The sequence below is a fragment of the Trematomus bernacchii genome, unplaced genomic scaffold (assembly GCF_902827165.1).
Source record: "Trematomus bernacchii unplaced genomic scaffold, fTreBer1.1, whole genome shotgun sequence".
NCBI classification, from domain to species: Eukaryota; Metazoa; Chordata; class Actinopteri; order Perciformes; family Nototheniidae; genus Trematomus; species Trematomus bernacchii.
This window is the reverse complement of record NW_022987606.1, coordinates 125,011-197,099: the sequence shown is the minus strand read 5'-3', so window position 1 is coordinate 197,099 and position 72,089 is coordinate 125,011. Positions and strand designations below refer to the sequence as shown.

At 44.5% G+C, this 72,089-nt stretch overlaps 3 protein-coding genes across 8 annotated transcripts; all 3 read left to right on the top strand.

Moving 5' to 3' along the window:
- Positions 1 to 28,171: 28,171 nt before the first annotated feature.
- mllt11 (MLLT11 transcription factor 7 cofactor) lies at positions 28,172 to 37,619 on the top strand. 4 transcript variants are annotated; one of them, XM_034130989.1, is made up of 3 exons: positions 28,172 to 28,322; positions 35,572 to 35,745; positions 36,480 to 37,619. In XM_034130989.1, exons 2-3 carry the CDS (start codon positions 35,581 to 35,583, stop codon positions 36,564 to 36,566), a joined length of 252 nt encoding a protein of 83 aa, XP_033986880.1. In that variant the 5' UTR covers positions 28,172 to 28,322; positions 35,572 to 35,580; the 3' UTR covers positions 36,567 to 37,619. The 4 variants fall into 4 exon arrangements, with proteins under 4 accessions (XP_033986880.1, XP_033986878.1, XP_033986879.1 ...); XM_034130987.1 differs by having other exon boundaries at positions 35,572 to 35,784; XM_034130988.1 differs by having other exon boundaries at positions 28,182 to 28,337.
- A 6,666-nt stretch (positions 37,620 to 44,285) lies between these two features.
- On the top strand, positions 44,286 to 54,356 carry gabpb2a (GA binding protein transcription factor subunit beta 2a). 3 transcript variants are annotated; one of them, XM_034130971.1, is made up of 8 exons: positions 44,286 to 44,604; positions 46,350 to 46,457; positions 46,825 to 46,992; positions 49,933 to 50,127; positions 50,339 to 50,483; positions 50,601 to 50,777; positions 51,059 to 51,177; positions 51,515 to 51,847. In XM_034130971.1, exons 2-8 carry the CDS (start codon positions 46,350 to 46,352, stop codon positions 51,845 to 51,847), a joined length of 1,245 nt encoding a protein of 414 aa, XP_033986862.1. In that variant the 5' UTR covers positions 44,286 to 44,604. The 3 variants fall into 3 exon arrangements, with proteins under 3 accessions (XP_033986862.1, XP_033986861.1, XP_033986863.1); XM_034130970.1 differs by lacking the exon at positions 44,286 to 44,604 and adding an exon at positions 44,625 to 45,182; XM_034130972.1 differs by lacking the exon at positions 44,286 to 44,604 and having other exon boundaries at positions 51,515 to 54,356.
- Positions 54,357 to 61,942: 7,586 nt separating this feature from the next.
- On the top strand, positions 61,943 to 71,120 carry anp32e (acidic (leucine-rich) nuclear phosphoprotein 32 family, member E). The gene is made up of 7 exons (XM_034130961.1): positions 61,943 to 62,125; positions 64,335 to 64,484; positions 65,161 to 65,283; positions 68,096 to 68,258; positions 68,859 to 68,992; positions 69,084 to 69,129; positions 70,012 to 71,120. Exons 1-7 carry the CDS (start codon positions 62,072 to 62,074, stop codon positions 70,095 to 70,097), a joined length of 756 nt encoding a protein of 251 aa, XP_033986852.1. The 5' UTR covers positions 61,943 to 62,071; the 3' UTR covers positions 70,098 to 71,120.
- Positions 71,121 to 72,089: the final 969 nt, after the last annotated feature.

Genomic DNA, 72,089 nt, shown 5'->3' with positions numbered 1-72,089 from the left:
GGGAGACATTGATCTGATGGTTAGAGTCGAGGTGGTCCAGACACCAGTTTGGGGGTCTGGGGCTGTGAGATGTTTTCTACCAATGGAAGGGTTGGGGGTTTGATCCTGATGTAAATTGAGCAAGATACTGAACCCCCAGCTGCTTCTGGTGGCCGATGTGTGGATGTTAGTTTCTCTGAGCAGTGGGCTCCTTGTATGGCAGCCTCTCTCTGAATGGCTGTAAATTGGTAAATGCTGCACTAAGAGGGTAAAGAGGTGGTACCCCAAGGATCAGTGCTGGGTCCACTTCTCTTTCCTGTTACCACATCATCCGTAAGCACAACAGCAGTTTACATTTTGAACTGCCTGCCTCCAGGATATCCACAAATGTCTCAAAGCACAGGCTCCTCCAACAGAGTAACATGAATATAGATATATAGGACATAGAACAAATAGAAGAGATAAAATAGTGCATGAACGACGTCCCTTTCTACTCCTGATGTCACCAAAACATGAAGCACGCTGAGGAGACACTGTGGGTGTTTCTCAATCGCGAGTAAAGCTGCTTCAGAACCACTATTTCAAGCATACTACGTCATCGAGTGCCGCCGAAGTACTGTTCCAATCTCCAGCATACTTGGAAATCTACCGAGCCCGGCGTACTCCGTTTGGAGAAATATCGAGGCTGCACATGAGTAGACTCCGCGGTCTTAAAATCCCCCACAATGCTTTGCGCACGGACCAATTTCCCCAAATCTGTGGCGGAAGATGTAAGGTGGGGCCTCTCATATGACGCACACCTGCACACTTGCTAGCGTGTTCCACTCTTCGTTTTCCGAATGCCAGGAAGTATTCTTGACTCGCTTCTGAAGCAAGATGCTCGGCAGACATGTGCTACCAAGCAAGCGTACTCGCGATTGAGAAACACCCTGTGTTAGTGTTCAGCATCAACTGAGGTGAATAACGGTTTGATAAGATGTATTCAAACTGTGACTAACTTTGGGCTGTTCCTGATGGGATGAGGGAACTCTAGACCCACCTGATGTCTCTGGTGTGATGAGGGGAGTCTAGACCCACCTGATGTCTCTGGTGTGATGAGGGGAGTCTAGACCCACCTGATGTCTCTGGTGTGATGAGGGGAGTCTAGACCCACCTGATGTCTCTGGTGTGATGAGGGGAGTCTAGACCCACCTGATGTCTCTGGTGTGATGAGGGGAGTCTAGACCCACCTGATGTCTCTGGTGTGATGAGGGGAGTCTAGACCCACCTGATGTCTCTGGTGTGATGAGGGGACTCTAGACCCACCTGATGTCTCTGGTGTGATGAGGGGACTCTAGACCCACCTGATGTCTCTGGTGGGATGAGGGGACTCTAGACCCACCTGATGTCTCTGGTGTGATGAAGGGAGTCTAGACCCACCTGATGTCTCTGGTGGGATGAAGGGACTCTAGACCCACCTGATGTCTCTGGTGTGATGAGGGGACTCTAGACCCACCTGATGTCTCTGGTGTGATGAGGGGCGCAACAGCGGTAATTCAAGTTTACAAGTCTCAAAAATGCTACAACTACTGTCACAAACTGGATGAATGTGAAGTATTTTGTTAACCTGTTAAGCCCGAGAGACCCCGGTACCGGGGCACTGCCGCAACATCTTGCAGGAAACAGTGTCTGAGGGCATGTTCATTTAATAAAACTATGAATGTTTTATATCCATGTAACGGGAAGAAACTCATCTAACTGATCATTTTTTTTTTTTTTTTTCAAAAGAAAACCCACAATGCTAACACTGAGCCTCTGAATTAGCAACGAGCGAAAAATGCTAACACCTTACTGCACCGAAAATCACTCACAAAACCTTATTATTTATCTTTTCACCACATCCAACACATCGTTTCACATCGTGAGGTGACACAGAATCGATTGACACAGACATTACCACTGAATTATACGTATTTGCGACGTTATAAGCAAAAACGGACATCAAAACAGGTGACGCTAGGTAGCTAAAAATGCTAACATTTTTACCTTGGCTCTGTAGTCTCTCCAAAGTGGTCTTCAATGGCATTAAAACGATAAAAACGCTGCTGAAGTTAATCCATAGGTTAATCCAATGTGTCTGTGTCCCTTTGAAATGATTTCTGATAATCCCTAAGCATTAAAACTGCTTTTCCGTTTCCAGGGGCCTCATTTATAACGCCTTGCGTAGGATTGACGTGGGAAGGTTGCTTACGTAGTACAAAGCAAAAAAATAGGTACAGAAATGTTCCGACATTTTCCGATTCACAAAACATTGCGTACCGGCGAGGGAAGTGCGTACGGCACTTCCTACGCCTGTTTCCCTATATAAATCACAATCGACTCGTAACGCCCATATTTGCCTATAAATAGTCTAGGGATGCCAGCAATTATTCGATTTTTCGAATATTCGTTACAGTCTCCATAATCGAAAATTATTTTTAAAATTCGATTTTATTTATATATATTTTTATTATTATTTATGTTTTTCTTTTTTTTCCTGGCTTAGTTTCAACCAAAATATAGACTAATGCTAATAATAGTAATAGTATTAATAATTGTAAACTGTAAACTTGGAGGAAGCCAGCAGAGTGCAGACTGCTGCTGACCGAACCCCCCCCCCCCCCCCCCCCCTCTCTCCGTCACACGTGCGATTGATTTATTGGCGATATACAGAACAGTGAGAACAACACAACTAAAGATGAACAAAGCGGCACGTTCAAAGAAGAGTTCCTCGTGGAACTACTTCGAACTGATAAGTGCAAATTAAGTCAAATGCAAGCTCTGCGAAAAGACTTTGGTCTACCACAGCTCAACATCAACAATGCGTTCGCATTTGAGTGCGAAGCATGCCAAAGAAGTGCCTACAGAGAAAGACGCAGCACAGCCGGCCATTACTAACTTCACTTCAAGGCCACGTCGTTGTGATGACAGGCGTGCAGGTGACATAACTGCACATAACCTTCCTCAGGCAGTGTGTTTGTACCGGGGACAGGAGAGACCCCCTTGATGAGAAACTGTAAGAAATTATCGGGGAATCCCTCCGGAGTGGAGTCATGACGACTGGATCTGAAATATTTTGTTGTATTTGGTGGTTTGTGTTCCAGCTGTCGATCAGCAACTATATATCCATAATCCACCAGTTAAAGGAAATACAACTAATGTGTTGTGTTATATTAGCTGTACAATTTACCACATATGGTGTTCTTAGTTTCCATACCTCCTGTGTTTTACGAGCGACTTATCAAGTCTTGGCAAACGGCATAAAACACGATTAAACGTGATTGTATATAAAACCATGCTCGTATCTAAAACCTATAGAAATGCAAAACGGTGTCAGTTTAGACGAATTCTGTCCTCCTGCTTACCGCAGCATTTATGAGAAAACATTTCATAACATTAACACAACATATTCGAGGTGGTTTTAAATAACATATCCGTATTTATTTATTTCTCCAAGTTATGGTTTTGTGTGCACTGAGGAGTCTCAAACAGGCGTTTGTTTAATCATTTTAAGATTGGCTTTAATCAATGTTTGAAAATGAATTCTTCATATTTGATAAATGAGAGGTAACATTTTATTTATTTCCACATATTTCTCTCCATTCTTCCTTCTGCCAACGGTGTCGCAGTTTCTCGTCTCTCCCGTTTGTGTGCTTAGTGCGTACGCATGGGTTAGAGTTTGCGTGGAGGACCGCACATTTTCCCCTCAAGTTAGAATTTTATAAATCGCAAACATTGCGTAGAAACTGGCGTACGCCATTTTTTGAGCGTATATCCCTTTATAAATGAGGCCCCAGATGTCAAAGCTAGAGATAGGTTCACTCTGATGTAAAATTACATGCGCGAAGCCCCCACCTTTTTTTTTCACAATGAGTGTGTGTGGGGGACTCCCCCTTCGATTCCATTGGCTCTAACGGTCAGAAAGAGATGTCAACCATCAAAATCGACCAAGGGGGGACAGAGATATGGAAAATCCACCCAAATGACCCCAGAAGTGGTTTCTTTTTGCTAAATCTCTCTAAAAAGGTCAAATGTCACTTGTTTTGCATCAATCTTGATACAGGGTACTTATATGTTGTACTTTGGATTCCTAAAGTCTACCTCACCATCATCCAAGGGTAGTTTTCACTATAAGTACAAAATCATTTTTGGACGGACACTATAATTTAGTTTTTTACTATGTAAAATCTGAATTTTCTTTAAAATAAAAAACATCTATATTGATTCTGACTTTTCTACATCCAACTCACAGGTTTATCATTACTTTGAGAAAAAAGATTATTAATTTAATTTTAAAAGGGAAGATATGGTCATTTGTTCTGGGAATGTCATTTTCGAGCCTGAGACCTGAAAAACAGGCTCAGGGCTTAACAGGTTAAAGGAGGATGAAAGCGTAATCAAGGAGCACTATTGGAGTGACTTTGATGGTTATTGGACTCAGGATTTATTTATTTGGATTCCCGCTGTATCGCCACGTGCTGAAAAGTGCTATATAAATAAAATTGCCTTGCCTTGCCTTGCTGTATGAAGAAATTAAAGGACGGCGCAAGTGGAAACAATTCACAAAGGGATTAAACTGTTTAAAACACATGCTCAAAGTAAGCCGGATTTTGCCGATGTGTTTATGTGGATACAAAAGTCGTAAATCTACAAAATGGAGGAGACCGATCTGATCGGAGCAACTGTGACAAATAATCTGAAACCGGCATGGACAATGACTATGTTTTTAAAATGCGCTTATCCAGAAAAGCCTGGTTTGGACACTTTACAGGCAGAAGAAACATTTCTATTAAAGAAAGAATTATACATTTCTGTCTTTTTATGCCTATGTTACGGGTCCCAAAAGCTTGGGTACCACAGCAACAATAAATGATATCTGTGAAAAACAGAAAAGTGCAGCAGCAATAATTATACACAGGTCCGGTTGATCGTCTGAATTGCTTCTCTTATTCAAACTTCAAAGTACACAGTTACATATTACTTTCTATCAATATATATATATCTTTAACAAATATAACATATTATGGAGCTCACATAAATACACTGTCAGTATAAACAAAAAACAAGGCGATGTGCCTGCAAGACTTCACTCAGGTGAACAAAACATAATAGAGTGGCGAAGTCCCTCCCCTTCCGGTGGACCTCCATAGAGTGGCGAAGTCCCTCCCCTTCCGGTGGACCTCCATGGGACCTTATTTCGGAAAAATTATGTATTGAAGTCAATGGAGAGAGAAAGATTATCTTTCGATCCCGTTTGAATTGTGCCACGAATTACACATATGATGTTTGTCAATTTAAAAGATAATTTTGCAAGTCAAAAAAAAATAAATGTGTCGTAAAACTGTGAAGTAACATTTGTTTGTGTGAAACGCTCAATGAACTACATCTCTGGTCAACAACACACGTCACCAAGATGGCCGTCACTACTGTCTTGTCAACAAAACGATTGACTACCCTCACTATCACCACAATGAAACACGTCCTGAAGAATGTCATGCAAAGCTGCCTGCCTGCCTTCCTTTGATTCTCTCTGAACTGCCTGGTCGTTTTAATGTTTAATGTCAACCATTTGTGCAGATAGCATGAAGTAGAGAAGATCGTCGATGCTAGCGTTAGCGTTAGCATTTCTCCCCCGGGCTTAAATTGTGTATTATAGAATGATCACACCGGTGACAGTACTCTTCAAAGGGTTCACAAAATATGACTACTACTCTTACTGTTTAACATTTTGGGTTACTTAATGTTACTTCATGTTAAGGCTAATCAAAATGACAAGGCTGTAATGCTAACTAACGTGCTAGCTACTAGCTAGCTTGATCCAGACACTCCTGGTCCTTTCATCAGACGGGAAGCGAAAGAACGAGCAAGACCCATTGCTGGTATAATAACAACCTGGTACTAAGCACACAGGCATCTTGTTAAAGTTATCTTATCTTAGCCAGCGCCATATAGATAGATTATATCTATATGGCGCTGATCTTAGCTATCTCTTACGGACCGTCCACACAGCAGCGTTAAAAAAATCTTGGAGGTGGGCGTATCTGAAGCTTGGGGATTTTTTGCGAGCAAGGCGACCAACAACCAATCACATGAATCTCCCGCCCCCGAATCTCCCGCCCCCGATATACAAAGCAAAAAAGCCCGGTTCTTCTCCACTATTGCCAAAATGGATGCCGGTTTTGTAGCAAGGGTAGAAAGTGTAGTAGCAAGTGTGAATTTAGTGTATGCAATGTCTCGCAGGAGGCCTAGTGTGCGTCGCTGTTGGGTACATCCAATACTCCGAACACGTCTGCAACGGGGGGAATACCACGTTCTGGTCCAAGAGCTCCGTCTGGATGACCACCTGTTCCAGCAGTACTTTCGAATGAGCAAAAACGTGTTCGACAAGTTGCTCGGAAAAGTGGGTCCACTGATCACAAAGGCGGACACCCATATGCGTGTGTCAATCGGACCCGCCGAGCGACTCGCCATCTGCCTACGGTACGTTTGTGTATTTGTACTTCTTTCATCTGACTCTGTATAGAAAGAGAGAATGCATGCCATGGATGAATGATGACTGAAGTCTGTGATTTAGTTCAGATGGATGACATTAATTAAGATAGCTAGGTAAACACAGTATTGCTCCCCTGTGTACATGGCGTGTGTGTCTGTGGTCTGTGTGTGTGTGGGGGGAATCTGTGTGTGTCTGTGGTCTGTGTGTGTCTGTGATCTGTGTGTCTGATCAGTGTGTGCAGTGGTCTGTGTGTGTGGGGGGGAATCTGTGTGTGTCTGTGGTCTGTGTGTGTGGGGGGGGATCTGTGTCTGTGTGTGTCTGTGATCTGTGTGTGTCTGTGGTCTGTGTGTGTGGGGGGGGGGATCTGTGTCTGTGATCTGTGTGTGTCTGTGGTCTGTGTGTGTGGGGGGGATCTGTGTCTGTGATCTGTGTGTGTCTGTGGTCTGTGTGTGTGGGGGGGGGGATCTGTGTCTGTGTGTGTCTGTGTGTGTCTGTGGTCTGTGTGTGTGGGGGGGATATGTGTGTGTGTATATGTGTGTGGGGTCTGACATATATTTTTTTAATCATGTGTATATTTTTCTCTCAGGTACCTGGCAACTGGTGATTCATACAGGACCATAGCATTCAGCTATCGGGTCGGGCATGCAACAGTGGCTGTCATCGTCAAGGAGGTTGCGGGTGCCATCTGGACCGCCCTGGTTGAGGAGACCATGCCAGTACCACAGCCGGAGGACTGGAGAGCCATCGCTGCTGAGTTTCAGGAGATCTGGAACTTTCCAAATTTGCGTTGGTGCCGTTGATGGGAAGCACGTGGTGATCCAGGCTCCGGCAAATTCTGGGTCCCTCTACTTCAATTATAAGTCCACCCACTCCTTGGTACTGCTGGCTGTCGTGGATGCCCGGTACCTCTTCAGGGTAGTGGATGTCGGAGGCTTTGGAAGGAGCAGCGACAGTGGGAGCCTGCGGAATTCGGCATTTGGAGAGAGCCTCAGAGATGGCAGTCTGCAGCTACCACCTGACACCGTCATCCCAGGAGCAGAGCAGCTGGGCCTTCTTCCCCATGTCTTTGTAGGAGATGAGGCTTTTCCGCTGCTGGACAACCTGCTGCGTCCATTCCCTGGACGTCACCTCACCCGTGAAAGGAGGATGTTCAACTACCGCCTCAGCCGGGCCAGGTTGGTGGTTGAATGTGCGTTTGGCATCCTCTCATCCCAGTGGAGAATGTTCAGGCGTGTCATCACCACCAGCCCGGAGGTAACAGAGTTGTGTGTGAAGGCCACCTGTGTGTTGCACAACTTCCTCCGCAGGAAGACGATCACGCACACCTCTTGCCGAGTCTACGGATGAAGCTACTCCAACCCTGTGTGATGCACCGAGGATGGGCTCCAACAATGCCACACGCAGATCCATCCAACTGCGGGAGACCTTCAGCTCCTATTTCAATGAGGAGGGTGCAGTGCCATGGCAGGCGAATGTGGTGTAGGGTCACCATTGTCTCCAAACCAAAAGCTCTTTTAAGAGCTACCCATATTTTCTTTAAAAAGTAAATATTCCAAATGAGCCATTTTAAAATCAAACATTCCTAATAAACATGTTTCTTGAATTGATATTATGATATGACTAACAACCTTTTTCCTTCAGTCCTGTTTTTAGTGATAAACCACTCATAATTACAACAGGTTTTCACCTGAACAATTACAGAAGACCGCACATTATATATCGACATACATGAAGCTTCTGGTATGTTGCAACTGACAAAGCACATGAACAAGTCAAGACACAGTATAGCCATAACATACTTTAAATAACTTTTATTTATGTAATGTTGTGAGTGAAGTGTGTGATGAGTGTAAAAAGATGTAATGTGGATCAGTATCAGTATCAGTATTTAATCTTCCTCCTGGTCTGCCTCTAATACCACCTTGTATAAGGCAAATCTCACTCTCAACCTCTTCGCTCTCGACATCTCATGGTGGGCAAGAGACTCCTGAAGAACAACAGGTCCTCCTCCTCCTCCACCACCAATGGCATGGCCAGAATTGGAGCGACGGCAGACAGCAAATTGTGTTCGAAGGAGGACATCTCCTTTGCCCTTTTCCTTTTCCCCCGGAACGAACCACTTGCATCCTCCTGTCCCGTCTCCCCTGCCTCTGCTTGCTGACTTGCTGGCTGACTGCCTGGCTGACTGGCACCTGGCTGACTGCCACCTGGCTGGCTTTCCTGGCTCTCTTCTCTTACCAGGGTGGATGGAGGGAGGGTTTGCCGGGGGACATTGCTGGACGTCTCGCGGTCAATCATGAATGGGTTTAAAAAACTCATGATTGCCGCGAGACGCCAGGGCTTGTATCCCCCTGAAGACCCTGCACCGCTTCTTTTAGCCTCCTTCTCCTGTTGCTTCTCCTTCCTGTACCTGTCCCTCAGTGTCTTCCATTTTTTTTGCACACTTCCTCTAATAAAATGAAATGAAAGAATACAGTTAATTTCTTTAATTTACAACAATTATTCCTCCATTAATGAAAACCAAATCCCTTTTATCACTGTCAATTGCATAAAAGGTTTTACATGTCACACTTTATCAGAATCAAAATCAGAAACAGGTTTATTGCCAGGTAAGTTCGCACATACTAGGAATTTGACTTGATGTCATGGGGCATATATAACAAACAAGAAATCTAATATAAAACACAATGTTTTACACCGTAATAAAATACAGTTAAGTTGCAATAAGATAACAATTAAATAAAGCAGTAATTTACATGGAAATAGAATGCTATGAATGCATTTTTGCATATAAACTAAGAAATGTGAAATCAGAATATGTGCAGAAAGGAGTATGACATTGTGTGCATTAATGTGATGTTAATGGAGGGCTATGATGAACATTTATGAGATTAATGTCTGGTGCTATTTTATGCTACATTCCATGCTGGCTAAATATACTGTCTATGCTTGCTAACGATGTTAAAACGAAGTAAACTGGATCTAAAATCCCCAAACAGGCGAAAACCTACCAGTTTCACCCACTGTCTCTGCCACCTCCCTCCATGCCTGGTTCCTCCGGTTTGTATCCCGGTATGTAAATAGGGACTGGTCATAAAGAACCGGGTGATTTGCTACCGCAACAACTAACTTTTCCTCCATTTTGTCAATTTTGTTAGGAATATAGAAATGAGGAGTATGTCACTCCCAGCATACACGCCGTTTGATTGGCTAGAGCTTGAACTGTCAGATTTGCGTACACGGGATTTGATTGGCTGACGCTTCCACCTCAGCCTCAAAAGTTGAACATTGTTCAACTTTGAATCCTGAAAATCCTGAAAATCTCCGCTCGCCTGCCCACAATGCAGTTCGGCGAAAAGTGAGGGAAAGTGACGTCACCCCATTCAAAGTGAATGGGCAGAAGCGTTTCAAGATTTTTTAACGCTGCTGTGTGGACGGTCCGTTAGTGGAGGAAAACAATTGTGACATCACTTACGCGACTCTGGGATTTGTAGTCTTTCTAGTTACGTATTTTTCATAGTCTTATATTTCAACAGTTTTACGACAAACCGTGACTTTTTTGACATGGAAATTCTTTTTTAAGATTGACAAACATCATATGTGTAATTCATGGCACAATTCAAACGGGATCGAAAGATACGTTTTCTCTCTCCATTGACTTCAATACATTATTTTTCCGAAATAAGGTCCCATGGGGCGGAAGTAGATGGGCGTGACTTCGCCACTCATGTTAAACAGTAAGAGTAGTAGTCATATTTCGTGAACCCTTTGAAGAGTACTGTCACACCAGTGTGATCATTCTATAATACACAATTTAAGCCCGGGGGAGAAATGCTAACGCTAACGCTAGCGATCTTCTCTACTTCATGCTATCTGCACAAATGGTTGACATTTAACATTAAAAAGACCATGCAGTTCAGAGAGAATCAAAGGAAGGCAGGCAGGCAGCTTTGCATGACTTTCTTCAGGACGTGTTTCATTGTGGTGATAGTGAGGGTAGTCAATCGTTTTGTTGACAAGACAGTAGTGACGGCCATCTTGGTGACGTGTGTTGTTGACCAGAGATGTAGTTCATTGAGCGTTTCACACAAACAAATGTGTTACTTCAGTTTTACGACACATTTTTTTTTTTTTGACTTGCAAAATTATCTTTTAAATTGACAAACATCATATGTGTAATTCGTGGCACAATTCAAACGGGATCGAAAGATAATCTTTCTCTCTCCATTGACTTCAATACATAATTTTTCCGAAATAAGGTCCCATGGAGGTCCACCGGAAGGGGAGGGACTTCGCCACTCTATCCCAAGCCCCCAGGAAGTGCGCCGGACTCTGATGAAAATATTCGTGCTGGCCAAACGGCGGTACTACACTTCCTTTTGGTTGCCAGGCCCGGAAACACTTTTTCCCATTGACTTACATGGGGAAAGAGTGGTCTGTAACTCGTTGGATAATTTTTTTTAAACTAAATAAACTACCCAGTATGAACACTTGTATAGCCCTTATTAAAAACATTCGTTCCTCAAGTTGTAAAAATGTGCTAATAACGTTATTCTGAGAGTTATTTCCCTCTGTATTATGAACGCGCATCTAACCCACGGGACCGCGCCGCCCGGCACGTTCATGTGATGTGACGTGTTCAGCACCACATGAGTTTATCTTTACCCATGGATAAGAACGGACCCATATCGCCTTACTGCCAGCCCACGGAGCTGTAATAATGGATATATTGCACATGTTTGCTGTAATTCATCATTTGTAAAATATTATACTACATGGGCTGTATGATGTAAATCTTGTATTAAATAAAGTTAATATTACCGACGTAGATTAACGTCCCTGTAGCTTCTTATTGCACTTGCAATATACCATTAAAGGAGTTGAACGTTGCTGTTTGCTATTACTATAATACCACGCAGGGATAAACCAGAGTTTACAACCTTTGCATGTGGGCACAACACGTTTTGACCCAGATTAATTAGCTATACCATGATATCGCCCGAGGAAGTCGTCATACTTATACATATATAAATAAAGATATATGTGTCAAAGCTCTAATCAAATTAACAGTTGTATTAATTATACTTGTATATGTATATATATATATATATATATATATATATATATATATATATATATATATAGCCTGTGTTTTATATTTATACACACAAATGAACAACCTTGTGTGTGTCAAATAACAAGTTGTATTGTAGTGTTTATTTTAGTGTTGTGTTATGCTTATCCACATTTTGATTTCAGAGCACAGGAGAATGCTGGGCACAACATAAAGCTCAAAAGTGAAGCTGGCAATGCTGAACAAAACCATCTAGTTATAATATTTATTCAGCTGAAAAAGTCAAAGCTCTACGAAAATGTAATTAAAAATACATAAGCATTTTCAGGTAGAAAATCAGCATTTTATATAGAAATTCACAAAAATAAGAAATGTATACCTCTTATGGCTGGCATTGTAGAACTAGGTGGAAAAAATAGTGACAACAAATGTAAATACAATTTATATAGATCAAAAGGTAATATATATAATATTGATTGCAATTATTAGATTAAAAGATCCACCAATTATGATCAACAGGAAAGCCCTCTGAAGGCATGTTGTGGTTTGAAAAAAAGTTGAGGATGGGGTCCAGACAGTTAAATCAGGAGAGACTTCATTTTGTTTAAAGAACATTTATTGACACATGTCATATGATAAATGTTAAGTCTTTGGCGATTAGACCCCGATCCTGAAATCTTATATCTAAAGGGGGAAATGCAGCCGTGAGCATATAGGGAACCTCCCCGGGGTCTAGACACTGGTGATGATGATGAAGATCTGGATTTGATGAGGAGATGGGATGAAGAGGAGGTGTGATGAGGTCTTTGGATTAGCTCTCCTGGCTCTGGATATGATGAACGGAGGTGGGTGGAGAAGAGGTGGATGGGGAGGAGGTGGATGGGGAGGAGGCGGGCGGCAGCATGAACACCTGAAATCACAGCTGACTGCAGGAGAGAGGAGAACCATTTTAAAGTTTGGCTGCAGCTCGGTGATTGGCTGCTGGAGAATGAGGTGAATGTAATAGGTTAAAGAGAACGCCTGTGATGAGCTGATTATAAGCAGCTGCGGAGTGAATGTATACATACCCAGTCTTCCTGAAAGAACTTGCGCTGAGCTTCATTTAGTGAGTCAGACTCATGGTCAGAATGCTGGTTGGGAGGCTCAGTTCTTCCTGTTGACAGAAGATGGCACTTTTCTGAGAGGGAGCCAGCCGGCAGACACTGGACAGTGGCACACCAACAGATGAAACAGGAATCCATCTGAGAGGCTATGCGGAAAAGGATAACAAATAATGTCAGCAAGACATGAACATATATAACCACTATCATTCAATTCTGTAATTGCAGGTTTGTTAGCATGATATTTCAAACATAAATGGCCTGTCTTAGTTTAAAGCCCACTCACCACGTCAAGGTGCAGGCCACGAGTGAGGACACAACAACGATCACAAACAGTACATACACACGAGACAAAACTTACATACATATAAATAACTTACATATACAATGAACAATGATAAAGATTTAAATCACAATTGATCATAACTCAAAATACATATATTTTTATATATTACCAAGTGGTTTCATGTAGGCTACAACCCACACAAGTATCATGCTAAATTAAGCTCTGTTGCTTGGATATCACTAGATCCTGTTACATCAGCGTAATATAAAAGTACATAACGACTGATGTGTAAATTAGCATAATTACTAGCTAGCCGCTAGCTGCTAACTGCCGCCTCGTCGTTAATATCAAATCCATCATAACAACCCATTACCATGCTGTCATGAACGCGCGGTGCTGTTACGTGTACGCAAATTGACGTGCTTGATGTGAACGAGCATTTTGGGGGGCATGTTTAAAGTTGCGCATGCGCTATGAGCGCACATACGGGTACTTCTCAGGCATGCCGGGTAATCTGTGACGTTTCGCTCTCTCAAAAGTTGGGCCATTTTGTCATCATGCGCGATTGAGCAACTCTCATAGGAATGAATGAGGCCCCGCCTCCCACGCTGTATCCAGTTCTTATTATACATCCATGCTCTATCCCCGTGCGCAGCAGCTAACCTGCCTGCGAGCCTTCGCTCAGGTCACCTTTACCCACGGCGCGGCTGAAGCCCGCGAAAACGGCATCTATAGTTGCCGACAGTTAGTATTTTTTAAATACCGTTACCATGTCAAACATGCTCAAAACTCTATGACACACTCTCTTAAACATCTCCAACATCACATCTCATTTACACAAGCCAACATCAATCATTTCCATCATGTACTGACCTGTGAAAAACAGAAAAGTGCAGCAGCAATAATTATACACAGGATCCGGTTGATCGTCTGAGTTGCTTCTGAGAGGAGGGGGCGGAAGTGTCCCCCCTAAAATAACCCAGGTGTCACCGCTCACCTGCCAAAGGTTCCACCTTGGCGCTACTTACTCTTACAGATAAACCATAAAACGATATGAATGTCACCAAAACAAATACAGATAATGTTGAGCTTTTCAAAACAATAAATTCACTGTTTAGTAAAAATAAATAAAAGTAAATACACAAGTAATTGTAAAATGTTTGGGGTGTAGCACACCTGATATTATTTGATAATAATAACCTAATCAAAAGTAGTGAGGTGTTCATTTGTAGGATATTAAGTTAATTAAAATGCTTTTATCCTTACATAAGATTTTCAAATGTGGTAAAAAGGTAGTATTTAATCCTCTTATATGTACTCCAAGGTGTCTGGTGTCAGTGATAGCTGCATCCCCACATGGTTTACACAAATGATTTTCTAGAGAATTGACGTAAAAAGTAGTAAAATATCATTTTTGCCAAGGTTATCAGTAAGGATACAAGTGGACGGCTTTCCAATCAAACATATCCTCCTACAACAGTTTGTATAAACTTTGATGGAAAGTTATTCTTCATTATTCATGCACTTTCCTAAGAATGTCAAGGACAAGTGTTAATGTGTGCTTGGTGCATGCATTCAGTGTTTTTTAAATTAAAAGTATCTTTGTGGAAAACAACACAACTAATAAATGGCACGATTAAATGTTTTAATTATAGAGCCGTCCTTTGTCCAATCAATGTTAGCCAAGAAAGGTGAATATAAATACTGCTCAGAAATACTGAGGGACAAAGACCAATATGGACCTGTGTCTTTATATATAAACGGATAAGTCAAATCAAGCAATCTGATTAGCTACTAACTTGAATTTTTATTCAAATTAATTAATTCATTATTTTTTATATGTTATTGTAATGTAGAAACAAGGCTTTTAGTGACAATCATGTATTGCGTTACAATTATATGTTAAAAAATAAATAAAAAATAAAGTCTAAATATGATATTTGGCCTCAAATCATCTGAGGCCTGAGACTGCAGACATTCTGCTCAGAGGTTTCCTCGTGTGCAAACACTGACACTGCTCACTTCATAAGATCTGTATCAACCCTCAGCAACAGCGTCTGATTGGTGGACCCAAAACATGACATCTTTATCTCAACTTCAGTGGAAACTCTGAAGGGTTAGAGTTATCAAGTGATCTTTGGGTTTGGACTCACGTCAAAGCCACGCTCTTCTTGGTTAGACTTCTGATCTGAACACGTTGATATCTTGAGTTTGCTGCACAGGGAGACATTGATCTGAAATGTTTCCTTCACAACTTAATTGCTGATCTACTGACAGTATCTGATCATAATTCTTTTGAAGAAATAAATCAATATTGGATCCTACAGGAGACTCTGGAGCCTTCTCCAGAGCATATAAGGTTTTAAAATAATCCACCTCTCCAGCTAATATTTCCTGTGGAGATGTAAGTAAAGAACCATTTGGAGTAAACTTGTAACGATCAGCTATCAAAGATAGCTGTGTTAAATAAACGCACAAGGGGTTCTGGATATGAAAATAATATTATAAAGGCAAAACAGAACTGATAAACGGAAAATCTACTCTTTCCACAAAATAGTCCCCACGGAAGTGTATTTACATTACATTACATGTCACTTGTTAGATGCTTTTATCCAAAGCGACTTACATACATTCAGTACTGTGGACAATCCCCACAGGAGCAATTTGGGGTGAAGTGTCTCAGGGACACAACGACATGCTGACTGCAGTGGGACTCGAACTTGCTATCCCCTGATTTGAAGTCCAGCACACCACCCACTGAGCCACAGCCTCCCTCATTTACTACTGTCTCCATCCACACATTCACTAAATAAACAAAGACAGGTTTTATACGTTATTCAATTATATTCACAGTTTTCCAGCCAAACAAAACACAAACAAAACTCAGCGCGGCGATAAACCGAAATTGTCTTTACTGCCTAATCCAGGCCGCTATAGTTCATTGAAAAGGCTGTTGCTCCTGCGCCCGTCGGCAGCCAAACACGTAAATGTTTGTAGGCCTGTTCGGCTATGATCCACAAAAAAGGAATCACGATGATCGGTGTGGCACAGAGGAGCGGTCTCACCGGGGTGGAGAGAATCAAGGGTTAGCCACAGCAAATCATTCATACTAACATTTTCATTTTTACTTTTGAATACTTCAGTACAAAGGATGTATTGAATAATGTAGGTGATATATGTGTACACTAAATCATTAGTCAAAACAGGGCTACATTTGACTGAATAATAAAGGGTTATGTGGTCAAATGAAGAGCTGTTTGGGAGTGAGCCGGCTCTCCTTGGTGAGCCGAGCCAAATGATCCGGCTCACTACGCTCTTGTCCTCCTCTTTGAGCGCCGCTCCTGTGCTTTGGTTTGCTGTACATGATCAGGGTTCCTGCAGGTTGCACCAACTCAAATGTAAGACTTTTTAAGACCTTTTTACCGTTTTTCTCGATTGCTAACACACTAAAATTATACATAAAGCACAATTATTTTAACTGACACTCAAAGAGCAAAATATCGGCTCAAATCTCCAAAACTCAGCTTTTCACACAATTTGCAAATCAACATGGCACTTTTTGCAAACCACTGCACTGCACGTTTCTCCACGTGAGACACAGGAATCTGACGTCACGTGTTAGCAGGTTTCAAACACTGATATTCAAAATGCCTCACACATGGACCAATGATCAAGAAACACGTTCCACCTGACCAAACACCTGAGAGCATCATTGTTGGCTCATCAATCAGGATGTTAGCTATAAAAAGACCACAGGTGAGAACTTTCTTAGCAACAATGGAAGCCAACATGGAAGCAAGAGGAAGAGCAAGAGGAAGAGGAAGAGGAAGAGGTGGGCTGAGAGTGAGAGGAGGAGGAATGAGAGGTAGAGGTAGAGCTGGAGAGGACGTGGACGAAGAAGAATACTCTCTAATGAAATCCGGGCCACTTTGATTGACCACGTTATAACCCACGGTGTGACGATGAGAGGCTGGACAGAGGGTTCAGCCTAATCTTTGTTTACTCTAAGTTTTCTTTCTATCTACTGTATTTGACAGAAGCATCCTCTATGTGCTGGGATGCATGTTGCACAATGTTAGTTTGAATAAAATGTGATTTTTTTTCAACAACTCATTTGTATTTCTTCATTTACTGTATTTCTGTAAACTCAGCAATCTTTCTCTGCAGAAACCTCTGTGTACAGAGCATAGCCCATACAGATGAGAGTGCTTGAGAGTATGCTCAGCAGTGTGTAGCTGGGTGGTCAAACCACCTAGTTCTATTTCGTATATGGCTTCGCCCTCTAAGGCTATCGCTATTGGGTAATCCCCCTGCGCACCCGCGCAGCACTGAAACACTTGTAGTCCACGCCCGCCCGCAAGGTGGGCCCCACCCTCGGGCTCCCTTCCGGTATAAATAGGAAGGAGGCCCGACAATCTGCTCCCTCTTTTTCTTCAGCACCCCGTTACTGAAGCACAAGAGACACTTTCATTAACAGAGCAATCATGAGCAGCAATTGTGTGAGAGATTGTCCCTCATGTGGCTCCGGATACATTATGGGTTACGACCAGCACACGATGTGCGAATCCTGCCTGGGGCCAGAGCACGCATACGCGGCTCTCAGCCAGCAGGTCGCATGCACACACTGTGCCCGTCTCCCCGCGGACGACAGGAAGCGAAGAGCGGACGCTCTCGCTGCTGCGGCCGAGGAGGACGATTGGCCCGTCCAGGCTTTCGAGCCCGTGGACGGCGGCCTCATGTCCCTGGAGCCGAGTGCCGGGCAGGTGTCGGACGACTCCTACCCCGCCTCCCTCCACGGTTCACCGTACGGTTCTCCCCTCCCTCCTCTCCCCCAGACGGGGGAGACAGAGTCGGAGCAGGGTGCCGGCTTGGCGGACGAGCACGCGGTCCCCTTCTCCGTCACCCCGGCGCTGCCGGTGATAGGTGGCATCCTAGGGGAACTACCGGAGATCATATGCAAGGCGGCCGCCTGCAGAGGTCTCCCCGTTCCCCCAGCTCAGGAGAGGTGTGCTCCGGACGATATGACCGGAGTTTTTTCGCGGGTGCAGACGGTCAGGAGTGACCCGGTCTGGCCACGCTTCCCCGCCATCAGGAGGTACCAGGAGGGGGCGGCAGCGAACCCGAGGACCCTGAAGGCTTCGGTGGCCACATTTGTTCCCCTCACCAAGGTGGAGGGGTTCACAGATGCTGGTTTCCCAGCCACCCCTTCTTTGGAGCCGAGCCTGACGGCGTTTTTTGGGGTGAGACAGGCCAACGTGATCGCCGGACGGCGCCCTACGTTGGCCTCCCCCAGGGACCAGTATGTCACCCGCCAGGCCGACCGGGTGCACCAGTGTGCCTTTCAGGCGGCGGCGGCGAACAACATCGCGCTGCTCTTAAACTCGGTGGTGACGCTGGTGGAGCGGTCCACCACCTTGGCCGCTGATGAAGCGGAGGAGATCGGCAAGGCGGCCAGCACGGCGCTCACACTGTGCGTGTCCGTCGCTGTCTCCCAGGCGAGGATCGCCGCGTGGGTGACGCAGATTCAGCGCCACCTCTGGCTGCAGCAGGCGTCACTTACAGAGACGGCCAGGAAGGTGCTTCTGGACGCTCCAATCAGCCCGGACGGGCTGTTCAGACCCCAGTTCCACGCCATGGTGGAGTCCATGAAGTCTGCTGCAGAACAGGCGGACAACATCCGCCAGCACGTCAGCTGGCTCCAGCCTGCTGGGCGGCCACAGCAGCATCAACGCCCGCAGCAGCCGCAGCGTCCGACCCGGCCACAGCGGCAGGCGGAGAGACGCCCACAGCCGCGGCGTCAGGGTCCTTCAGCGGCTGCAGGGGCTCCGTCCCACGTCTCCGCTCCCCCGCCACCCCAGAGACAAAGGGGTCTTCCAGCAGTGGGTCAACGGGGAGTGAGGCACTCCCGCTCTTGGTCTGCTCCACCAGAGCCTCCGAGGAAGCAGAGACGTTTTTGACGTTGACGTTGGGGTTGTGTGGAAAATAAAAGGAGAGTTCATTTTCCAAACTTTTTGTCTGAGTCATCAGTATCAAGTGTTTTCTCACCCCCCACTCTGTGTAAGAGCCTGCAGTTTTTAATCTATCGGTTAATAAACTGCAGAGTTTGCTAATTAAGCCAGCTGCCACCAATCTGTTGATTAGTAGACAGCAGGGCTCGCTGCAGAAGCCTGCTGGTTTTAACCTATCGGTTAATGAACCGCAGAGCTCGCGGCATTCCTCTGTCCGAGATACGTCTCCTCCACATGTAATAAGCCCATGAGCGCAGTTATGACGCCTCAAGTGGACGTCACGACACACACCTCCACTCATCCCCTGAGCGTGTACACGCCTCATGATGAGAGCCGGAGTGAAACGCAGCGTGTGGAGGCTCCCTCACAGCCCTTTTGCTCCAGGCCCACCTTGGGTTGCCTCACGGGCTGCGGCGGCGAGGGCTCTGACGTGGCTCGTCGCCATGACGACCACAACACATCTCGAGCATGTGCGTCCGATCCCCATGGGTCTGCCCCACAGGAGGAGACTCCAGAGGTGGGTCATTCGCTGCAGAAGCCTGCTGTTTTAACCTATTGGTTTATAAACTGCATAGCTCGCGGCATTCCTCTGTCCCAGATATGCCTCCTACAGAGCACGGTCATGACGACCATTACAGCATATCACAGAGAAGCCTCTCCAACGGGGGAGTGAGACCCATCCTTGATCTGTCAGTATTCCCATGCTGACGATCAAACAGGTGCTGGAATGTGTTCACCAGGACGACTGGTTCACCTCCACCTGAAGGAGGATGCATACTTCCATACCCATCATCCCGAAACACAGGAAATTCCTGCGTTTCTCTTTTCAGGGAATATCAGACCAGACAATCGTCTGCTGTTTGGATGTTCCCTGGCTCCTCACATTTTGTGTAGAGAAGGCTGGAGCCACTACACAGAGGAGGGATGAGAGTGAGGTTTTTCTCTGGACGACCTGCTATTTGCTATAGGCTCGATCCAGCATGAGGAAGTCGCTTTACAGACGTTACATCTCGTATCGCATCTGTCAAAGCCTGGGTTTCATAATGATCCCCATGGGTCTCCCCCACAGGAGGAGACTCCAGAGGTGGGTCATTCGCTGCAGAAGCCTGCTGTTTTAACCTATTGGTTTATAAACTGCATAGCTCGCTCGAGTTGTCCTCTTCCCCCCCAGACATTCATTTATCTGCGAGTGGAATAAAACTCAGCCAGCAGAGGCTCTCGCTGCAGCGAGTGGAGGAACTGACAGCTCCCTATCCAGCGTGTCACATCCCACAGCGTGGTGACAGCCCTCTCCGTGATACAGCTGCTCAGCATGACGTCAGCTGATCACGTGGGGATTCCCCGGGGTCTCCCCCACAGGAGGGGTCTCCAGAGGTGGTTCATTCGCCCACGCACCGACCCCGTGCGTCAGAGGTAAATGTGCTGGAGCTGTTCTCCGGGTTGGGAAGTATTCCAGCACTTCGCCCCGTTGCTGTACAATCAAACATGTGTTGATTCGCCCAGCCAACAGGCCACGGCAGCCTACCTCAATCGCCAGGAAGGACAGCCGTTTATGCTAAACCGGCTTCATGCCTAAGGCTAAGGTCATCACAAACTTTTTTAAGTCAAGAGTGATCACCCTGGCTGGCTTCTTTCCCCCTCCTCAAAGCCAGAGGAATGTTTCCTCCTCCACGGCTTTGCACGGAGGAATGTCAGTGGAAGACATTTGCACTGCAGCATCTTGGTCTTCTCCCTGTTCATTTATTCAATTTTATTTGAGGGATGTCTCCCATTCCTCTCTGACACACCCTGTGCTGAGTGTCCTGTCAGAGTGAGTGACGTCAGGGATCCAGCTGTGCGCCTCTCTCCTGCCTCGGCACTCGGAGAGTGGCCTGTATTTCCCTCTTATGAGAGGGACGTCCCCCTCTTTTCCCCTGACACATTTCGTACGGAATGTCTTGTCAGAGTGAGTGATGTTGGGGACCCAGCTGTGCGCTCTTCTGCCTGTCTGCACGCAGAGAGCTGCTATTCCCCCTCCTTCTGTCACTGGGCAAAGTGTGACCTTTCGTCTCTACTTTCTCACAGCGGACGGGTATGTATTATTCCCAGCCTTCGTCCTCTCATGGTAAATATTGATGTTATGATTAGGGCTGTCAGTCGATTAAAATATTTAATCGCGATTAATCGCAAATTAATCGCACATTTTTTATCTGTTCTAAATGTACCTTAGAGGGATATTTTTCACGTTTTTAATACTCTTATCAACATATGAGTGGACAAATATGCTTTATATGTTTGTTTATTATCATTTGAACAATGACAAATATTCTCATGAATATTAAACACAACAACCTCTGAACATTACAAATATTCGCCTCAATTCAACCTGGAACCTCTCTCATACAATAATACTGTGTGTGTGTGTGTGTGTGTGTGTGTGTGTGTGTGTGTGTGTGTGTGTGTGTGTGTGTGTGTGTGTGTGTGTGTGTGTGTGTGTGTGTGTGTGTGTGTGTGTGTGTGTGTGTGTGTGTGACAAACAAAACTGTCCAGTTGGTCAGAAAGTGGGTGGGCCTCAACATACACTCCACACGGGGCATGATCTTTCTCCCATGTGGAGAGGGGGGGCTGGGTGTCCCCAATGTCGAGTGGACCTACATAGCCACCAGGCTAGCCCACCTGATCCACATGCTTAACAATGATGATGTCACCGTAAGAGAAATGGCCAGGGCCTCTCTCCTGCTGGATCTACAAAGAAGGAAGATCCCCCTGGCCAGCGCAGACCAGAACAACTTCCTCGGCTTCAGGAGGAAGGACTCTGGGAAACTGGACTCTCAGGCCAAGGGCTTCGGGGTCTGGTCTGACTGGCCAGATCTCAATGACCTCTGCAATCGGACTGGAGTCCAGCTGAAATGGACAAGACTCAACACACAGACTGAAGTCCCCGTCTCTGATGAACTGATCACAGACCCCAGTGTGGTTGTGAAGGCCGACATCACAACACCTCAGGAAGAGACTGTGGAACTGCACCGAGACTCTGCAAGGAGGGTTCTGCTCAGCATGAAGCAGTCTGAGATCAAGCAGCACTGGTGTGGACTCAGATTACAGGGAAAGCTAGCCTGCTTGGGGTTTGCTGACCACTCAGTCTCACACTCAGTGTTTAAGAACGCCGCTGTTGGTGAGGATGTTCTGACATTTACCATCAAAGCAAGACTGCAGGTATTACCCACTAAGTACAATCTGTCCACCTGGTACCCTCACATTCACACTCCATTCTGTTTAAACCACCAGGATTCACAACAACACCGAGAATCCATTGCACACATAACAAATGGATGTAATGCATACAAACGCCTGTACATAGCCCGTCATGAACGTATTGTGGACATTGTGTCTGATGCGGTACAACACATCTTACCATCTAGCGCAGCAATGTACAAGCACACTAGAGTGTTACCAGAATGGTTTGGTTTTACCAATGATGTCTTTGCTAACATCCCAAATACACCTGATGTTGTTTTTGTTGACACCAACCACAGGGAGGTGTTAATATTAGAAGTAGGCTGTGCCTTTGACCTGTACATGGACCAGGCTTTCCAGGACAAGTATATCAAATACCAACCACTGCTCCATGTCATAACCAGCTTTGGGTACAAGTGTAGATATAGCATACTCATATTCGGAAGTCTTGGCCATGTATATAAATACACCATGATTGGTCTGAGAATTGCTGGAATGTCAAAGAGAAAAGCCAAACAAATTGCCAAATATTGCTCTGTTTCAGCTATTATTGGCAGCTTAGCCGTGTGGAGAAGGAGATGCTATATGTTTCCTTAAGGCTGCTGCTTAGCCGTGTGGAGAGGGAGATGCTATGTGTTCCCCTAAGTGTTCTGTGCTGCTTAGCCCCGATATATTTGATTCCCTGTCTTATGTAATATAATTTGTGGAACCAAATAAAGTATTCAAATGTGTGTGTGTGTGTGTGTGTGTGTGTGTGTGGTGTGTGTGTGTGTGTGGTGTGTGTGTGTGTGTGTGTGTGTGTGTGTGTGTGTGTGTGTGTGTGTGTGTGGTGTGTGTGTGTGTGTGTGTGTGTGTTTGAGAATGTTGAGACACTGTGATGGATCGTTGGAGCTATGTGCAGCTCAAGGCATATATGCTGCCTGGATGCTGCAATCATGTTGCGCGTACTATCCGTGCTGAGTGTGCTGACTTTTCGTACAATGTCCCACTGTCTGGCTACCTGCATAAAGTCAAGTGCTCGGCGCAGTTGTCGGCGAAATGTCATTGAAACAGCTCCTTATATCCGTTAGGGCAGCTAGCTAGCACCAGATGCTAACAACAACAACACGTAAGGTGTGCCTCGCTCGCGCGAGTCGCGCCACACATACACACTCCCTCCCGGTCCTCCCGATGGCCAGTCCGGGCCTGCCGGTGGGCGTGGAAGTGTGGTCTGCCACAAGCGGGCGGCAGGAGCGGGGCTGTCAGCATCAGCTTGTAGATGGTATTTTAAACTCGATGCGCTCTGAAACTACGGGGCGGCCGAGGACAAAAAATACACATGCGTTAATCGCGTTAAAATAATTAGTGGCGTTAATTTTTTTTTGCGTTAACGCGTTATTAACGCAGCCCTAGTTATGATATATTCCAGGGACTGTGATGCGCCATTCGCATGGCGCAATAGGCATGGGTTATTATCTGAGCAGGTGTGTTTGTCCTTCTTGTACCGGGGCGACCCAGTGGGGCGCAGACTACATCTTGCTTCGCCCTTAACCCAATAGCGATAGCCTTAGAGGGCGAAGCCATATACGAAATAGAACTGAAGTTACCTACTGTAACTCCAGCTTCTATGAGTATTGGCGTAGCCCTCTAAGTTCTGGGCCCCACTGGCTCCACGAATAGCTGAAGAAAAGGTTTTTGTGTGGGAGCAGATTGTCGGGCCTCCTTCCTATTTATACCGGAAGGGAGCCCGAGGGTGGGGCCCACCTTGCGGGCGGGCGTGGACTACAAGTGTTTCTGTGCTGCGCGGGTGCGCAGGGGGATTACCCAATAGCGATAGCCTTAGAGGGCTACGCCAATACTCATAGAAGCTGGAGTTACAGTAGGTAACTTCAGTTATGAATGCAGTGTTATATTTGGTGCTATTTGGTGTTTCTGTAGTTTTGAGTGCAGTTCTTCACTTAGCAGGAGACAGGAGGTGTTCTGCACTTTGGGTGGGGTTTTGTGAATTGTGTTTAGTGTTCTGAGAAACTGAGCAATTAAAAAGATAATTGTGTTAGCAATCGAGAAAAACTGTAAGAGTAGACATCATGTAATCGTTGTAATCTTTCTCTGCAGAAAGCTGTATGTACAGAGCATAGCCCATAACAGATGAGAGTGCTTTAGAGCAGGGGTTCCCAACCTGGGGGGCGCCAGGCCTCAGATGATTTGAGGCCAAATATCATATTTAGACTTTCTTTTTTTATATATAATTGTAACGCAATACATGATTGTCCCTAAAAGCCTTGTCTCCACATTACAATAACATACAAAATAATTGATTAATTAATTTTAATCAAAATTCAAGTTAGTAGCTATTAGGCATAAAAAGACAGAAATGTATAATTCTTTCTTTAATAGAAATGTTTCTTCTGCCCGTAAAGTGTCCAAACCAGGCTTTTCTGGATAAGCGCATTTTTTAAACATAGTCATTGTCCATGCCGGTTTCAGATTATTTGTCACAGTTGCTCCGATCAGATCGGTCTCCTCCATTTTGTAGATTATTTACGACTTTTGAATCCACATAAACACATCGGCAAAATCCGGTTTACTTTGAGCATGTGTTTTAAATAGTTTAATCCCTTTGTGAATTGTTTCTACTTGCGCCGTCCTTTCATTTCTTCATACAGCGGGAATCCAAATGAATGAATCCTGAGTCCAATAACCATCAAAGTCACTTTCATCCCCCTTTAACAACATACTTCACATTCATCCAGTTTGTGACAGGAGTTGTAGCATTTTTAGACTTTTAACTTTAATTACCGCTGTTGCACCCCCCCCCCCCCCCCCCCCTTGTGTGTGTGTGGGGGGCGCAACTTCCAACAGGAGTCATTTGGGGGGGCTCTTGGGAAAAAAGGTTGGGAACCCCTGCTTGAGAGTATGCTCAGCAGTGTGTAGCTGGGTGAGTATGCTCAGCAGTGTGTAGCTGGGTGAGTATGCTCAGCAGTGTGTAGCTGAGTGGTCAAACCATCTAGTTATGAATGCAGTGTTATATTTGGTGCTAAAGTTTGCATTTGGTGTTTCTGTAATTTTGAGTGCAGTTCTTCACTTAGCAGGAGACAGGAGGTGTTCTGCACTTTGGGTGAATTGTGTTTAGTGTTCTGAGAAACTGAGCAATTACAAAAATAATGTGTTAGCAATCGAGAAAAACTGTAAGACCACTTTGAATAGAATTTAAGACCTATTTCACGGCAAGAAAGTATGAAGGAAAATTGCTATGAAAGAAGAAATACGTCCCATAATTACTTACAAAGTAAATGTATTCATGTTCAACATAAGAACAATGACTGAACATAACAGTACACTGAACTGTGTTAGCGTGTGTGTGTGTGTGTGGGTGTGTGTGTGTGTGTGTGTGTGTGTGTGTGTGTGTGTGTGTGTGTGTGTGTGTGTGTGTGTGTGTGTGTGTGTGTGTGTGTGTGACATTGCACTGTGACAACTTTTGTAAAAACATGTAACTGTACAGTTCGGCATTAATATCTTTATTATTATTATATCACATATTGTTGTTATATATTGTACAATGTGCAATTTGACCTTTTATGTAAATATTGTTATTTTATTGCACATTTTAACTTTAACTTCTTATTTATCCAGACACATTCTTATTCTATTTTATTACAACTTGTATTGCACTCTTTGTACTTTCACTTCTTATTTCAACATAAATATTGTTATTTAAAATCATATTGAACATTTCTACTTTCATGTCTTGTTTTATGTTGATATGGTTATTTTATTCTAGGTACATTCATCTTTTTATTATATTGCTCTTATCTTGAAATTCACACTTTAACTTCTTATACTTAAATGTTGCTATTGATGTTATTGACCCGTTGGAAGCACTTTCTCATGTTGACATTATGTTTGAATTACATTTGGTTTGATTTTGTACTGCACGTTTTTACTTTTTATGTTTTTATAAGTTATTTAGTTTGATCTCAAATTGAGCACGTGTCTCAAAACACCATTTCCTCCACAGGGTGATGAAATGATTCTGATCTAACTTCCATGCTGAGAGGGCGGGGCCGGTGTCAAATGATGCACCCCGTCGTGAAATGCACCCCGTCGTGAAATGCACCCCGCCGTGAAATGCACCCCGTCGTGAAATGCACCCCGTCGTGAAATGCACCCCTTGACACGGGAACGCGCATTTGAACGTGTATTCTATGTTGTCTTTTTGATGGTTGTTTCATTCACTCGTCACTTTTTTTCAGTTAATTTAGTATTTAATATATGTTTTTATTTCATTGTGACGTCCTGTCTGTATACTTGTGCTTTACAATGTATTGTTTATTTTTACATCAAGTCCTTGAGGGTGGGATTAATAGAAACATTTTATTTAGGGGGGTGCTTTTTATGAACAGCCTGGTTGCCACGATATGCACCCCTTGCTCTCTCTGACAAGAAGCGTGTCACATGAAACTTGCTCCATGTATTGGTGCTAGTCCTACAGAGTGTAGAGTACAGGCCAGGGGGTGCATCATTTGACACAACACCGGCCGGCCTTTCTGCGCGACTGTCACTCAAATGCGGGACATAGTCTCAATATGCGGGACATAGTCTCAATATGCGGGACATAGTCTCAATATGCGGGACATGTCTCAATATGCGGGACATAGTCTCAATATGCGGGACATAGTCTCAATATGCGGGACATGTCTCAATATGCGGGACATGTCTCAATATGCGCACAAAGCGGGACATGTGGTCACCCTACTCTCTTGGAGAAAATAAATTGCAACATCCAATAAAAAAGTTCAAAACCCAAATATACAAACGAAAATAATACATGTAATGCTATAATAAAAAGAGATGGACGAATTCATTTCAATAAACATGTGAAAACTAAATCATACTGGTTTTAAGGGGTTTATTTTGAGTTAAAGGCTTCCCGGACGTCGTGAAGGTCATGAATCATGAATTGTTTCATTACTTTGAACAAAATCTGATTAATTCTTTAGTTTTTTCACTAAAATCCGTATCGTTACTCCGTTACTCAGACATGGAGATATGAGTGTATCACACAGAGTATATCATGATGTGATATGAGTGTATCACGGAGTATATCATGATGTGATATGAGTGTATCACACAGAGTATATCATGTGTACTCCAGAGTGTGTCTTGCTTTCCCCAATAGTGCGATAGTCTTAGCCAGTTTAGCTTTGACATGATGGACATGAGGTTTCCAGCTGATGTTGTGCTCTAACACCAAGGAACTTGTTTACATATACTCTTTCTATGTTTATGTTGTCTAGGATTAACCTGAGGATTTGTTTGAGGTTTTCCAAAGAGCATAATCTTTGTTCTGCTTATATTTAATGATCATTTGTTCTTATCAAACCAATGTTTGACTTGAATCATGTCTGTTGTTATTACCTCCATTAGCTGTTTCAAACTGTCACCAGAACAAAACATATTAGATTATACATTTTACTCTGTACTTCATGTATTCATTATTAAGATGCTTATTATTTATTTATTATTTATTATATACCAACCATCTGCCTCAGATAAAATAAGACCTTCCTTTGTGTGTGTGTGTGTGTGTGTGTGTGTGTGTGTGTGTGTGTGTGTGTGTGTGTGTGTGTGTGTGTGTGTGTGTGTGTGTGTGGGTGTGTGTGTGTTCCAGAAACATGACGAACAGACCGGAAACTAATATTGTTTCAAAATAAAAGTATGACTTTATATTTGATGTATAATCAGTGGCTCAGCTTCACAGAGAAATACTCAGTCAGTGATTTACATTGTCAGGTCAATAAAACATCCTGTGGAGATGAAACATTAAAACACATTTTCTACTTCATGTATTAATATTGTATTACTTTAAATAATACAACTTCATAATTTCACCGAACAAATATGAATAATTTAAAACATTATGATATTAATTATCGTTATTATTGAAATATTTTGTAGTGATTTCATTCAAATCAAGTATAAAGGAAACGCCCTACTTTTATTTTGAAGGTGAGTAACCGGAAGTATGTGTGTGCGTGTGTGTGTGTGTGTGTGTGCGCGTGTCGCAGAGCTGATTAACCTGCAGCAGCAGCAGCAGCAACAAAAGAGCCATCAGACAGAAGAGCAGAAAAACCACTGAAAGCTGTTTTTACCCACCGAGAACAACAAGGTAAACAACAACAAGGTAAACATCGACACGTTATTTACATGTTACAGTTTAACCCCGAGTCTCACGTGCCTCTCTGTGTGTGTGAGAGTGTGTGTGTGAGTGTGTGTGAGAGTCGGAGCCGGTGATTGTGCAACCTGCTGCCAATTAAACAATCTAGAAACGAGGCTCATCTGAGGGGTTAGGTTCATTTGGTTAGAATATGTTCGGAAATCATCGAGTAATCTCGGGATGAATCGGCTTTTTGTTCGGGTGGTGATGAGCCAACGCCTCTTACATAAACCCAGAGCCTGCATGCATCCTCAGGTCTGCTGCAGAAACACGTCTTTAGTCTGGGTTTAACCAATCTGCTGATCGATAGGCCTACTTATCAGCGCAATGAACTGTGTCTGATCTGGTCTTCATATACATTATTTCATGACATTCTGTTCTTGTACATATCATATTATATGTACATGTAGATAGACTTGTTGCACTATTTTCTATTTGTATTTTGTTATACATGTTGCATCGTTGGAGGAGCTCGGGTCAGGAGAATTGTATCTTATGAGCTAATGACGATACAACCTTTGAGTCTTTGGTCCGCAGTCCTGCAGAGTCACAGGTCTGTGGACTGGGATCAGGTCTGGGTCTAACCATAGACTGGGATCAGGTCTGGGTCTGACCATAGACTGGGATCAGGTCTGGGTCTAACCAGTAGTCCTGGTCCTGGTCCTGGCCCACAGACCCTCAGGATATAAATTAGGGCTGTGCAATTAATCGTATTTTAATCGCAATTACGATTTTGGCCTGCCACAATTACGAAAACAACATAATCGAAAAAAACGATTATTTAGCTTTGCTTGGTTGTGACAGTGCACTGCAACATATTTGATCTATTTTATTTTAGTCTAATTTATTTGTATTTATCATATTTACATATGTTTAGTAGCTTGTTGAAGTGCGCTCCAAAATATTTGTTGATCTTGTTTATTGGTATTTATTATTTTGATATTATTTATTTAAATGTATCATTTATTTTAGTATTGGTTTTTCAGTTGAATTATACGTTCAGGGTAATCAACAGTTAAAAAGATACTGTTCAAATTATTATTTGTATTTGTTTTAAAGTTCAATAAATGGATGTTTTCAAAGTCAATGAATAATCGTATTTAATAATCGTGATATCAATTATTGACCCAAATAATCGTGATTATGATTTTTGCCATAATCGCATAGCCCTAATATAAATACTAGTGCCTCTTCTGATCTGAACACAGCAGTGAGCCCCAGAGGAGGTGCTGAGTCACTCGATGTATTTCAGTCTGCAGCATGACCCAGATCCTCTCTCAGACCTTCTGGAAGAATCTGATTAAAAATATCTCCGTATTTAAATATATAAATACATCCCTCCCTGATATGGTCTAAGACTCACTGGAGAGGGGACTGGGTCTCTGTAGTCCACTGGTTCCAGGACTCCCTCCCTGATATGGTCTAAAGACCCTGACACACCAGGCAGTCACCAGAGAACTCGCCGACGCCGACACCGACACCGACAGTTCCATCGACGAGTTCTCCTGCGTCTTGGCCATGTGTCGCACTGGAAATCACCGCAAAGACTTCAGCCGAGCACGTACGAACTGCGCATGCGTGAGTGGCAATAACTCTCCTTAACAGCAGGCGGCGGTAGTGTGTATTCGTCATTCAAAATAGGCAACAACCGGAAGACAGAGAAGAAGAACAGACTGATATAAACAAACAAATAGCGTGTGCGTTCCATTTTCACTCTCGTCCATCGAAAACATGTTTTAGAATATAAAAATACATGAATGATGAAATGAGCACATAAAGTGCAGACATACTATAAAATCACAGTTAATAGACCTGCATCTGATGATCGCAGTGTTCTGGCGGGTGTGTAGTTTATTGAGTCAGCAATGTAATAATGGCCACTTCTTGCTAAATTTACGATGAGATGAAAAACCGGACTTGACCAAACAAATCACGGAGCTCTCAGCAGAGGACAGCCGGGGACGCTCCCGCCGATATCAGAGATGTCCCTGCTATGTGTGGGAGGTAAGAGAGGACATTTAAGGGCTATGTTTGATGTCTTTTAAGTATCACCTGCTGGGGTTTAGCTGCTGTCCTGACTCCTGTGCCTTTTTTAATCGTTTGTTTACGTCCCTCACTTCCGTTTCGCTTCTCATTTGCTAGCTGAACAGCTGATCAGAGTGGTTTCTTGGCCCGATAGCTTGTGACTGTATTTTGGCCGATTCAACATGTTGAATCGGCCATGTGTCGACCGTGAAAGGCCAAATAAGGCGTGTCACGGCCGAGGGTTCGGGACACACCAAATTGACTTTGGGCGACAAGGAACGCGTTGTTGCCAGACAACCGAAGACGGCCGAATACGGCCTGGTGTGTCAGGGCCTTAAGACTCACTGGAGAGGGGACTGGATCTCTGTAGTCCACTGGTTCCAGGACTCCCTCCCTGATATGGTCTAAGACTCACTGGAGAGGGGACTGGGTCTCTGTAGTCCACTGGTTCCAGGACTCCCTCCCTGATATGGTCTAAGACTCACTGGAGAGGGAACTGGGTCTCTGTAGTCCACTGGTTCCAGGACTCCCTCCCTGATATGGTCTAAGACTCACTGGAGAGGGAACTGGGTCTCTGTAGTCCACTGGTTCCAGGACTCCCTCCCTGATGTGGTCTAAGACTCACTGGAGAGGGAACTGGGTCTCTGTAGTCCACTGGTTCCTGGACTCCCTCCATGATGTGGTCTAAGACTCACTGGAGAGGGGACTGGGTCTCTGTAGTCCACTGGTTCCAGGACTCCCTCCCTGATATGGTCTAAGACTCACTGGAGAGGGGACTGGGTCTCTGTAGTCCACTGGTTCCAGGACTCCCTCCCTGATGTGGTCTAAGACTCACTGGAGAGGGGACTGTGTCTCTGTAGTCCACTGGTTCCAGGACTCCCTCCCTGATGTGGTCTAAGACTCACTGGAGAGGGAACTGGGTCTCTGTAGTCCACTGGTTCCAGGACTCCCTCCCTGATGTGGTCTAAGACTCACTGGAGAGGGAACTGGGTCTCTGTAGTCCACTGGTTCCAGGACTCCCTCCCTGATGTGGTCTAAGACTCACTGGAGAGGGAACTGGGTCTCTGTAGTCCACTGGTTCCAGGACTCCCTCCCTGATGTGGTCTAAGACTCACTGGAGAGGGAACTGGGTCTCTGTAGTCCACTGGTTCCAGGACTCCCTCCATGATGTGGTCTAAGACTCACTGGAGAGGGGACTGGGTCTATGTAGTCCACTGGTTCCAGGACTCCCTCCCTGATGTGGTCTAAGACTCACTGGAGAGGGAACTGGGTCTCTGTAGTCCACTGGTTCCAGGACTCCCTCCCTGATGTGGTATAAGACTCACTGGAGAGGGGACTGTGTCTCTGTAGTCCACTGGTTCCAGGACTCCCTCCCTGATGTGGTCTAAGACTCACTGGAGAGGAAACTGGGTCTCTGTAGTCCACTGGTTCCAGGACTCCCTCCCTGATGTGGTCTAAGACTCACTGGAGAGGGGACTGGGTCTCTGTAGTCCACTGGTTCCAGGACTCCCTCCCTGATGTGGTCTAAGACTCACTGGAGAGGGAACTGGGTCTCTGTAGTCCACTGGTTCCAGGACTCCCTCCCTGATGTGGTCTAAGACTCACTGGAGAGGGAACTGGGTCTCTGTAGTCCACTGGTTCCAGGACTCCCTCCCTGATATGGTCTAAGACTCACTGGAGAGGGGACTGGGTCTCTGTAGTCCACTGGTTCCAAGACTCCCTCCCTGATGTGGTCTAATGGCGCATTTCCACTACACGGCCTCACTCGGCCTCGCTAGGTATGGCTAGGTCTCGTTAGGACTGGCTCACTTTATGGTGCATTTCCATTACAGTTTAGGAACTGGGGTAGTAACTATAGTAACGCAGTGTAGGCGGAGCTGTGACGTCATCTTCAATGAGAATCACAAAAACAACACAGCCGTTAGCTGTTAGCACTCAGAGCTCACAGCTCCTCATATCTGTTCAGAAACTAGACAAAAGTTAAACAAGTACAAACCACAGACTGCCTGTGTCATGGCGAATACAGTCGCTGGTTTATTTATGTCTGTAGGCCGTTGTTGTGAGTGTGGACGGTCGGAGCATATACTGCGTTAGCTTAGCCAATCTCCATTTAGACAACGCGCATTTCAAAAGGTTTTTCACCTGCCGTCTGTCTGCAGACTTGTCAAAGCATTAATTCATGGTTTTTACTAACCGGTATCAGTATGTTGTTACTTCGGCATCATTTTGAAACGTGTATTACAATTAAATCACGGTCAAATATGTTCATCTTGTTGTAGTTGTAGCCCCCTTGCCAGCGATTCTCTCTCTAGTTTAGCATACTCAGCCCGACTCAGCCTGGTTGTTCCTGGCCCTAGAACCACGATTTTATGGGGCCAGAAAAACTGTGAATTAGGACCCGCTAGCCGGTACTAGGCCAAGTGGAAACGCAACCAAAGACGGGCCGCTGACGTCACAGCTCTCTTAAACGGGGCTCCGCGCTGCAGTGGAAACGCACCATAAGACTCACTGGAGAGGGGACTGGGTCTCTGTAGTCCACTGGTTCCAGGACTCCCTCCCTGATGTGGTCTAAGACTCACTGGAGAGGGGACTGGATCTCTGTAGTCCACTGGTTCCAGGACATGTCTGATACCAGACTCTCACTGTGTCTGTAGATTCATCCTGTTAGCATTAGCATTAGCCTCATTTACATATTTAACATGCATGTCAGAACCCTGTAAGTATGCGAGTATCAGCTGACCTGACGCAGACTCCTTACTGATGAGATCTATTTAAATGATGTGGAATCAGTGAAAGCTCTGACAGGAGGAGTCTCACTGAGATTTACTCTCTGAATATTTCTCCTTTAAAATCCTCTTCTTCATGTCTCTTCTACATCAACATGTGTCCCCTCTTCTTCATGTCTCTTCTACATCAACATGTGTCCCCTCTTCTTCATGTCTCTTCTACATCAACATGTGTCCCCTCTTCTTCATGTCTCTTCTACATCAACATGTGTCCCCTCTTCTTCATGTCTCTTCTACATCAACATGTGTCCCCTCTGTGGAAAGAGACTCTGAAAGTTTCAGGAACAAAGATTCTCTCTCTTTTTGTCCTGATCCATTTCTATAAAAACTAGGGCTGTCAAGTTAACGCGTTAATAACGCGTTAACGCAATTTTTTTTTAACGCCACTAATTATTTTAACGCGATTAACGCATGTGTATTTTTTGTCCTCGGCCGCCCCGTAGTTTCAGAGCGCATCAAGTTTAAAATACCATCTACAAGCTGATGCTGACAGCCCCGCTCCTGCCGCCCGCTTGTGGCAGACCACACTTCCACGCTCACCGGCAAGCCCGGACTGGCCATCGGGAGGACCGGGAGGGTGTGTGTATGTGTGGCGCGAGCGAGGCACACCTTACGTGTTGTTGTTGTTGTTGGCATCTGGTGCTAGCTAGCTGCGCTAACGGATATAAGGAGCTGTTTCAATGAAAACAGAGGAGTGACATTTCGCCGACAACTGCGCCGAGCACTTGACTTTATGCAGACAGTGGGACATTGTAAGAAAAGTCAGCACACTCAGCACGGATAGTGCGCGCAACATGATTGCAGCGTCCAGGCAGCTCCCGTTCGAGCATATATGCCTTGAGCTGCACATAGCTCCAACGATCCATCAGTGTCTCCACACACACACACACACACACACACACACACACACACACACACACACACACACACACACACACACACACACACTTTGTATTGTATGAAAGAGGTTCCAGGTTGAATTGAGGCGAATATTTGTAATGTTCAGAGGTTGTTGTGTTTAATATTCATGAGAATATTTGTCATTGTTCAAATGATAATAAACAAACATATAAAGCATATTTGTCATTAAAGACTTGAAAAATATCCCTCTAAGGTACATTTAGAACAGATAAAAAATGTGCGATTAACTATTTTAATCGACTGACAGCCCTAATAAAAACCTGTCTGAAAATGAGCTGATCAGATTTTGGCCACTTGATGATGTCATAACGATGTCTTGTGTAACCATTAGCCAATCAGCAACCAAGGTAACCACCCCCCCCCCCCCCCCCCCCCTCCCCCCCTTATCATCTGAATCTCCTCCTAGAGCACCATTGAGTTCTTTTTAACCAAATCTCTCTCAGAGGGGCGTGGGGAGGGGCTCCATATTTTCATCTAAAGTAACAGACAGAGAATCAGCACTTTGGAAACAGGGCTGAAACAGAGGGGATTATGGGTAATGCTGCAATGATCTGTTTGGTGTTTCAGCCAATCAGAGACAGGCTCTGTATATATCTGAGACCTGTGATATATTGATGAAGAGGAGGATGATAGGAGACCTTTAAGAAAACTCAAACTGAAGTACGTTACTTTACATATTCTTTATGTTTGATAAATGTTTCTGTCAGTCTGAAGGGACAGCGCATAATAATAATAATAATGATGAGATCTCTGCATGTGTTTATCTGTAAACAGCTTGTTGTTGTTGAAGCTAGAGACTAAAAATAAATCAACAAGTTTTAAATAACCCGACAGCAGCGTCAGTCTTCAGGTTTCACAATGTCTGAAACTCTAACCCTCCTCTCGGAAACTCTATTTCAGACCCAGACCCCATTTAAACCCTCCTCCCCCTTCAGTCACACAGTGACATCACTATGGAACACTAGCGCTCCTATTGGCTAGAGCTCCACCACATCGTACGTGATCGTAGGATAAGGGGCGGGACTTCCCTAAGCTGGTTAACCAATCACAACAGAGCCGTCAAGCTCTCATGAAGAAATCATCTTTTACATGAGAGAAGATCAGAAGAACTTTATTGATCCCGATTTGTGAAATGTTTGCGTTGCAGCATAAAAGACACTAGACAACAACAATTACAAGACCAGAAGAAAACAATCCAAAATGTAAACATCTCTGACCCCTCTGACTCTGACCCCTCTGATTCTGACCCCTCTGACCCCTCTAACCCCTCTGACCCCGCTGACCTCTCTGACTCTGACCTCTCTGACTCAGACCCCTCTGACTCTAACCCCTCTGACCCCGCTGACTCTAACCCCTCTGACCCCTCTGACTCTAACCCCTCTGACCCCGCTGACCCTTCTGACCCCTTTGACTCTAATCCCTCTGACCCCGCTGACCCCTCTAACCCCTCTGACCCCTCTGACCCCCAGACCGACACCATGCAGAAGTCTAAGAGCGAGTACGAGTCCTTCGTCTTCTGGAGGGCGCTGCTGCCAGAGATCGACCTATCAGAGCTCTCGGATCTGAGCGGGGGGGCGGAGCCAGCCGGGAGCGTCGCCGGGAGCGTCGCCGGGAGCGTCGCCGGGAAGGAGAGGAAACAGGAAGTGAGGAAACGGGAAGAGGGAGTGAGGAAACAGGAAGAGGTAGTGAGGGGACTTTACGTTCTGCTCCTGGTTCTCTTTTATATCTGCTATTAACATTTAGAGAGGAGTACTGAGTACACAGAGTACTGAGAGTACACAGAGTACTGAGAGTACACAGAGTACTGAGTGTACTGAGTACACTGAGTACACTGAGTACACTGAGAGTACTGAGAGTACTGAGTACACAGAGTACTGAGAGTACACATAGTACACATAGTACACTCAGTACACTGAGTACACTGAGTACTCTGAGTGTAGAGGAGCTGTTTAAAGAACCTGCTTCATCCCTTTATTGTGGCGGGGTCTTTAGATAATAAGATAAACTTTATTGATCACAATCTTTGACATGTGATCACCACAGCAGCATCGATTAGACATTACACATGAAGGAGAAGTAAATACAAAGTGATATAAGAGCAGTAGAAGACAAACAAAATACACAAACAGTGAATATATACATATAGATAATGAAGGACATGAGGGTGTCTGACCTGTGCTTCATCCCTTTATTCTGGCGGGGTGTCTGACGTGTGCTTCATCCCTTTATTGTGGCGGGGCGTCTGACCTGTGCTTCATCCCTTTATTGTGGCGGGGTGTCTGACCTGTGCTTCATCCCTTTGTTGTGGCGGGGTATCTGACCTGTGCTTCATCCCTTTATTGTGGCGGGGTGTCTGACCTGTGCTTCCTGTCCGCAGGGCGAGATGAAGGAGTTTTCCTCCTTTACTTACTGGAGAGCTCCGATCGGAGACGTGGACTCGCTGCTGGCCGACCTGCTGCTCTGAGACAGGAAGTCACCACAATAAGAGCCTGCTCTCTGAAACAGGAAGTCACCACAATAAGAGCGTGGAGAAACCAGAGCCTGCTCCCTGATCCCAAATCATCAGATCTTATATTCCAGATTATCCGTCTCTCTTTGGGCTTCACTCACGATGATTATCCACCGCCTCACAACAAACTGAAGTCCTTTTCATAAAACCAGGCTCAACCAATCAGAACACTCGATTCAAACATGTGACAATATTACCAACAGTACAGTGTTTATTTAGTTAGTTAAAGATGTCTAAAATCCGACTGTACTGACCCTCAACATATCAGAAACACTGATTCACGTTTAGACTAAATCAGTGAGGAGAGAGCGACTGCGTTCACACACGTGTTTAGCATCCTGCTTCTGATCTGGATCTATAGTCACATCGCTCCTGACCACCTGTGAACGTGGAGTCTCTCGGTTGTTAAAATGATGTAGGCCTACTGCAGTAAAGGTATATTTAATCTGCGGTCTAAGGAGAGGCATGTATTCTGAATGTAAACATGATAATACTTCCTTTAAGTTCTTGCATTATTCCCCTGATATCTACAGAGCCAGAATACATCCCATCACCTGATCAATACATCCCATCATCTGATCAATACATCATCACCTGATCAATACATCCCATCACCTGATCAATACATCCCATCACCTGATCAATACATCATCACCTGATCAACACATCCCATCACCTGATCAATACATCCCATCACCTAATCAATACATCCCATCACCTGATCAATACTGATTATAGCGTGCACGTAGAGGCAGTGCGGGACGAGGACATGTTATTCGGAGGTGATGCGTTCAAAGCCCCTGAGATTTAACAGTTTCTTTCTGTTTCCATTTGTGCCTTGTTTATTGATTTAACCCCGAGCTGCTTTGCTGTCACTGATCGGCTGATTATTATTATTTATTATTTATTGATGTATTTATTGATGTTTCTGAGCGGGCCTCACTTCTGGTCAGAATGTAAAACCCTGCCACCAATAAAGAAAATAAAATCTCCATTTTTCAATCAGAACGACTTATTTTTATTGATCTTTCACTGGAAACCACGAGGGGACGTCTCTGACGGTTTATTTGGAGCTTCGGCCGGAGAATTCACACGACATGTCACGGGCCACGGTCTGACCACACGGCTGAGATGCCACCATCAATTCTGAAGACCCCTCCTGTAGCTCCAGGTTTGAACTCAGAGTGTAATAATCAACATTCTTCAATAGATAGACTAAACAGCTGAGGACACTGAATCACATTTGTTGTCTCTTATGGCTCGAGGTCATCTACACCCCGAGAAGGAAGTGTTCCAGGTGTCCCACAACAATAACTATCTCTGAGCGAGAGCTGCCCGGTCACAAACTGGCAACAACAACAACTTGCGAGGGCAGCCCCTCCTTAAGGGAGACAGCGGCTGGTTGGTCATCTGCGTCAGAGGGTCAAAGGTCAACATGCAGAATGATTCCCTGACAGGAGAGGATGCTCCCCCGGGAAGATTTTTTTTTAAATATTGAAGTTAAATGCATCAATCTGGTGCACTTTGAGAGCAAAATTAAGAGATCTATGGACACCTCTCAACACCTATATGAAGCAGAACTGTAAACAGATTTACTTTTTCTTTATGGATATTTTACAAATCACTCCCCTTTTAAACTCTATTGTTTTACTGCCATATAGTATTTCATAACTGTTTTTCCTTTATTCTCTTATTTTTTTTATAACTATAATGATCATATGAAGGTGTGCCGTGGAAATAATCTTTTGAATAATTTGTGACCAAACCGTTTGAGACCCACTGAGATAACTTAGGTCCCCTTTAACTTTAGTCTATCATGCAAAATGCACTTTTGTACGTCTTTTATACATGAATATGTGTTCCCGGTGTTCCAGGGAACTCACCAAGTGTCAGAAAACACAACCCTCTCTATTTTCCTCCATACCCAAATCTCTAAAAAAGGGGCTGCAACGGATCTGATAAAAACTGATCCAGATTTGAACACTGTCCTGACGTCAGGACAGTGGCACTACGGCTATTGGGCCAACTCCACCAATCAGGAGGAGACAGCCACGGCCATTGCCGTTCGAAAGCGCTGGAGACATTGTAGTACATATGCCAGGCCAGTAGATGGTGCTGTTCTCACAGAATCAGCCCTTGCAAACACAGAGCTAAAAAATGTCAAATTGAGCAAAATGAGGCATGGCTAAAATGCATGATCTGTTTGGTATTTTGCAAAAAAAAAAGTATAAATATGCCTTATATAGGTATGGTCCTACACTATATTATTCAAATATAGCATGATAGGTCCACTTTAAGTATCTAAACACTCAGAGAGTCCTTTAGCTCACCTGAGTCTCTCAGTCTGAGAGGAGGACTCTCCTCCAGCTTGTTGTGGAACAAACAGCTCCTTATGTCCGTTAGTGCAGCTAGCTAACCAGATGCTAACAACACGGTCCCTGCTGGCACCGGTCCCTACCTCCCCCTCTCTCCCTCTCTCTCTATCGCACTAAATGCGCTATTGCCACACACATACAGAGCCGAGCTTGAATGACACAAGCACACGCTTATTTCCATGCAACTCTCTGATTGGTCTGGTGTCATGCCTCTGTTGCATTCACTGAACACGGGAAATTACAGTGCTGCCGTCCTCTCGTGTCATGATGAGGTTCACGTAAAGCACGGTTAATGTATTATATTATTGAGGGAGAATTGTCCGGGGCTACAGAAAAAACATTCGGGGCTAAAGCCCCGGGTGCCCAGGCCAGGCGACGCCACTGAATTTGGTCATCGATTTTAATCGATTAAGTCGATTAGTTGTTGCACCCCTACAGCAGCTGATGGACTGCTTAGCAGAGATCAAATCCTGGCTGAGCCAAAACTTCCTCAACCTCAACGAGAGCAAGACCGAGGTCATCTTTTTTGGACCCCAACCTCCAGCCTCTCCGGTTGATAATCTGGGCTCTCAATAAAAACATCCTCCATGAACCTTGGAGTGACCTTCACTAGCACTTTTAAATTCGACAAGCAGGTCAGCACCGTAGTCAAATCCTGCTTTTCTAAAATACGACTATTGGCCAAAACCAAGTCGTATTTATCTTTTAAAGACTTAGAAAGGGTTATTAACGCCTTTGTTACCTCGAGACTGGATTACTGCAACGCTCTGTATGTGGGTATGGACCAGGCCTCAATTAAACGCCTGCAGCTAGTTCAGAACGCAGCTGCACGTCTTCTCACTGGCCATAAAAAGCGTGACCACATCACCCCAATTCTGGCCTCACTGCACTGGCTTCCAGTTCGGTTCAGAATTGATTTTAAAATCCTTTTATTTGTTTTTAAAGCACTAAATGGGCTGGCTCCGGCCTATATAGCTGAACTCCTCCAGCGCTACACCCCAGCCAGAGCTTTAAGGTCTGCTGACCAGCTGCTGCTAGTAGTGCCCAAGACCAGGCTCAAAACCCGAGGGCACCGAGCCTTCGCAGCAGCTGGCCCCAGGCTCTGGAACACTCTGCCCCTCCATGTGAGGTCGGCCCAGACCCTAGGGGGTTTTAAATCCTCACTAAAAACCATAGACTGTATATATAAATGGACGTAGGGTCCGTGACGTCACCCATAGGATTCTGCAGAGTTGCCGAGAAGCCCTTAGTAGGCGGAGTCGGCCACTAACGGCTCGACAGTGACGTCAGAGTCTAACTCCCGCCTGCTCCAAATAAGGGCAAAGAGGCGGAGCCGAGGCAGGACCTGCTGCCTCCGAGCTGGAAGTAACAGAGCTAGCTCAAGCTAAGAAGCTAAGCTAACATGCTCCCCATCTGCACACTGCCGTCACATTTTACGTTTCTAAGGTAAGCGGACATGAAACTATTCAGCAAAACTATAAATAATAATTAAGTTATTGAGTTTTTAGCATAATACTTCAGAATCTTAAAATCCCTTAAAGCTCCCATGTCATGCTTTTCCGGTTATTACCCGTCCCCTTGTGTGTTATGAAGGTTTTTATGCATGTAAACGGTGTGCAGAGTCAAAACCCTCAAAGTACACCCTGTAGCGAGTAAAACTCTAACACAGAAAATACCTCCCCAAAACGCCTCGTTGGAGATACGTCACTGCCCATTTGATTCTTCCGGGTACCGCATGATGTCATGCGGTACCCGGAACGAAATGGACCAATCCCGAAGAGCTATGGCCACACCAGCAGCGGCGTGTTCCTCCTCCAGAGGTTCGAAGAACCGGCATTTCACAGACGAAAGCTTCCAAAACATTGCCCAGTTTGAGGCCGGATATGCACAGCTTGTTTGGACCGTTTGGAGCAGGGGAAGATCTGGGTATACAACCTGTAAGTTTGCATTGTTATTTGTGTATTTATCAAACAAGACTGTTTAAATGTGTAAACTGTGTTGGACTGCTAAGCCATTGACACAGTGCTAACTGTGCTAACTAAGTTGCTAGAGTTTCCATATATCAACTCTAATATCAGCAGATGGCCTTGCATACATGTATCTCATAGCAGGAGAATGTCTGCATTCACACACAAAATACCTATTGACAGTATACTGCGGGTGATTTGCCGGTCAGTCGCGAAACGTAATTACATTATAGCTGGCGTAGCGATCTAACACACGGAGCTAGAGCTAGTTTTGGTCAGAAAAACATTTGTGTGATGCTACGTTGCTAGCGTTTAAATATATCAACTACAATGTCAGCAGATGGCCTTACATGTTTGTCATGGCAGGAGAATGTCTGCAGTCACACACACGGAATACTCATACAGTATACTCCGGTTTACCGTACATTGTGACCGTACATATACTGCATGTAGCTAACGAGGCTAGCTGTATGCTAGCGCAAAACAATGTATTCATGCAAGTTACATTGTATGGTAGCAGAATACCCGTATACGATTGCAATTATAAACACGTTATTGCTAGCCTAATATGAACCACTAGCTTTTGTTCATAGTAGTTTTATTACACTGCATTATAGTTGCCTTTCCTCCAAGCTAACGTTCATATCGTGTTAGCTACCAAGGTAAACAAAGCTAGGTTAGCATATTAGCAGGCAAGCTGTTCATTACACAACTACTACTAACGAATCTAAAACAACTAAGTTTCTCTAATATTTTGTGATTTGCATTTGATTTCGTCCAGCCAGATCCTGGCGGACAATCCATGACGGGGAAGGGATTCTACTACTACTGAGGCCTCGTGCTAAAAGGCACCGCACCGCACCGGCTGTGCGCAGGCAAGAGGAGGAGGAATGGATGATATACCGTGTATATATGTATATTTATGTTCATTTTGTACATTTCTAAAAATAAAGTTTAATGGAAATACTTAGTAGGCCTATCCTTTCTTCCCTGAATTCATATATAGCAAACCATGATTTGATTTCTCATCAAACAGTAGTAGTTTATAACGGGTAAAAATAACTTACTCTTTGTTATGAGAGTAGCTCGTAGGCCACAACGGAAAGACAAGGAGACATACACGAGTTTACAAAACCACGGCACATTTATTGTGGTAAATGCAGAGACAGGTGGTTGAGAGGATCGCAGAGTTAGTCTTCCTGCAGCCGCTTTGGAGAGAGACTGGGGCCGTAGTGTCCGGAGGTGTCCGTGATCGTGCTGATTAGCCTCTTCAGCTCCACCCCATCGTAAGACAAAGGCCCTGGGGCCGTCACACTCTTCTATAACAACAGTTAAAAATATATATGTATATAAAATATACCGCTGTACCGACGCCATGATAAGACTGATGTTACGCTGAGAGCAGCCGGGAAAAGCACTGACATGGGTGCAGCCTCTCTGGTGGTTGACTAATCAGAACGAGTGGCCGAGCTGACCAATCGGAGCACACTAGGCTCACAGGGAGGGGGGGGCAAGAGCTCCAACGAGTCGTTTAGTGGAGAAAGTGAATACTGCTGAATACACATGCTTGACAGAGATGCTGTATGCGAAACCAATGTGAGTTTGGAAAATTGCACAGTATAAATCTATTTTAGTATACCTCAACAATGTAATTATGATCAGTGGAAATGGCCATGACATGGGCCCTTTAACGTTTGAATGCAATGTGCTAAATGCAACACTGGAATCAAGCAAATTATTAATATGTTTGCATGACATTAGTTATTTATATTTTGCTATCACTTAATTATACGTTTAATACATTTAAGTCAAGCTAAGGTACATGTGATGGTAGCTAGTTAGTGCTCTTACCTGTGAGGCTTCCTCCAAACAGCATTATAAACAGACTGTACCATTAAAACTATAAGTACCAGTTCTAGATCCTTGACTTTAGACAAACAATTCAAAAGACAAAATGTATTTAAAGACCAATCTTTATTTGAATGTGCCTCTTAACCTGAGATATTAGTTATACAGTAATAGTATTGACAATCTAAAAAAACTGAGCAACTCAACAGTCAACTTTATATTTCTTATTGTCTAAAGCATTTATTATTTTCATTTTTCCCCTCTCATATTCAGTGTGGAGTGTGGACGGATTGAGACAGCGTGGTGTCCAGAGAGCTGCAGAGACTTCAGGGAGAAACCTCCGTGTGATGGACGTCCTGTCTGTTGGTTTGGCCGGAGAGGACTGAGGGTCTTTCCTCAGCGAGGAGGACCAGGCCTGATGGAGGAGCCCATGCTGGGCATAGCTGATACCAACTGCACAGGCCTAGTCTGTCACTTTATTTGACTAAATGTGTTTACTTATACATTGAATAGGTTTACACCTTCTGTCCATATGTGCTTTTTTATTTAAAACATGTTTGATTAACTTTTGGTTCACATTTCAATAAATTGAATTTGTATTTGCACTCCTTTTGTCCATTATTCTTACTGAAAATGTTAGATTACACATTCACATCTGACTGAAGATTGGCCCCATTTATTTGTGACGTTTTAAACTCTGCGGTACAAGGTACATGTTGTGAAGCTCATAAAGTGAGGCAAATAGAATTAATCAGCTGATGGAGTGTAGATGTGGAAATAGGTGCATTCGATCAGCTGACTTCACAATAAAAGTAGTTTCTTAGTGAATGTCCTGTACTGGTCTTAAAATCTCATAACATCAGCTTTTAATTGGGCATTTTAACATGGGGTCTATGGAAATTGCTCCTTTCTGCAGTCAGCGCCTATCGGCCAATATATGAACTGCGGTTTGTGGCACTTCCGTATTGGCGTCCCGGCTCTTCCCCAGAGTTTGCCGCTTGCTAAAAACTCACTTCTTCTCCCTGGCCTTCTAGTCAGAGCGGAGCACGACACCTGACTATTCCTTGTGTTTTTGTTTTTTATATTTGCTGTTGTAATTTATTGTCTTCTGTTTTGCGATTGTAGTAATGTGTTATTTATTATTTGCATGTAGGCCTACAGCACTTTGGCTCGACCAAAAATCGTTTTAAGATGTGCTATATAAATAAAACCTGATTTGATTTGATATAAATAAAATAAAACCTGAGGAGAGAGGAGTCGAGGAGGGGAATTCGAGAAATGAGAAAGGGCCATAGCAGGAAGGTCAGAAATATAAGGGTTATAAGAAACTTTTTAGCACTACTCCAAGAATAATAAAAAGACATACCATATCACATGTAAATATAAATGTGAATAAACACAATGACCTACAAAGATAAGAAAGTAAAGATAATGAATTTAAGACAATATTTGACAAACTTATATTTTAAAATGAAACGCTGAGCAGACGTTAGTTTAATACACCAGTTTATTAAGTGACCCGCAGATCTGACCTGAGGTCAGTTTGCTCTGCTGCGGATTTCCCGCCTCCACCAGGACTCTCCCGCTCAGACTGACCTGAGATCTGCTGTTACCGCCCTCTCTGTTCCCGCCCTCACGAGGTTCACTTCCTGCTCCGGTGCATCCGCCATATTTGTTACAGATACAAAAATAACAGTTTTAAATAAATCAGTTTGTATTAAAGGTGTATCTGCAGGTGAGCTAGCTGTCGGGTCAGAATCACATCAGGCGACTTAACATCAAGGGATTCTACGAGAGGAGAAGGTAAAACTCGCTTTATTTAATGTGCTAACAGGCTAACGGCTAACAGTAGTTGTAAACACCACCGCACTTCTGGTCTGGACTTTCAACTTAAAATAGGGACTCACGAGATGGGCCGCAGCTGAGAAAATAACAGATAATGCTTTTGAATAAGATGTGTCCAAATGATTCCTTATTTCTGTATCTCGTGTGCATACCTTTTATCTAATAGTGTCTATATTTTGTGCGAACAATAAAGGAATTCAGATTCTCCTGAAACCACTGTAAACAAAATACACTTCATACGCTCTTATTTTGAATCCACTTCCACAACATCCGGCTGTGTTCTGTCGGCTCGGTAACTTTCCCTGAGAAACAACACGGAGCTCCGGAGGATCCGAGGCTCCTTAATGTTCCCTTTATCCCCTTTACTATTTGTACCCTCTTTATTCTCTGTATTCCCTTTACTCGCCGTATCCGTTAACCCCACAACAACAGACCTGTTTGTTCCGCGGAGGGATACAGACCGCTTCACAGCCTCGGAGGGATTCGTTCTGTTAGCATTATCTTAGCAGAGAGCAGTAGCCCGAAGAGAAGCCGCGGTGAGTAAACAATATACACTCTTATCTTCATGTTTAACCTGTTTAAAGATAATTATATATTAGTATTAAAAGTTTATTAAGAGCCATAACCCCCTGTACTCGGTCCGCCTGCAGAAACTAACCGGATGTGGAAGTAGTTTTTTCTCGGTGTTAAAATAGGACATTTGTGAGAGACTTCCCCCGGAAAACCAACAACTTAATATCAAACAGTTTCCTGTGTGTCGGGGCAGTGAATGTTTGGGACGGTTTTTACCGGTGTTTGTGGTGAATAACAGCCCGGGGAGAGGGGCCACATGGCGGACTCTTTCTGCCCGTGGAGGCGCGTAAAATGGCTCCTCGGCCGCGGAGAAAGAATCCTCGTCTCTGTCCGTTAACTCTCCATCAGAACGCTGTGTAGCGCTGAGGGGCCCATTATCGGACAGGCAGCATCAGGCTAACTCAGCTAGCATTGGGCTCTTCTCCCAGTTAATAAAACCATTGTTTCCAGTTTAAACACAAACTAACATTAATGTAGAGATCATTAATGTAGGCAGCATGGAGATTACCTATGAAGCTAAAGCACGTGTTCTACACCGTGGAGATGCTCTGGTTGCATGTGAACGTACACAGTGTTAGCATCATAATACATTTGAAGTCGTCTGTATTTTTAATTACGTATTAGTATTTAAACTTATTGTATGTTTTGTGAGCCGAGTGATTTATTTATTTGTTTTATTTATTATTTCTCTGTACAGCTCTTTGTATTTTGTTCAGGAGGTTTTAAAGTGCTGTACAGATAAAGCTGTATTAGTGGTACTAAAGCACAAATACCACATGGTGAACATGCTAATACCACAAATAAAAGTACTGCATTGAATAAAGTACTTTTATTAACATCAATGCTCTCCGGTCTTTACAAAGCGGAAATATAAATTAAAAATAATTAGTAAAAAATTAAGTAAAAATAGAAAGAGGAATAAATAAGTAAAAATCAAATGTGTGAATATAATGATAAAGAAATAAAATACTAGAAATATAAAGAGCAATAAATAAAACAATAATTTGTTGATTTTATTTGATATTTTCTGAATCTGCAGAGAACCTAGAGTAATCAAATGAAGGCGTAGCAGCACGAGTATAGGATGAGTACATTAAACAGTATTATAAAAGTGTGTGTGTGTGTGTCAGATGTCTCTGGTGGACCTGGGGAAGCGTCTGCTGGAAGCGGCTCGTAAAGGTCAGGACGATGAGGTCAGGAACCTGATGGCCAACGGAGCGCCGTTCACCACCGACTGGGTGAGAATACCGTCTGTTCAACGTTACCACTAATGTTAGAAACATCTCCCTGGTCCCCGGCTTGATCTTCAATCTCAGGATCCATGTATTTGTGATCCTCTCCAAAATGGAAGTAGTCATCACATACAGAGCATCAACTAGTTCCTGAACAGTGTCCTTCACATGCTGATATCCAAGAGAGGGAGTTACACAGTCACAAGATGGAGGAATAGAAAGCAGTATTCAATGTTTACTTCAGATTAGCTCCACGTCAGAAATGATCATGCTTGTCATAGGTCTATCTCCATAGAGGCTGAATCATCATGTTAATCACATAGCTATCATATGCCTCAAACAGTCCTTGTGTGTGTGTGTGTGTGTCCTGTAGCTGGGCACGTCTCCTCTCCACCTGGCTGCTCAGCACGGTCATTACTCCACAGCTGATGTTCTTCTGAGAGCCGGCGTCAGCAGAGACGCTCGGACCAAAGTGGACCGGACGCCGCTGCACATGGCGGCGTCCGAGGGTCACGCTGTGATCGTGGAGCTGCTGGTCCGGGTGAGAAGAGCTTACTTTACTCTCTGGGGGTTAAAGGGCTCCTATTATACTATTTTAGGCATATATTATAGCTCTCAGATATAAAACATGTCTCTGAAGTGTCCTGCTCCAAACCACAAACAGATCCTTGTAGCCCCCCCCCCCCCCCCCCCCCTCTCTCTTCCAGCTGTCACTATAGACATGACTCTTACCCCTTTCACACCAAGGCTTTTCCCCTTCTAGCTCCGTGCTAGAGCTTTTCTGGTTCAGAACCGGTTCTTCGGTTTAGCGCCGGCTCTTTTCACACCGCTCAGAGCCCGACTGGTGCTGCCGCTGCTGCGTCATGACGTCACAGTTTACGTCGCTGAGTTTCTCCCCAACGGAGCTCACCTCACAACAACAACGGGCCGGGGACTGCGTTGCTTTTAATCATACGAAGCCAGATTAAATTAAATAACGACTTCTCCAACCTTATACTTTTCTCCAGAGTACCGTGGTTCATTGTTTATTAATGTGTTTCAGCGGCATTTACCGACCGCTGCAGTGCTGACTGCTCTTCAACGGGAGGGTATTCTCCCGTTAGCTCCGGGTTAGCTCACACGGCTCTAAAGTATTCACTGTCTGACTGTCACACAAGCAGCTGATACATATCCCCAGTTCCCCTTAAGTGAATGTGTGTCAGTCTGAATTGACGCTGTTTGGTGTCAGTCTGAATTGACGCTGTTTGGCATCACAACGCTGTTATGAAAGTTTCTCTGGTATAACATGGGTGATGTTAGCATAGCAACCGAAGCTAAACTGACTACTTGCTAAGCCGTTTTATACAGGCACTTTTTACCGACGTATTTTTCATTATGATTCTACTTGTGATAGTTGGACATGACAACCTGTGCAGCCCATGTATTGATTCCATCCGATAGCTGCTATAATAACAAACAAAACGTCTGCCTGCTCTCCACAATGATCAATAACAGCGAACGGATGGTCAAAGTAAGGTACAAATAAACAGAATCACACGAAGCCTGGTTAGTGTTGCCTGACTTTATAAAGCGTGTTTTTTTTTTACAAGTGTGTGGTTGCGTTCTAGTCACTTTGCTCAGCACTACTGCTGGTTACAACTTTTATTTGCCGTACTCGCCTTAACTGTTATCTCAGGTTAATCTCGCCCCCCTCCGACGTAAGCGGTTCTTGCTTCTACACGGACAACTTTTTGGTGCTCGAAACGAACCGGATTCCGGAGCTTAGAGGCTGCTCCGCTGCGGTGTGAACAGGAAAACCCGGTGTTTTTCAAGCACCAGCACCGAACCGGCCCCGAAACACTGTTGGTGTGAATGGGGTATCTGAGTCAGTAGCTTTAAAGAGAGATCATAATCATAATTGTGTTAACATGTCACAGAAATGTTAAGGTTAATGTCCTGACCTTAAAGTCAGAGCGATATTTATCTCATTTGTTTTATATCAATTTGATCAAGACATGTTTCCACAGCAGGTTAAATGTAATAAAGGACATGTCAGCATTTTCATTCTTAAATGGCTTGAATCTTACCTTTAACAACACAGAACAAGCTTTTGAAATGTGGCTAGTTCTGTCACATATTAGCCTGGCCCATGGACATGTTGTCATGGGAACTCAAAGTCACATGACCTGGCCCAGGACCCAGACTGTTCAGGGTCACTCAGGGTGAGGACAAAAGGACGTTTTTGCGGGACATGTTACTGCGTTGCTAAGAGCTACTTTAGATTCATATATATTTTGCTTTCAGGAGGAATATATCCATAGATCGATGTTCTCTTTGAGCCAGGTGTTTCTCGTGAGTTTCGCTTCAAAACAGATTCACCAATAAAAAATACATTCTGGCAAATCTGACAATAACTCTGTGAGTCGCCCTCCAGCGGCTGCACCCATACGTGAATACATGTCTCTGCTGATTGACCTCTGACACAGATAATGGTGGTGATAGCTCTCTTTTCTACACCTTTGGATAAAAGCCTTGTTTAAGACGGGCGGCTGTCAATCAAATGCGGGACATCGGCTAAATGTGTGAGACAGATGATCAAAATGCTGTGCAGTCCCTCACAAGGCGGGACACCTGGACGCCCTGGTGTCCCTCACAAAGCGGGACACCTGGACGCCCTGGTGTCCCTCACAAAGCGGGACACCAGGGCGTCCAGGTGTCCCTCACAAAGCTGGACGCCCTGGTCCCTCAGGGACACCATGAGATGGAATAAAGGCTAAAGCTGTATAAGGAACTTTCCAGAACATTGAATCAGAATCAGAATACCTTTATTAGTCCCACAGAGCGGACATTTGCATCGTTACAGCAGGAAAGAGCCACAGACAGCTTAATGTTACCTATGTTAAAAAAAGTACTAAGTTATGATATAATAAAAATATAATAAAAAAAACAACAAAGTTACATACTTTTCAAAATACAAATCCTGTAACAGTTCTTAGGATTTAGCAGCCAGGTATAAATTACACAGTTATTAATGGCATATGTATATAATGTATATATTGCACATAGTTTGATGGTATTTAACTGCAGCAAGTTACACAATTTACAAAATGCAAAATACACACCGTGTAACGGTTCTAAGGATTTAGCAGCCAGGTATAAATTACACAGTTATTAACGGCATATATATATATTGCACATATTGCACATAGTTGATTGGTATTTAGCAGCAAGGGGTGATATAGTCTGTGTTGTGGTGTGTGTAGGGGAGGGGGGGGGGGGTCTACTAGGGGCTGTGCTGGTTGTATAGTCTGACCGCTGCAGGAAGGAATGTCCTGTCTTTGTCACCGTGGGTTCTTCTGGGTTAACATGAGTCAGCATGTTGAATCTCTGTGTGAGTCCTCTCAGGGTCTCCTCCTCAGAGCGGAGCAGACATCAGTGCTAAAGACAGGCTGAAGATGTGAGGGTCTCTTTTCTGATGGTTCAGTTTGTTCCCCCTCCTCAGAGCGGAGCAGACATCAATGCCAAAGACATGCTGAAGATGACGGCTCTGCACTGGGCGGCGCAGCACGGACACCACGCTGTTGCCGAGACGCTCATCAAACACGGAGCCGACGTGCACACGCTCAGCAAGTTCGACAAGACGCCCTTCGACATCTCAGTGGATATTCAGAACACAGAGCTGATGCTGCTGCTGCAGGTGAGACCCGACCTCTGACCTCTGATCGTTTCTCACACCCAAGGCAGGTCAACATTCAAAGGTTGATCATCAGATGCTCAGCAGCTACAGTGTAGAGATGTCAATGAAACTCTGCTGACCTGAGCGCCTCCTACCACACTATGGCTCTGTCCAGATGACGACAAAAGCCTTCAATACTGTTCCCACTGTGTGTGTGTGTGTGTGTGTTTAGGAGGGCATGCAGAACCAGGTGAACATGAACCAGGTGACGTTGAACGTGGATACGAGCGGGAACAGCAACCAGCCTCAGTTCATCATCCAGGGCATGCAGGGGGGGGTGGTGAACCTGGCAGAGCTGCTCAACAAGGCCAACCACGGTAACACACACACACAACAGATAAAACACACATAAATACACCATAACCAAACACAGCCGGTAAACCCACACACTGAAACACTCTAATGATGGGGGGGGGGTGTGTGTGTGTGTTCAGGAGACTCGGAGGAGGCGATGGCTGCCAACGCTCTGGACTCCAACATCCAGCATGCAACAGTGGTGAACGAGGGGGGGCAGAGGGTCATCACCATAGTGACGGATCAGCACGGCAACCTGCAGACCACGGGGGGGATGGCTCCCCCCTTCTTCGTCACCATGCAGCACGGCCAGCAGAGTAAGAGACATCTTCATTATCATCATCGTGTGTGTGCGATATCTTTATCATCATTAATGTGTGTGTGAGACATCTTCATCATTAATGTGTGTGTGTGAGACATCTTCATCGTGTGTGTGTGCGAGACATCTTCATCGTGTGTGTTTAATGTGTGAGTGTGAGAGACATCATCTTCCTCATCATCGTGTGTGTGTGTAGGTATTTAATGTGTGTGTAGGTGTTTAATGTGTGTGTAGGTATTTAATGTGTGTGTAGGTATTTAATGTGTGTGTGTGTTTCAGTGCTGGCGGTGCCTGCTAACACGGTGACGGAGGAGGTTGTGACGGAGGAGTCTCAGCCCCCCCCCTCCAGGAAGAGGAAGATGGAGACGACGAACAACAACCACGATGGAGGAGAGACGGTGAGACACACACACACACACACACACACACACACACACTTTGGGTTCTCTTCAGGGCGCTGAGGAACGTCTGAACTTCTTCAGGCAGTGGTTTTTAAATGTGACCTTTTAGCGGCGCTGTTGCATGGAGGACAGACTGACGATGAACCCGGACTGTAGTAAAGACCTCTCTGGGCTGTGATTGGCTGTTTCTTGTCACATGGCAAACAGTTGGAAATATTAACAGAAATGTATAAAAGTGTAAATATAAAGAGGAATAAATAAGATCCATCATGTATTTAAAGTGTGAGATCTATCATGTATTTAAAGTGTGTTAATGGATGCCTCTCTCCTCCAGGAGCACCTCCAGAGGCAGCTGCTGGAGGCCAACAGGAAGGCGCAGGAGTACCGCACGCAGCTGCTTCGCAAAGAGCAGGAAGCAGAGGAGTACCGCGTCAAGCTGGAGGCCATGTCTCAGAACCACCCTCACAACAACAACAACAACAACAACCACCACAGTGAGGAGGTGGTGGGAGGAGAGGAGGACGAGGAGGAGGGAGGAGGCGTGGTGGAGGAGGAGGGGGAGGGGGAGATGGTGGTGCTGCAGGAGGGAGGCATCATCATGGAGGGGGAGGAGGGTCAGGTGACGCTGGTGGAGACGGGAGGAGAGGCCACGGAGGTTAGTTCATAACAGAGAGGAGGAGAGAGGAGGTGCCATTCTGGATCCCTAAACGGAGAGGAGGCACAAAATGGCTGCTGCCGACTTTTCAAACAAGACGGAGGAAGTCATTTTGGATCCCTGTGAGATTCAGAGAGGGAGACACGATGGGGACGCAATGGGGACACGATGGGGACGCGATGGGGACACGATGGAGACACGATGGGGAAGGACTGATGGAGGAAATCAATGAAAGATCAGACGAGTCAATCAAGCAGAGGGGTTTGATCGTGTGCCATTTGGATCCCTGAAGTCTTAATCAGGAACAAAGCGTTAGACAGAGCGACTGATAAAGGATTTAAGTAACATTTAGGAGAGTTCTGCTCCATTCTGGATCCCCGAGAGGAGGCACACGATGGCTGCTGCCTCAGAACAAAGAGACCATGAAAGACTTTTCAAACAAGACGGGGTCATTTAGGATCCCTGTGAGATTCCCTGCCTACAGAGAGGCAGACATGATGGAGGGGGTGTGTGCCATCTGGGATCCCTTCAAAGATCATACGAGTCAATCAGGCGCTGTTTGGATGCCTGAAGTATTGAACAGCAACACAGCGAGAGACGGAGCGACCGATAAAGGATTTAACGAACATTTAGCCTCCCTGAGAGATGTCAGGACGATGCTTCAGGAAGGGAACTACAATGGCTCGGAGGAGGAGCACGGACTTCAGGAGTCTCCTCTTGTTTGTCTCCATGCCTCCTGAAAGGGATGCAAAGCGGCTCGTGGAGATGGAGACTCACGGAGGAGGAAGAGAGAGATGTTGTTTTAGTTATAACCACAGTCAGTGATCACAAGTCATTAAAGCAGCAGGAGATCTGGACCCTGAACGCACCATTTTGCTTCATGCCAACGTGTATAAGGGAAACGCGCACGCTGCCCATGATCCCTTTCTTGAATCCATTCAAACCAGTCCCCCCACACGATTCCCTTTGCTCTTCGGTCCGGATCAATCCTCTCTAACCTCTCTAAAGTGACCTCCCTGAACGAGGCGGACGAGAGAACCAGACGTCTCCTCGGACACTAAGACACTCTGAACTGCTTTCATACTTTTTATTTCTTTTAGTTTTTGTTGTTTATAATCATTCTGTTTTGTTCGGATGCGACGTCTCGTACGCTTTCTTTGAGACGTCTCGTGCGCTCTCTTTGAGACGTCTCGTGCGCTCTCTTTGAGACGTCTCGTGCGCTCTCTTTGAGACGTCTCGTGCGCTCTCTTTGAGACGTCTCGTGCGCTCTCTTTGAGACGTCTCGTGCGCTCTCTCTGAGACGTCTCGTGCGCTCTCTCTGACACGTCTCGTGCGCTCTCTCTGAGACGTCTCGTGCGCTCTCTCTGAGACGTCTCGTGCGCTCTCTCTGAGACGTCTCGTGCGCTCTCTCTGACACGTCTCGTGCGCTCTCTTTGAGACGTCCTGAGAAAGTTCCCTTTGTTTGTGCAGCGTCTGACTTCAGATCCATCATGCAGACTTCTGATCAGTAATTATGGTTTCATTTTAAATCCTCAGATATGTAATGATTTCAGAGACTCTTAGTTTAGAGATATCTCCCGTCTTTAAGCAGCTCACAGACTAGTGCCTGGAAGCCGCCTCGCTTCGGGGTCTGGATTCAAACAAGGGATGAAAGATGAGTAAAGAGGAATATGGATTAGCTTTAATGTCTTGAAATGTCCCAAACTCAATTACAGACACATCAAACACATCAAGTTCATTCAAACATTCAAACTAGTTTAAATGAAGTCATAACATATTCAAGTTCCAGTTACCCATCATCAGCTGAAGGTCGTCTGCTCAGTTTTTAGATGATTTGCGTGTTTTTATCCCTTTAATGACATTCCTATAATTCAGTCCCAGCAGAACATTGGTGTTTCAGAATAATAAATACACGAGGAACAAATCCATTAAACCAGAAAAACAAGAAATTTTTCTGAAATGTTACTTTGGTGGGTGAGACACACACGTAGAGATAGAGACACACACACACACACACACACACAGACACACACACACACACACACAGACACACACACACACACACACACACACACACACACACAGAGAGACATACACAGAGACATAGAGACACGCACACACATTTATAAATTAAGAATCTCAGAATATTCCAGTTTTTACTTTGAAATGTGTGCCTTTGTTCCTGGTCGATTCCCAACGTAGTGATACCCTCATGATGTCAGAATATTAGAGTTGTTATTTGGATGCCATCATAATGAAAGATAACGCATGAATAGTTTAAATCTCCTGTGGGTCAGTTTCCTGTGGGTTTTGAAGGCTCTTGAGGACTTCCTGTGCGCTGACGCTCCTTCCTGTCTCGGTTTTCTGTTGAGTGTGAAAGTTATTTTTATAAACTCAGCAAACCTTTTTTCTATGTACATATAAAGTTGTATTTTTCTAACTGTACCTGAATGCTTCACCGTGATGATGATGGCTGCCTGCATCGGTAATCTGAAATATAAACACTTGTTTTTGGACTTTCTGTGTTGTGCTTTACATGAAGTCGCCCGGCGTAGACACGTATAACTAATACAGTTTGTTCATAAGATCATACTGCATATTGTACCTAAACTCTGGGGTTTATGTCCTACATTTGTGAGGATGATATAGAGAAGCTACGATACTCATTTACCCACTATTTCCCAGGTTTCTTCAGGTAAATGAAACCCTCTAATCTAATCCCAATTACCTCGCTAATCATGGAACATTATCTCTCCCATATCCCCATATTGTTTTTAAACCTACAGTTGCCCTAACCCGCTGTCGTTTGCTATAGTCACACCTGAAATTATTTTATAAATTATTTTGTATATTAAGTGTTCTTAAAGGTCCCATGTCATGGCCATTTCTACTGATCATAATTCCATTGTTGAGGTCTACTAGAATAGATTTATATTGTTCAATGTTCCAAACTCACATTGGTTTCTCATACAGCATCTCTGTATAGCATGTGTATTCACTCTCTGTCCTACACGGCTTGTTGGAGCTCCGGCCCCCCCTCCCTGTGAGCCCAGTGTGCTCTGATTGGTCGGGACGTTGCGAGGCTCGTTGCTGCGAGGAGCAGACAGGTTTCCGGGTCGGTGATACAGCGAGAACAAGCGAAACTCATCCTGAGCACACACAAACACTCACAGCTGAAGTAAAAACAATAAGTGTGGCTTGATATTGAGTAAGAAAAAGGTTTATAACGTTGTGAGAATGGATCTGCGGAGAGCATTTCTCCGCCATCCAAACTCGTCTATTACCAACCAGGGAGCTCTATGCAAGTCAATGGGACTCCCTGTTAGTTAGCCAAGGGATCCCGGTGTGTGAGGTGCTCCGCGGATTGGTCCATTTGGGCCAATCCGGTCATTTGTTGTTGATTTGGGTATAGAGTGGCGAAGTCCCTCCCCTTCCGGTGGACCTCCATGGGACCTTATTTCGGAAAAATTATGTATTGAAGTCAATGGAGAGAAAAAGATTATCTTTCGATCCCGTTTGAATTGTGCCACGAATTACACATATGATGTTTGTCAATTTAAAAGATAATTTTGCAAGTAAAAAAAAAAAAATGTGTCGTAAAACTGTGAAGTAACACATTTGTTTGTGTGAAACGCTCAATGAACTACATCTCTGGTCAACAAGACACGTCACCAAGATGGCCATCACTACTGTCTTGTCAACAAAACGATTGACTACCCTCACTATCACCACAATGAAACATGTCCTGAAGAATGTCATGCAAAGCTGCCTGCCTGCCTTCCTTTGATTCTCTCTGAACTGCCTGGTCTTTTTAATGTTAAATGTCAACCATTTGTGCAGATAGCATGAAGTAGAGAAGATCGCCGATGCTAATGTAGCGTTAGCGTTAGCGTTAGCATTTCTCCTCCGGGCTTAAAGTGGACCGATCATGCTATATTTGAATAATATAGTGTAGGACCATACCTATATAAGGCATATTTATACTTTTTTTTTCTTCAAAATACCAAACAGATCATGCATTTTAGCCATGCCTCATTTTGCTCAATTTGACAATTTCTAGCTCTGTTTTTGCAAGGGCATATTCAGTGAGAACAGCACCATCTACTGGCCTGGCATATGTACTACAGCGTCTCCAGCGCTTTCGAACGGCAATGGCCGTGGCTGTCTCCTCCTGATTGGTGGAGTTGGCCCAATAGCCGTAGCGCTGACGTCAGGACAGTGTTCAAATCTGGATCAGTTTTTATCAGATCCGTTGCAGCCCCTTTTTTAAAGATTTGGGTATGGAGGAAAATAGAGAGGGTTGTGTTTTCTGACACTTGGTGAGTTCCCTGGAACACCGGGGACACGTATTCATGTATAAAAGACGTACAAAAGTGCATTTTGCATGATAGGTCCCCTTTAAATGGTGTATTATAGAATGATCACACCGGTGTGACAGTACTCTTCACGAAATATGACTACTACTCTTACTGTTTAACATTTTGGGTTACTTAATGGTACTTCATGTTAAGGCTAATAAAAATCACAAGGCTAAGCCGGCTGTAATGCTAACTAACGTGCTTGCTACTAGCTATGTAGCTAACTTGATCAAGCCACTCCTGGTCCTTTCATCAGACGGGAAGCGAAAGAACGAGTAAGACCCATTGCTGGTATGATAACAACCTGGTACTAAGCACACAGGCATCTTGTTAAAGTTATCTTATCTTAGCTATCTCTATTTTAGTGGAGGAAAACAATTGTGACATCACTTACGCGACTCTGGGATTTGTAGTCTTTCTAATTGCATATTTTTCATAGTCTTATATTTCAACAGTTTTACGACAAACTGACTTTTTTGACATGGAAATTATTTTTTAAGATTGACAAACATCATATGTGTAATTCATGGCACAATTCAAACGGGATCGAAAGATAAGTTTTCTCTCTCCATTGACTTCAATACATAATTTTTCTGAAATAAGGTCCCATGGACTTGAAGTAGATGGGCGTGACTTCGCCACTCTATTCACACGTCACAGAACCCAGGAAGTAAACAATGGAAAAAGAGAAATCTCCAACGAGGCGTTCTGGGGCAGCATAGACAGGTCTTTTCTGTGTTAGAGTGTTCCTCCCTACAGGGTGTACTTTGAGGGTTTGTGACTCTGCAGACCGTTTACATGCATAAAAACCTTCATAACACAAGGGGACGGGTAAGAACCGGAAAAGCATGACATGAGCCCTTTTTAATGTTATATTTAATATGCAAATTAGGTATTATCTCAATATTTTAATGTTGATGAATAGGGAAATAAAAGCAGAATAGCACATTAAATAAAATAATTCCTCACAAGTTCAGAAAACTTGTAATACAGAATAAGTGTTAAAGCTCCCATGTCATGCTTTTCCGGTTATTACCCGTCCCCTTGTGTGTTATGAAGGTTTTTATGCATGTAATGGCGCGTTTCCACTACAGCGCGGAGCACGGTTTAAGAGGGCTGTGACGTCAGCGGCCCGTCTTTGGTTGCGTTTCCACTTGGCCTAGTACCGGCCGGCGGGTCCTAATTCACAGTTTTTCTGGCCTCATAAAATCGCGGGTCTAGGGCCAGAGACAACGAGGCTGAGTCGGGCTGAGTATGCTAAACTAGAGAGAGCATCGCTGGCAAGGGGGCTACAACTACAACAAGATGGACATATTTGACCGTGATTTAATTGTAATACACGTTTCAAAATGATACCGAAGTAACAACATACTGATACCGGTTAGTAAAAACCATGAATTAATGCTTTGTCAAGTCTGCAGACAGACGGCAGGCGAAAAACCTTTTAAAATGCGTGTGTTCTAAATGGAGATTGGCTAAGCTAACGCAGTATATGCTCCGACCGTCCACACTCACAACAACGGCCTATACAGACATAAATAAAGCAGCGACTGTATTCACCATGACACAGGCATTCTGTGGTTTGTACTTGTTTAACTTTTGTCTAGTTTCTGAACATATATGAGGAGCTGTGAGCTCTGAGTGCTAACAGCTAACGGCTGTGTTGTTTTTCTGGGGTTCTCTGAAGATCACGTCACGGCTCCGCCTACACTGCGTTACTATAGATACTACCCCAGTTCCTAAACTGTAATGGAAATGCGCCATAAAGTGAGCCAGTCCTAACGAGGCCCAGCCATACCGAGCGGGGCCGAGCGAGGCCGTGTAGTGGAAACGCGCCATAAACGGTGTGCAGAGTCAAAACCCTCAAAGTACACCCTGTAGCGAGTCAAAACTCTAACACAGAAATACCTCCCCAAAACGTCTCGTTGGAGATACGTCACTGTCCATTTGATTCTTCCGGGTACCGCATGATGTCATGCGGTACCCGGAACAAAATGGACCAATCCGGAAGAGCTATGGTCACACCCAGCGGCGCTGGCCGCACCCTCTGCCAGCCTAACATTTACTGTTGGAAGCTCTGGTTCAGTTCACAATCGATCCAGTCATGCCAATGCCAAGGACCTGTTTCCTGAAATGTAAGGAGAAATCTGAGCTGCTTGTCCTACCGACGGAAGAACCACGACGAAGTCAGTGGTTGAAATTTCTTTTTAACACTGTTCCTTCAGAGGTTCGAAGAACGTTACTGTGTGCGCGGCATTTCACAGACGAAAGCTTCCAAAACATTGCCCAGTTTGAGGCCGGATATGCACAGCATTTGAAACTGAAGGACGATGCTATTCCTAGTTTGTTTGGACCGTTTGGAGCAGGGGAAGATTTGGGTACACAACCTGTAAGTTTGCATTGTTATTTGTGTATTTATCAAACAAGACTGTTTAAATGTGTAAACTGTGTCGGACTGCTAAGCCATTGACACAGTGCTAACTGTGCTAACTAAGTTGCTAGCGTTTCCATATATCAACTCTAATATCAGCAGATGGTGGTATCTCATAGCAGGAGAATGTCTGCATTCACACACGAAATACTCATAGACAGTATACTCCGGGTGATTTGCCGTACGGTCAGTCGCGAAACGTAATTACATTATAGCTGGCGTAGCGTGTATGCTACCGAGCTAACCAACGGAGCTAGACATGGGTTTGCTCGGGAAAAATGTTTTGTTATGCCAGCTACAATGAATGTAGCAGACTACCCGTATAAGATTGCAATAGTAAACACGTTTTTGCTAGCCTAATATGAATCACTAGCTTTTGTTCATATTGGTTTTATTACACTAAACAAGCCCAGCTTACTGGGCTAACGACGTTGCTAGCGTTTAAATATATCAACTACAATGTCAGCAGGTGGCCTTACATGTTTGTCATGGCAGGAGAATGTCTGCAGTCACACACGGAATACTCATACAGTATACTCCGGGTGATTTACCGTACATTGTGACAGTACATGTACATACTGCATGTATAGCTAACGAGGCTAGCTATACATGCTAGCGCAAAACAATGTATTCATGCCAGTTACAATGAATGACCGAACGTAGCAGACTACCCGTATAAAATTGCAATTATAAACACGTTATTGCTAGCCTAATATGAACCACTAGCTTTTGTTCATAGTAGTTTTATTACACTACATTATAGTTGCCGTTCCACCGAGCTTGCGTTCATATCGTGTTAGCTACCAAAGTAAACAAAGCTAGGTTAGCATATTAGCTGGCAAGCTTACTGTGTTCATTAGATAGATGGATTAGATAGATCCACACTCCTACCACAACTACTACTAACGAATCTAAAACAACTAAGTTTCTCTAATATTTTGTGATTTGCATTTGATTTCATCCAGCCAGATCCTGCCGGAAAATACATGATGGGACTACCACACTTACCCCTTTCACACCAACGCAACTCCGGTTCAAGCTCCGTGCTAGAGCTTTTCAGGTTCAGAACCGGTACTTCGGTTTAGCTCCGGCTCTTTTCACACCGCTCAGAGCCCGACTGGTGCTGCCGCTGCTGCGTCATGACGTCACAGTTTACGTCGCTGATTTTCTCCCCAACGGAGCTCACCTCACAACAACAACGGGCCGGGGACTGCGTTGCTTTTAATCATACGAAGCCAGATTAAATTAAATAACGACTTCTCCAACCTTATACTTTTCTCCAGAGTGCCGTGGTTCATTGTTTATTAATGTGTTTCAGCGGCATTTACCGACCGCTGCAGTGCTGCTGCTCTTCCACGAGTGTATTCTCCCGTTAGCTCCGGGTTAGCTCACACGGCTCTAAAGTATTCACTGTCTGACTGTCACACAAGCAGCTGATACATATCCCCAGTTCCCTTTAAGTGAATGTGTGTCAGTCTGAATTGACGCTGTTTGGCATCACAACGCTGTTATGAAAGTTTCTCTGGTATAACATGGGTGATGTTAGCATAGCAACCGAAGCTAAACTGACTACTTGCTACGCCGTTTTCTCCAGGCACTTTTTACCGACGTATTTTTCATTATGATTCTACTTGTGATAGTCGGACATGACAACCTGTGCAGCCCATGTATTGATTCCATCCGATAGCTGCTATAATAACAAACAAAACGTCTGCCTGCTCTCCACAATGATCAATAACAGCGAACGGATGGTCAAAGTAAGGTACAAATAAACAGAATCACACGAAGCCTGGTTAGTGTTGCCTGACTTTATAAAGTGTGTTTTTTTTTAACAAGTGTGTGGTTGCGTTCTAGTCACTTTGCTCAGCACTACTGCTTGTTACAACTTTTATTTGCCGTACTCGCCTTAACTGTTAGCTCAGGTTAATCTCGCCCCCCTCCGACGTAAGCGTGACGTATGCGGTTCTTGCTTCTACACGGACAACATTTTGGTGCTCGAAACGAACCGGATTCCGGAGCTTAGAGGCTGCTCCGCTGCGGTGTGAACAGGAAAACCCGGTGCTTTTCAAGCACCAGCACCGAACCGGCCCCGAAACACCGTTGGTGTGAATGGGGTAAGAGATGCATCGTCCTAAAAAGCCCCGGCTGCGATAGGCAAGATGCCAACAACGGGGAGGAATTGATGATATACCGTGTATATATGTATATGTATATTTATGTTCATTTTGTACATTTCTAAAAATAAAGTTTAATGGAAATACTTAGTAGGCCTATCCTTTCTTCCCTGAATTATTTGCTCCTATAACATATCATTCATATATAGCAAACCATGATTTGATTTCTCATCAAACAGTAGTAGTTTATTACAGGTAAAAATGACTTACTCTTTGTTATGACCGGCTCGTAGGCCATAACGGAAAGACAAGGAGACATACACGAGTTTACAAAACCACGGCACATTTATTGTGGTAAATGCAGAGATAGGTGGTCGAGGGCAGAGGATCGCCGAGTTCGTCCTTCTGCAGCCGCTTTGGAGAGAGACAGGGGCCGCCGTATGACTCCGGGCAGCTGGGCTTAATAGCACCTCGGCTCCGGCCAGGTGTCCGTGATCGCGCTGATTAGCCTCTTCAGCTCCACCCCATCGTAAGACCTGCAACACACTCTTCTATAACAACAGTTGTAGGTACAGTTCGGTTAGTTAGCGTATAAAATATACGGCTGTACCGACGCCATTATAAGACTGATGTTCCGAGAGCGAGCCGAAAAAAGCACTGTTAGACATGGGCGGAGCCTCTCTGGCGGTTGACTAATCAGAACAGAGTGGCCGAGCTGACCAATCGGAGCACACTAGGCTCACAGGGAGGGGGGGGGCAAGAGCTCCAACGAGTCGTTTAGTGGAGAGAGTGAATACTGCTGAATACACATACTTTACAGAGATGCTGTATGCGAAACCAATGTGAGTTTGGAAAATTGCACAGTATAAATCTATTTTAGTATACCTCAACAATGTAATTATGATCAGTGGAAATGGCCATGACATGGGCCCTTTAATGTCAGTAATACACTGAGGAAGCCTCACAGTGATAAATAGTATATTTGTAGTCATTTTTAATGTTATTAAACTACATCTCCCATGAGACCTTATCATTCAGCCACTGGGCTTTTGGGGATATTCCTGCCCAGCGCAGATAGAACTGTTCCTGCCCATCTCGTGGATTACGGCCGATCAGTGTTGATTGACGTGTCCTCCGTCCAATCAGCGGCAGCGCGGAGGTGCTCGGCCAACCCCGTGGCAGGTGGGCGGGGCCTGTGTGTGAGGGGGTTGGCCGCGATGTATCATGGAGGATCAGTAGGCAGACTGTGGCCGTAAGAGAGCAGCTCTCCGGACTCTATACTCCGTTATCCACCGTGTTATCCTCCGTTCACCCGACCTCCACACACCCGAACATGGACATGAAAAAGAGGATCACGCTGGAGCTGAGGAACAGGGGCCCGGCGGAGGTGAGAGGCTTTTATAACACTGTAATAATGTGAGATATCCCTGGAGGTGATGAGGTGAAGCATCTCCTCTGATCCCGGCTCTCTCTCCCCGTCACACAGCACTCTATTCCCGGCTTGTTATCTCACAGCTTCCCGGTGTTCCTCCATTTTCTTTAAAAACACCTTCACTAATAAGTGTAAACTTTACTGAAGACCCGGATGTTCGGAGGAGTTCGGCGGGAATAACGACGGAGAGAGAGAGCGAGAGAGATAGTGTAACCGAGCGGACATTTTAAATCACCAACGGCTCAAACTTCGACGGAAACATCTCGGGTTTAACATTAAAACACGTTTATCTGAGTTTAACTGGACAAACGAGTACATTTAAGGGGCTTTTTGGAGGCTTTTGTCGACATCTTTCCGCGGAGGTCACAGATAGTAACGCGTTACAGATTTACCGTACAGAGAGCGGATTAATGGCTGCTTCATCCGGGGCTTTTATCTGTGTTATCGACCAATATTTCATGTTAAACTACAGTAACGAATAATACAGTAAAGGGCAGTTACTGTAACGAGATTACTGAGTAACGACAATTCCGAGTAACGAGATTACAGAGTAACGAGAGTTCAGAGTGACGGGTTTCGGGGTAACGAGATTACAGAGCAGCGTTACTCGAGGCTTTAAAATAGATTACTGTCCGGATTACTATTGCAGAATTCTATTATCTTAATTAAAACATGCATGTTATATGATGTAATATAACACACATGTTGTATTGCATCATATAACATATATATTGTATGATGTAATATCCATTAAATAGTTATTAATAATAAAACACGGTGTTATTCGGAGTGCCCTCAGAGCTCCTTCTCTATGTGTGCGATTAAGTTATATAACTGACTGCCAACCGATCAGCTCCCGTTAAAGAACACACACACACACACTTGTGCTTTACGTTCAGTTTTAATTCACTCTGAACTGAGAATAAACTCAAATGACTGGTGTCATGTTTTATGAATTGGGGGATGCCGACAGATGGCGAGTGTGTGTGTGTGTGTGTGTGTGTGTGTGTGTGGAGGCTGAGCGGACAACCCCCACCACATGCACACACACACTGCATGTAGATTATAGTAGGTTAAACCCCCTATACACACACACACACAGTGCCTGTTGCCTGCAGCTCTAGCTCTGAAACACTGAAGCGCTGCTGTTACATAAGAAGGAGAACCAAGAGGAACTCTGGGAAATAAAACAGCAACCAGTCTGAACAAAGTCCTGCACACACACACACACACACACCTATATCCCTACAGTGTGTATACATTATTATTCTGCAGGGCATTGTGGTTTAAATATCACAATATGTAATATCTAGTAATGTCTGGGCGTAATAACTAAAGCTGAAATCTATTTCTGAAATGACAGGAAAACATTCAGATTTATTAATAATGTATTAATATAATTACATGAATATAAAAGGGGCATTTTAGAGTTTCACTTTGTTATTATCCCGCCAGTATTCTTCAAGATATGATCACAATATCTATAGAAGATAGCCCAGTCTCTGATTGGTTAGCGCTGGCTCTGTTGTGATTGGTAAGTCACTTGGAGCACAACAAAACTTTATAAATATTTTACAAATAGTGCAATTATTGTCAATCCTGGTCTATCAGCACAGCCCTAATGCAGATACATATAGATAACCAATAAGATCAATAACAGGTCCTAAAGTAGGTTTAATCTGTTCATTATGCTACAACAATACAACAACAATACAGATGTAAACATAGCTTTAATAAGGAATATGTATAGAAATATATAATAATGATTGTTGTTGTTGTCAGTGTTAAACTGCAGGTATCCTTTAGATAAGAATATTTAATGGACAGTAAACATGCTGAGTGAATTGTTATAACTGTAAGTCGTTTTTTTTACTGAGAATCTCCTCGTTATCCACACATTTCTTTAAATGCAGAGCGGCTGAAGGCTCAGGACCCCCTGCTGGTTAGGGGAGGTGCAGAGAGGTGGATGGAGGCAGACGATCTGAGAGTATGTGTTTACCAGGTCATTAAAGCTATGGTTTTACCTCTAAATGACTCTCTCTCTCTCTCTCTCTCCTCTCTCTGTGTGTGTGTGTGTGTGTGTGTGTGTGTGTGTGTGTGTGTGTGTGTGTGTGTGTGTGTGTGTGTGTGTGTGTGTGTGTGTGTGTGTGTGTGTGTGTGTCAGATAGCGGAGCTGGTGGTGGATAACAGCCGCTCAGCAGACGGTCAGGTGGAGGGTCTGACGGACGCCTTCACTGAGCTGGAGTTCCTCAGCATGGTCAACGTGGGCCTGAGCTCTCTGAGCAAACTGCCTTGTCTGCCCAAACTACACAAGGTACACACACATAGACACACACACACACACACACACACACACACACAGAGAATGAACATGTTAGAAATATAGAAACGACGCTGCAGCAGCTTCCTGAGTCTCAATGTTTTGACCTGTTCTTCAGTTTTAAAGAGGGCCTGCTGATGTTGATATTAGTATTTAGAGTCTCTACTGTGATCCTATTGGTTCCCAAACGTGCTGCTGTTAGCGTGTTAGCTTGTGTTATGTTGACTTCCTCTATTTCACAATAAAAGTCTCACATGGTGCTGAGTTGATAGTTACAGTCAGTATCTAAGCCTTCACATCACGAGGTCAGGGGGGTAAACTCAAATAAATAGTACTGAAAGTAAAGTACTTACTTTTTTACTTTAAAGTACTAAAAAGGAACTGGTATCCTCCTGCTGTCTCCTCAGTGTGATGTGAGGTAGTTAGCTACAGAGAACGCTAGCTGGTGTTAGCTTAAGGTGTGTGTTCAGAAGGATTTACCTGACCAGGTGTTCACTCTCCTGTTGGAAGTGACCTCAGTCCTCTCTCACCCTCCTCTGGTTCAGTATCTGAGGAGGATCGTTTTAAAGAGATCCTAGATTTCATGATTTATAAATCCCAGGAGCATCAGGTGAACCCTCCTCAGGTGAGTGTCCAGGTGATGTTAACCTACTTCCTGTTTCCTGTGCAGCTGGAGCTGAGCGACAACAACCTGTCCGGCTCTCTGGAGACGCTGTCAGAGAAATGTCCAAACCTCACCTACCTGAACCTGAGCGGGAACAAGATCAAAGAGCTGAGCAACGTGGAGGCTCTGGTAAGACACACACACACAAACACACACACACAAACACACACACACACACACACACACACACACACACACACACACACACACACACATATAATATACACATACACACACACACACACACAGACACAGATATACACACACACACACACATATGATATACACACAGAGACACACACACACACACATATAATATACACACACACACAGACACACACATACACACACACACACACACACATACGCATACACACATATACACACACACACACACACATATATAATATACACACAGAGAGACACACACACACACACACCAGGGTTCCCGCGGGGTCTTAAAAAGTCTTACATTTGACCAAAAAAATAAGAAAGGTCTTAAATATGATTTAGAAGGTCTTAAAAATGATGGGATTTGAAAGGTATTTCTGTGTTGCGATCGCGTCTAAATGTGTTTTGGGGGAAATGTCCGGGCTGCAAAGTAACCAGTACGGTAAGAGCCTTTCAGTTCCCCCCAACAATCTGTATTGAAATAAATCAACATGGAACCAGTAATTACTAACTTTGTTTCCCCCGGCCCCTTATCGGAGAACACCCAGCTAGTAACCTATAGCAACCAAGCTTCAGCTAGCGGCAGTCAGAAACTCATGTATCTTCAAATCTACTTCCAAATAAATATGGGGAAGTGTAAGTTCAACCGTATTTGGTTGGAAAACATCGAATTTAGTGCTTGGTTGAAACCAGTGGAGGGGAACGTGTTTGAAGCCCGCTGCACCTTTTGCAAAATACATTTGCGTTTGTTTTGCTAATGTAGCGTTAGCTAGTGCAGCGTTAGCTAGTGCAGCGTTAGCTAGTGCAGCAGCTCCCGCAACAACATCGGGGGACCTCCGGGCAACGTTTGGGTCTACGTCAACCCTAAAAGCAGAGGTGCTGTAGACGCTAAATACCGTAGTTAAACACCAATCATACAACAGCAACGATGAAAGATTGTAGCCAAGGCAGCAGAGCTCTGAATAGCTCCTCTCACTCTCACACTTTTATCTCACCTTTTAATTCCATGTTTTCTGTCCGTTAACGTACCTTTAAAATGAAATAAATGTTATGTTTATTACGTTTTATTACGTCTTCGAAACAGAACATTAGCACATTCATAAACCCTCACTTAATTGAAATGTTTATAATAAATAACTTTAAGGACCGAAAAACCATCACCTATTTATTTAAAGAAAAACCTGAGTCATTAAAGCCCTGAGTCATTAAAGACCTGAGTCATTAAATACCTGAGTCATTAAAGACCTGAGTCATTAAGGACCCGAGTCATTAAGACCTGAGTCATTAAGGACCTGAGTCATTAAAGACCTGAGTCATTAGGACCTGAGTCATTAAGGACCTGAGTCATTAGGACCTGAGTCATTAAGGACCTGAGTCATTAAGGATCAGATATAATTTACTGTGTCTGTTAGGGTTTCTACTAAATATCATTTATGTAACATATATATATATATACTTAGCTTTAAAGGACAGTGGAAGGAGGCAGATGGTGAACATTTTGAAAACACAAACTTTATTTATTTTATATCCCAATAAAGTGAAACACAGAAACACACACACACTTAATCTGGGTTTTATTTAAGTTACACAGTGATGAAGTAGTGACGGTACACACACACACACACACACACACACACACACACACACACACACACACTAGGGCTGCTCGATTATGGCAAAAATCATAATCACGATTATTCATTGACTTTGAAAACATCCATTTATTGAACTTTAAAACAAATAATAATTTGAACAGTATCTTTTTAACTGTTGATTACCCTGAACCTTTATATATACAGTCTATGCCCTGAACGTATAATTCAACTGAAAAACCAATACAAAAATAAATTATACGTTTTTTTCGATTATGTTGTTTTCGTAATTGTGGCAGGCCAAAATCGTAATTGCGATTAAAATACGATTAATTGCACAGCCCTAACACACACACACACACTTTTTGTCTAACACGCTAACACAGTTCAGTGGACTGTTATGCTGTTATGTTCAGTCATGTTCTTATGTTGAACATGAATACATTTACTTTGTAAGTAATTATGGGACGTATTTCTTCTTTCATAGCAATTTTCCTTCATACTTTCTTGCCGTGAAATAGAGTTGGCGAAACCTGCAGGAACCCTGACACACATATAATATACACACACACACACACACACATATGATATACACACTCACTCTCTCAATCAAACACACACGCTCACACTCACTCTCTCACACACTCTCACTCACTCACACACACACACTCTCAATCACACACACACGCTCACACTCACTCTCTCACACACTCTCTCACTCACTCACACACACACACTCTCTCAATCACACACACACGCTCACACTCACTCTCTCACACACTCTCTCACTCACACACACACACACACTCTCTCTCAATCACACTCACACATATAATATACACACACACAGACACACACATACGCACACACAAATACACATATAATATACACACAGAGAGACACACACACACATAATATACACAGACACACACATACACACACACACACACACACACACACACATATGATATACACACTCACTCTCTCACTCACTCACACACGCTCACACTCACTCTCTCACACACTCTCTCACTCACTCTCACACATAATATTCACACACACAGAGACACACACACACATATAATATACACACTCACTCTCACACTCACTCTCTCAACGTGCTCCTGTGCTAACGTGCTCCTGTGCTAACGTGCTAACATGCTACGTACCCCCTGCAGGTGAACCTGAAGAGCCTGCAGAGCCTGGACCTGTTTAACTGTGAGATCACGTCTCTGGAGGACTACAGGGAGAGTGTGTTCGAGCTGCTGCCTCAGGTCACCTTCCTGGACGGGTTCGACCAGGAGGACAACGAGGCGCCCGACTCTGAGGGGGACGACGACGGTGAGAGAGAGACACACACAGAGAGAGAGAGAGACACACAGAGACACACACTCACTCACCTACGTTTTTCCTTGCCATATCTACACTTGTAGCTAATGTGCAAATGACAATAAAGCCTTGAAACTTGAAACTGTCACACACACACAGAGACACACACAGAGACACACACAGAGACACACTCAGAGACACACACAGAGACACACACAGAGACACACACAGAGACACACTCAGAGACACACACAGACACACAGAGACACACAGAGACACAGAGACACACACAGAGACACACACAGAGACACACACAGAGACACACACAGAGACACACAGAGACACACACAGAGACACACACAGAGACACAACACAGAGACACACACAGAGACACACAGCCACGTTCAAAAATCAAGAGAGTAACATGGATTTCTGCTTATTTAGAAATAATTCCTGGATCATGTAAAATTACTAAGTGTGTGTGTCTCTCTCTCTCTGTGTGTGTGTGTGTGTGTGTGTGTGTGTGTGTGTGTGTGTGTGTGTGTGTGTGTGTGTGTGTGTGTGTGTGTGTGTGTGTGTGTGTGTGTGGTGTGTGTGTGTGTGTGTGTGTAGATGATGACGGTGAGGATGGAGTGGCTCCGGTGGGAGACTATGACGATGATGAGGATGAAGAGGAGGATGAGGACGGCTCAGAGGGGGGGGAGGGGGCGGCGCCGCTCAGCTTCCAGGTGAACCGAGCAGCTCAGGTAAGACAATCTGACTGTCGACCAATCAGAGAGCAGCTGCTGCTTTTATTCTGAAAGTATTCATCCTTTTCCTTCTCCTGCTTCCTGTCAGGACGATGACGACGACGATGACGAGTTTGGAGACGAAGAGGAGGAAGGTGAGTGAAGCATCATGGGATTATTATTATTGATTATCTCTCTCTCTGACTCTCTCTCCTCTGATTGGCTCTCTCTGTCTCTCTCTCTCTCCTCTGACTCTCTCTGACTCTCTCTCTGATTGGCTCTCTCTGACTCTCTCTCTGATTGGCTCTCTCTGACTCTCTCTCTCTGATTGGCTCTCTCTCTGACTCCCTCTCTCTGATTGGCTCTCTCTGACTCTCTCTCTCTGATTGGCTCTCTCTGACTCTCTCTCTGATTGGCTCTCTCTGACTCTCTCTCTCTGATTGGCTCTCTCTCTGACTCTCTCTCCTCTGACTCTCTCCTCTGATTGGCTCTCTCTCTCTGATTGACTCTCTCTCTCCTCTGACTCTCTCTCTGATTGGCTCTCTCTGACTCTCTCTCTCTGATTGGCTCTCTCTGACTCTCTCTCTCTGATTGGCTCTCTCTCTGACTCTCTCTCTCTGATTGGCTCTCTCTCTGACTCTCTCTCTCTGATTGGCTCTCTCTGACTCTCTCTGATTGGCTCTCTCTGACTCTCTCTCTCTGATTGGCTCTCTCTGACTCTCTCTCTGATTGGCTCTCTCTCTGACTCTCTCTCCTCTGACTCTCTCTCTCTGATTGGCTCTCTCTCTCTGATTGACTCTCTCTCTCTCCTCTGACTCTCTCTCTCTGACTCTCTCCTCTGATTGGCTCTCTCTCTCTGATTGGCTCTCTCTCTCTGATTGACTCTCTCCTCTGATTGGCTGTCTCTCTCTCTCTGACTCTCTCTCCTCTGACTCTCTCTCTCTGACTCTCTCCTCTGATTGGCTGTCTCTCTCTCTCTGACTCTCTCTCCTCTGACTCTCTCTGACTCTTTCCTCTGATTGGCTGTCTCTCTGCAGAGGACCATGCGGGGGTGCAGGGAGAAAAGAGGAAGAGGGACGTGGACGACGAAGGCGAGGATGACGAAGACGATGAAGAGGATTAATCTGTCTCAGGAACTTTGTGATAGTTTGTTTGTTCTAGAATCTCACGTCTTTATTTTTAGATAATATATAAGAAGAGTTTATCAGGACTGTTCCCTTTAAACCTGCTGCTGACTTCCTGTTGGCAGAGGACTACACAATGATGTCACTTCCTCTCCACCAATCGGACTCTTCAGGAGTCTAAGCCCCGCCTCCCTGCAGATCGGGGGAGTCTAAGCCCCGCCTCCCAACAGACTCCACTTCCTGTCTCTCTGCATCATATCTCTGGACTTCCTGTCGTTTTGACTCTCAGGCCCCGCCCCCTCGTGTTCATCCCTGGTCACGTGACTGCTGTCTGCAGTCTGATTGGTTATTGGGGGGGGGGGGGGAGTATTAGCTCTGATGTTTGTTTTGTCTCTGAACACCTGTTAGTGTTTTTTAGTTTGACGTCAAACTGCCCCCCCCCCTCCCCTCGTTAGTGGCGCTTCAGGCTCCGCCCCATGAAAAACAAAACAACCCCCGTGGTGCGTTCAGGTGCTCCTGTCTGTTTACATCCAATCCCGTTTAAGTATGTCGGTCACATGACCCCACGAGACAAATCTGTTAAAGTTCAGATTATTTGTATTTTTTATATATTTAATGTTTTCTGAAGTGTTATTTTAATGTTGTTTTAATTATGCTAATGAGGAGTTAATCAATCTGTGGTTAATTTGCATATTTAGTCACATGACCACCGCATAGAGCCAGTGAGTGTGTGACTGATATCTGGACAAACCTGAGGTACCTGAACGCACCGCTGCAGTGGATTGTGGGAAACTGAGGGCTGGTAAAGATGTGGGCGGAGCCTAAAGCTGAGGCGTCTGATTCAGGTGTCGCTGCTCTGCGTGGGAATCTGCAGCTTCAGGAGGAACAGAACAGGAGATTAGATTATAGAGTAAATTATGAACATGTGGTTATTGTTATTTTATTGGGGGAGGGGCATCACCTGTATCTCCTATTGGTCTGTTCCTCCTGACGGCGTTTTAATAAACTGCTGTAGACTTTTAGATCTGGATCACACTATTAGAACATGAAGCAGCACTTTACACTGACCTGGGTCACTCTGTGATGTCACTCTGTGATGTCACTGTTACACTGTGATGTCACTCTGTTACTCTGTGATGTCACTCTGTTACACTGTGATGTCACTGTTACACTGTGATGTCACTGTTACTCTGTGATGTCACTCTGTTACACTGTGATGTCACTCTCTGTTACTCTGTGATGTCACTCTGTTACTCTGTGATGTCACACCTGTTTAATCACCTGTAGGTCAGGTATATCAGCTGTTAGAGCGCCCTCTACAGGCCACAGTGTTTAACAGACTACCTGCCTTTATTTACCAGAGTGTGTGTGTGACTTTAATAACCCACACACACCAACAGATGGAGCCCCTCCTTTGTGTTCTTGTCTGCACACATACTTCAGATAGGGTCAGGTACACACACACTTCAGATAGGGTCAGGTACACACACACTTCAGATAGGGTCAGGTACACACACACTTCAGGTAGCGTCAGGTACACACACACTTCAGGTAGCGTCAGGTACACACACTCTTCAGGTAGGCTCAGGTACACACACACTTCAGGTAGGCTCAGGTACACACACACTTCAGGTAGGCTCAGGTACACACACTTCAGGTAGGATCAGGTACACACACTTCAGGTAGGATCAGGTACACACACTTCAGGTAGGGTCAGGTACACACACTTCAGGTAGGGTCAGGTACACACCAGAGGTCGCGTTAACCGAATATTTAACGTCAATGACGTTTTTTTTTTTAACAATGAAGGAAAAATCTGAAAGCCATCCGTCATTTTGACAGATTAGATCAAACTCAGAACAGCGCCAAAGTTTCCCCGTAGCGGGGCTCCGGTGTTATGCCGTGTTATTATGCATGCCCTCCCAAAAGGCAATTATATAGTTTCCAAACAAATCATTGAAATGTCTGTGAGTACTTGCTTTACGCTGCGC

Coding starts and splice junctions, on each gene's coding strand:
- gabpb2a (XM_034130972.1), top strand. CDS start 46,350: ATGTCTCTGGTGGACCTGGGGAAGCGTCTGCTGGAAGCGGCTCGTAAA. Junction 46,458..46,824: donor CGCCGTTCACCACCGACTGG/GTGAGAATACCG, acceptor TGTGTCCTGTAG/CTGGGCACGTCTCCTCTCCA. Junction 51,178..51,514: donor ACCACGATGGAGGAGAGACG/GTGAGACACACA, acceptor TCTCTCCTCCAG/GAGCACCTCCAGAGGCAGCT.
- mllt11 (XM_034130987.1), top strand. CDS start 35,581: ATGCAGAAGTCTAAGAGCGAGTACGAGTCCTTCGTCTTCTGGAGGGCG. Junction 35,785..36,479: donor GAGTGAGGAAACAGGAAGAG/GTAGTGAGGGGA, acceptor TCCTGTCCGCAG/GGCGAGATGAAGGAGTTTTC.
- anp32e (XM_034130961.1), top strand. CDS start 62,072: ATGGACATGAAAAAGAGGATCACGCTGGAGCTGAGGAACAGGGGCCCG. Junction 64,485..65,160: donor GTCTGCCCAAACTACACAAG/GTACACACACAT, acceptor TTTCCTGTGCAG/CTGGAGCTGAGCGACAACAA. Junction 68,993..69,083: donor AGGTGAACCGAGCAGCTCAG/GTAAGACAATCT, acceptor GCTTCCTGTCAG/GACGATGACGACGACGATGA.